This window comes from Protopterus annectens, chromosome 9.part0 (assembly GCF_019279795.1).
Source record: "Protopterus annectens isolate FY-2018-M chromosome 9.part0, PAN1.0, whole genome shotgun sequence".
In the NCBI taxonomy this organism is placed as follows: Eukaryota; Metazoa; Chordata; order Ceratodontiformes; family Protopteridae; genus Protopterus; species Protopterus annectens.
The window spans coordinates 1612109319-1612181407 of record NC_056743.1 but is presented as its reverse complement, the minus strand read 5'-3'; the positions used below and the strand labels follow the sequence as shown (position 1 = coordinate 1612181407).

Sequence of the window (72089 nt, the reverse complement as noted above, 5' to 3'; positions counted from 1 at the left end):
CTTCCCTCCCCCTCAAAGCCCATCCAAACATTAATGACATGAAGTGAGGCAAGGAGGAAGGAAAAAGATAAGTTTAAGTACATTTTTTAACAGTAGTTCTATGAAACTTTTCACAATATAAATTACATTTTGCAGTAAAGTATTTTTAATTGTTCTTGTATGTGGTAAAGTTATTAAAGTAAACAAGTCTTTTTTTCTTTTTCCTTCCTCTTCTCTTTCATCTATTCATCTATCCAAAACCTCTTTTCCATTTTTGCACATGGGGTCAGGGTGTCACGTCAACAGTGACAAATAATCTGGAGCCGATGTATATAAAACTCTGGGTGGCTAGCCCTGCTGCAGTAGTTATTTCGACACCACACACATCTATGGCCAGTTTAGTGTCTCCAATCCACCTACCGCATGTCTTTGGAATGTTTTCTTTAAGCAATAACCCACGCCTGGGTGTGGGTAATGCTGGGTTTACCCACAGTTGGTGTGGTTTGGTCACAAGGGTGAAGCCCTAGTGGCCAAACAAAGACAACCGTGGGTAAATCCAGCATTACCCACACCCAGAAGTGGGTTATTGCTATTATACAATGACATTAAGAAAAAAAATACTTCCTTTTCTTAAATAATGGCATTGTATAATGCCTCCGTGCTGACCTTCCACAGCTGTCTGGTATTCTGTGGCAGTTCTGATGTATTGCGCATGCATATGCTTACTCAGTACAACAGAGCTGTGTGTGGAAGCAACGGAGAAAGCAAGATCTCTGTTGCTTTTTAGAAAGTGTCTGGCTATGTTAAAGGAGTTTAACATAGTGAGACAGCTTTAAAAAAAGCAAAGGAGATCTTCCTTTCTCTGTTGCTTTTTTTAAAGCTGTCTCGTTATGTTAAACTCCTTTAACATAGCGAGACACTTTCTAAAAAGCAATGGAAATCTTGTGTTCTCCATTGCTGTAAAAAAAAACTTATACTAATGGAAAAAGTCTGGGTGACCGGACCTTTTTCCATTAGTACAAGTCTGATATACAACGTGCATGCTGACCAATCAATGTGCACATTTTGGAATATTAATAGGGGGCTGCTGTATAATTTTTTTTTTTGGTGTTAAAAAATGTAGGCATTACACTGCAAAAAGAAGAAAAATCTAGATAAAGGCATGTTTAAGTTAACAGTCTGTAATCTTGACATATTGAGTTGGATGTTAAAGAACACAGATCATAATATATGTACAGCTATATTTTCACTTATTTCTGTATAGGTGAATGTCTGGATTAAGACTCTTGGCTTAGTATAACAACAAATTTTAAGTGGAAACAAGTAAATATAAGACCATCGAATATAACGAAAAGTTTTCCTTTAGCAAGTTTCAGCTTATTTTTCAGGCTGCAACAGAGGACTTCATTTATCTTTTTCCCCTACTTTTCCATAGAGCCAAGTGGATTACAAGGTGATAAAAGACAGATAACTGGTTTCTTCAAGGTTAAAAGTTAATGATTAGGTTTTACATCTGGGGGAAGATGAATAAAGATAAAAAAAAAAAAAAAACACAACTAATGTAATTAGAAGCACAGTCAATAACATGCACCTTAGCACTGATAACCTCAATTTCAGGTTAACTAGGGCCTGTGTTAGCAGCTGTCTTCATTATATGAAGATGTAAGTACTGTAGTTGCATGTGTTTGTATTAGCTTCCAAGTGTATATGATTTACTGTTTGAGAGTTTTTATTAAAACAAATAGCCTTGGAAAATGTGACACATTTCAATGCCAATAAGAAAAAAAACTGTATAAAGGATTAACCTGCAAAATATTAATAAGTGCATACATCATAAAAGCTGGAATTTAATCATTTAAAATAGTTGCCATATATAAACAGGTTGGAATTTATTTTATTTTCATTTAACATTTGTTTACCAGGAAAGTCTGACTTGGAACAAAGCCAATTTTCAAAGGCCCAGCGAGAAATGCTCCAGACGCACGTCTTTGAAATGTGGGAGGAAAACGGAGCACCCAGAGGAAACTCACATGAATGCAGGGAGGACATGCAGACTCCACACAGAAGGCACTCCAGCTGAGAATTGAACCAGAGAAACTCTTACTGTGAGGTGACAACGCTAACGTTGCACCACTGCGCCATCCTAATAATGACTTCTTACCATAACAGCGACTCTTTCCATATTATCTTGGAATATTAATGGTCTTACAGGTACAGTCAAAAAAGAAAGAATAATTATATTAAGAAATGCAGAGCTCAAATAGTAATGCTACAGGAGAAGCATTTGAAAAGATATAAGCATGTAAATTTGTTAAAGGATTTGGGGATGGATATTTTGAGGAATATAAGGGGCAAAGGAAAAGAGGAGTACTTAAATTAATTGGCAGAGGAGCTCCAGCATTGATAGAAGAGGAAAAACATATTAATAGCAGATTTGTAGTAGTGAGGGGTTACTGGCAAGGGATATGGATTAAACTGGCATGTATTTATATTCAACCTAAAACTGTTACTTTGGAGCTTAAAAAATGGGAGAAACTGTCAGCTTTTAACAGGGAATATTACTTATAAAAGTGAGGATTGGAATTTGATTTGCAACAATGAGGATGTTTTAGGGGTCCCTAGAAGGGAAAATATAACAAAAGAAAGTAAATGTCTGAAGAAAGTTATAAAAATATTCGGTATGAAAGAAGTGAATTCAGTAGTAGGAACTCAGAGAATTTACATATTATTCCCCATGGTACAATAACTGGACTAGTCTTGACAAATTATATTTCACTGGAATATGTCCATTTAATTGAGAACTTTCATACAGCCAGTAACTATTTCAGATCATTCACCCAATAATTACCAAGATAAAAATGCAGGGTAATGAAGTAAAGATGAGACACTGGTGCTTCCCCACCAACCCGTTAAAAAGAGAGGAATTTAAGGAATGGGTAGTGGAAATTATCCAGGAGTTATTATAGAAGATAGAAAGTACTCCAGAAGTTATAGGTAGTGAGTGGAATAAAATGAAAGTGGAATTTAAAAATAGGGTAAAAATAAAAGAAAAACAGATCTGGTTAAGAAGTAGTAAGAATTATTTAGAGGGGTTGACAAAGGTAACAGTATTACAAAATAAGAGGAATGTCACAGAACAAAAGGAGGAGCAACTGCAGAGTGCTAGAGAGAAAATAAGGGCATACCAGGATAACATGCATGAGTTTATAAAGATTGCTGTTAAGCAACTGTTTTTTGATAACTCTAGAGCACAAAAACCTTTGGCACAACAGCATAGGCAACAGAAAGTAGAAAAGGCTGTTGCCAAACGTAGGGAGACAATAACAAGAAAAATAACCAGAGATCCTGTAGATGTATTAGACATATTTCAGAAATTTTATAAAAATCTGTATAAAGCAGAAAAATGGAGAAATCATGAAAAAACACAAACAGAAATATTTATGAAAGACTTAAATATGAAAAGATTAGAGGCAGATGATGCTCAACAGTAACAGTTAACACAGGAGGAGATGAGATAAAAATTATGATGTATAATGATCTAGAGAAAACTCTTCAGGAACACAAGATATTCTAGTATAAATTTAGAAGTTAGGAGGAATGAAAATAATAAAAATCGGGAAGGTTTTTGTTTAACAGTATTTTAAAAGAAGGGGAGACACCATCATCCTGGAAAAAAAGCTGTGGTGGCTATAATACCTAAAGAAGGTAAAGACCCATCTGATCCAGCTTCATATAGGCCCATCTCAATTCTAAACCAAGATTAAAGTGTTTACATCTACAATGGCTACAAGAATGACAAAGGTGAGGACAAAACTGCTAGATGTAGACCAATGCTAGTTTGTGGAGGAGAAGCAAATATTTGACATTAATAGAACAATGATGACCCAGAGGGAAACAAAATCTACGAAAATTCCACTGTTTATTGGTAGATCTCGATGCATAGAAAGCATTCAACAGATTAAGCTGGGATTTTATGAGTAGGGCAATGGAGGCATCTGCTTTTCCTGATATAATAATAAGATTAATTAAAAGGCTATATAAGGCATCTGAGGCAAAAATCAAAGCAGGAGGGATCCTCTCTGAAAAACTGCGTTTGAACAAAGGAACCAGGCATAGGTGCACTCTTTCTTCTTCGCTATTTGCATTATACTTAGAACCATTGGCAAAGAAAATAATTGACAAAGGATATAATTGTTTCAGTGTTAAAGTTGGCATTATTTGTGGATGATATTATTTTGTTACCAGATGGAACAATAAAAGGTTATCTCAGTGTTCTGGAATAAATCTGAGAGACTTCCAGGTTCTTTCAGGATATAAAATTAATGAAGACAAAACAAAGGCTATAGCTGTAAATTATGTACCCACACATGAATTGTTCCAGCAATGCCCATATTTTATACGGACATGATAAAATGAAATATTTTGGAGTATGGATTAAAAAGGATTTGGTTATAGCAGCTAAGAATATGTGGGAAGAGACTAAACAAAAGATAATACAAAAACTGAGAAACTGGAGGGTCTTGTCTATGGATATGGATAGCAAGATACAAGCAGTAAAAATGTTTGTAATCCCTTAAGTTTTATACACAAGTAAGATGTACTTTTATCAACCAGAGAAGAAGTTGTGGACAGTAATTAAAAATAGTTGAAGGATTTTATCTGTGAGGAGAAGAGGGCAAGATTCAAGTAGCATAAGTTGATCATCCCAACAGAACAAGGAGGTTTAGGATTACCTGATCTGAAGTTATATTTCAGGGCTATATGGATAAGGCTCTTATACATAGCAAAAGCAGAAAGCTATAAGTCAAAGTGGAAATGGATGATGAAGCAGGGGGGTAATTCAAGAAATTAAGGAAAGATGGAGATTTTGGATTCAGATCCTTAATGAGAAGGACAACAGTTATGCAGAATATTATATTCATAAAGTAGCAGAAAGTATACGAAGAACTACGCCAACAAAGTAATGGAGAAAGGAGATTTTGCCAATAGGGATGACTGCAATTAGGGATACAGAGAACAGAAAAGAGGGGGCTGGAATTTACCAGAAGAAGCTGGCAAATGAATCAATAATTACAGAAGTAAAGGTAATGGAATAGAAGACAACATTTAGATTGCAGGCTAGCAATTGCCTTTCCTATCAGGGATAGGTATCAGAATACAAATAAGAGAAAGGGATAGGGAAATCGTACATGAATGACCTGTGCTGGTTGAGTTTTTAATTGAATGTAAAACACAAGCTGCTGTTAAAAAGGGGTATTTAGTAGGTCATATAAAATATTACATGAAAACTACAGAAATAAATTAAAGAAGGTCAGAAAATATTGAGAAAAGATATTAGATATGATATTCATAAACAAACAATATAAGAAAATATGTACAGCTCCCAAATATACAATGAAGTCTAGAAGATTTAGGATTTAGTGTTTGCATACATACTTTTATACCCCGAGCAATCTCCAAAGAATCTTTCCTCAGGTAGATGGCAAATGTTGGAGGTCTGATAGGGAAGAAAGAGGTAACTGGGAATTATAAGTTGTGTACTTACCATAACTTGGCATCTGTGTTGTCCTCTTTCATCCCTCCTCAAAACTGGGTCACGGATCCAACCCGGCCACATTTCTACGGTCTAGGCTCCAGGTCTCAAGCTTCTCCCTCTTCCCATAATGCTCTACCCTATGCCCAGCCTTCTCAGATAGAGTTTGCTGTCCAAAAAAAATTCATATAGGAATAAGAGCTAACTACTACATAACTTCTTCTTTCAGCTGCTCCTGTCAGGGGTCGCCACAGCAAATCAACCGTTTCCATTTCTTCCTGTCCTCTGCATCTTGCTCTGTCACACCAACCACCTGTATGCCCCTCTCACCACATCCATAAACCTTATCTTAGGCCTTCCTCTTTTCCTGTTACCTGGCAGCTTCATCCTTAGCATCTTTTTCCCAATATACTCTGCATCCCTCCTCAACACGTCCAAACCAAAGTAATCTTGCCTCTCTGGCTTTGTCTCCAAATCTTCCAACCAGGGCTGACTCTCTAATATACTTATTCCTAATCCTGTCCATCCTCGTCACACCCAGTGCAAATCTTAACATCTTCAACTCTGCCACGTCAGGCTCTGACTCCTGCCTTTTTGTCAATGCCACTGTCTCCAACCCATATAACATAGCTGGCCTCACTACCCTCTTGTAGACCTTCCTTTTCATTCTTACAGGTACTCGTCTGTTACAAATCACTCCTGACACTCTTTTCCACCCACTCCATCCTGCCTGTACTCTCTTCTTCACCTCTCTTCCACACTCACCATTACTCTGAACAGCTGATCCCAAGTATTTAAACATCCACCTTCACCACCTCTACTCCCTGCATCCTTACCATTCCTCTATCCTCCCTCTCATCCACACACATATATTCTGTCTTAGTCCTGCTGACCTTCATTCCTCTTCTCTCTAGAGCACATCTCCACCTCTTCAGGGTCTCCTCCACCTGTTACCTACTCTCACTACAGATCACAATATCATCTGCAAACATCATAGTTCACGGGGACTCCGGTCTGATCTCGTCTGTCAACCTGTCCATCACCATTACAAATAAGAAAGGGCTCAGAGGTGAACCTTGATGTAATCCCACCTCCACCTTAAACGCATCCGTCACTCCCACCGCAGACCTCACTACTGTCACACTACTCTCATACTTATCCTGTACCACTCTTACATACTTCTCTGACACTCCCGACTTCCTCGTACAATACCACAACTCCTCTGTAGGCACCCTGTCATATGCTTTCTCTAAATCCACAAAGACACAATGCAACTCCTTCTGACCTTCTCTGTTCTTCTCTATCAACAGTCTCAAAGCAAACATCGCATCTGTAGTGCTTTTTCCTGGCATGAAACCATACTGTTGATCACTAATCATCACCTCCCTTCTTAACCTAGCTTCCACTACTCTTTCCCATAACTTCATGCTGTGACTGATCAATTTAATCCCTCTGTAGTTACTACAGCTCTGCACATCACCCTTATTCTTATAAATCGGTACCAAAACACTTTTTCTCCATTCCTCATGCATCCTCTCACTTTCCAAGATTTCATTAAACAATCTAGTTAAACTACTTCATAACTAAAGGACAAAAAGAACCAGAGGCTCAAACTGGGAACAGAGATTCTCAATAATTCCTGGGATCTGCCAGAAGCCACAAGGAGGGGTATGGCTGGGATGGAAAGTAAGGAAGAATGAAAGAGGTTAACACAGCTGCCAAGTTATGATATAGAAGTTATAAATCTGACATTGCCCCTTTCACACTTCCTCACAATTGGGTCAAAGTCCCCACCTACAATCAACCCTTGGGTGGCCTCAAGGAGGGATATACCGGAGCACAGCAGAACCAAAGGAAGACCGGTTTCTGAAAACAACATCCAATTTGTAATGAATCAGAAAGTCTGAACTTTAGACTAGGTGGCTGCAGCACAAATATCATCAGTCGAGGTTCCAGAAGAAAAGGCTGATGACGTAGCCACAGATCTGGTTGAGTGGGCTTTAGGAGAGTGGGGTCATTGAAGTAATTGAAATAAATATTAGAGATGCAATTTGTAATCCGTTTAGCAAGAGTTACTTTGAAAACTGCTTGGCTAAGCAATTGGCTGAAAAGGATACAAATAAATAGTCAGTCTTTCTAAACTGTTTTTATCATATGGACGTAAAAATGTAGCAGTCTATGAACATCTAAAAGATGCAGTAACTGCTCTCCCCTTGTTAGAAAAATTGGGAAAGAAGAATGGCAATTGAATGGACTGATTCAAGTTAACCTCAGTGGCCACTTAACGCATAAAGGAAGGATTTGTACAAATTGAGACTCTATCTTTATGAAAAATAATGTAAGGAGGTTTTGTAGACAGAGCCTGAAGTTCAGAAATCCTTTCACCAAAAAGACAGGTTTTTCAAGATAGAAATTTCAAGGCACGCTCATTGGAAAGTTCAAAGCGTTTTGTGTTAGCCCTTGGAGAATGATGGTGAGATACCACAGAGGGGAAGCATCTTGAACTGGAGTTCGTAGTAGAAAAATACCCTTCATAAAGGCTGTGATGCCCCTGCACTAGCCCAGTAATCAAGAAGCCTCAATCCTCACCACTAACACCAGTGAGTGACATGCACATTGAGAGGACAAGTACACACAAAGTAAAGTGCAATTTCCCTTAAGAGCACACACAGATCACAGTCAGTCTGGAGCTGGTTTCTCCTTCTCTTTCCAGAACCCCAATAAGACTCTCCACTGGCACAGCTATAGGGTTAAGTTCTCAGCTGAGTGGTCAAGCCAAAACCTCCAGCACTCTCTCTGTCCAACCAGTGCTTCATGTCCCTGCCCAAGTAGCTGACACACATATACACAGATCTGGTTTATATACAAACACACACACTCCTGGAGAAGGCTGGCACAGGTTCACTAGCTATGCCCCCTTCTGCCCAGGCTATAAGGTAGAAATCACTGCAATCAATTACCCTTACTTATTAGCTACTAAAAGGCCCTTACAAAGGGTGACCAGTTCTACAGTGTAATGTTACTATTATCCAAATGGTGTGTCCAAGACTTCTATTTAAGAGTGGCCTGTACAGTGTTACTAAATACATGCAAGTACTCTAAGAGCTTAAATATCTCTAAACAAAACCAGTCACAATTAAAATGTTTAAATATATTTAATAATAAATAATAAAAGAACAAAACAATAACAATACAGTGACAACAGATTTCAGAATCACAGGAAATACTTTAAAACAACATTGCAGGACATCTAGACTGATCTTACTATTTTCCTTTCTAACTCTAAAAAAATACTATAATCTAAGTCTTACTTACAGAGCAAGGCAAGTGCTGGTGAGATGTTTACAGGTCCAGAGACAAATACAAAATGCACAGATTCTCTCTCTCTCTCTGAGATAGTTCTTAAATTAATAATACACATTACAACCTGGTTAGCTAGATGACATCACTATTTAACACTTGCCTCTAGTTCCCAGGCTAAACAGATACCAACAGAATTTAACATGTCTCTATGAAAAATATTTCTCTCTCAGAAGCTGACGCTTACCTCTTAGAAGCTTACCCGAAACTGGAAGTCATAAAACAATTAACACTTTTACATTATAAACTTAGTATTCATGGATGTGAAATCAAAGTTATTATAAAAGACTAAAACATCTGAAATTATACAGTCTCTCTTACAGATATTTAAGAGATCATCTTATTTAGGTATATAGGGCATTTATTAACTACCACTGCTGATACTGTTTGGGGTCATCAAAAAGTACTAGAGAATCATCAGATAACCTACGTAGAAGATTCTATAGGAATGAGAAGTGTACTAATTGGTTCTCTGACAGAGTAGCTGATGCTTGGAACAGACTACAAAACTACATTAAAGGAATTACTAATTTATATATTTTTAAGAACAGCCTGGATATTTATTATGGGAACAAGTGTTTTGGTATATTGGCATGCTAGAAGGGCATTAATGCCCGTGCTTGAAACATCTGTATATATGTATGTATGTATTTGTTGTTTTGAGGAGAAGCGAACAGATCGCAAAAAGGGTTGGCCCCAACAGCTGACAATCAAGTTCGCTACAGATTAGTTGATGGACCATTCGTGAGGGGTCAGAATGGACCTACTGAGTTTTCTGCAAGGACGTTGGACTTCCCCGGTATGCGAGCTGGAAGTAGAAAGTGGTCTGAAGATATCATCTACATCAAGACCTTCATGGCCTCTCTGCACAAGGGATATGAACAGATTTCCCCATTTGCTGATGTACCAAACCACCAACATATTGTCTGTGTAAATTGCAATCGTTCCTAGAGAAAGAACATCCTGAAAGGCTTGCAATGTGAGGAGAACTGCCCTCATCTCCAGAACACTGATATTCAATCTGGTCTCTAAGTGAGTCCATATGCCTTGGACCATCTTTCCATGGAAATGCCCCCCCACCCCAACTGGGAAGCATCCGTGGTCACCATGGCTGAAAGGGAAGGGAGAAGGACAGGCCTGCTGATCATCAGGTCATTGGAATGAAGCTGCTATCGAATCTTGCTTTCTTCAAATTGGAGTCAATTTGATAGGAACACATAGAGATTGGTAGACAATAGACCAATGAACAGCCAGAGTCCATTAAAGTACTCGCATAAAAAAACTCGCTAATGGAATAAGTGTAATGGCCGCCATCATACACACAAGAGCTTGAAGTACTAGTCTTGCTGGAGGGTAAGGAAGATTGAAAATAATACAAACATGTTCCCTCTGGGTTTGTATGCAATGATGTGGTAGCAATGCTCTCTGATTCAGGGAGGTATCTAGTAGGGCCCCAATGAATTCCAAGTTCTTCACCAGAATTAGATTTGATTTCTGCATCTTTATGGTGATACCCAAAGGACTGCATATTTGTAACGGGTAATCTCTGGCCTGGATAAGGTGAAGTCTGGTTGGAGCAGTTAGAATCCAGTCATCCAGTTATGGAAACACCCGGAATCCTTTCAGCCTCAGGTGGGCTGTTACATTGCCATGAATTTGATAAACACCCGGGGGGGGGGGGCTATGGTGAGACCAAAGGGCACAGCTCTGAAATAGTAATGAGTGGCTCCCAGCCTGAAGTGCAGATCACTCCTGGAGCATCTATTTTGATGTGATAGTATGTGTCTTGTAAGTTTATTGAGAACATCCAATCATCCTTCCGCAGCAGTGGTAAAATGGACTGGAGAATAACAATTCAAAGCTTTGTTTTTACAAATGAATTCAGATAGCTTAGATCCCGTATGTGTCTGAGGTCCCCAGTTCTTTCTGGCACTAAAAAAAAGTAGTAATAAGTTCTGAATCCTCTTTGTTCGGTCAGGACCTTTTGGATTATTCATTTTTGCAGCACTTTTTGAATCTCTGGAACTACATACTCCCTCTGACTGGGTGGGATATCAGGGAGTTTCTTTTGAGTCTCTAATGGCTGAACAAAGAAGGGAATATAATAGCTTCTGGATATGATGCTTAGCACCCAATTCTTTTTTTGTTAGAGAGGTCCAAGCATTTGGGTGCAAAGAAAATAGACTCCCAACTACCTCTAAAGTTGAGCAGTTGAGCAGCAATTCAGGAGGGCTGAAAGGGCCTGTCAGAGAAGGGCTCTCTGAAGCCCTGATTCTGCAATCTCCCTCTGCCCTTAGGGATGCATCTGCCATTAAAGCTTCCTTCTCTGCCTCTGGAGGAAGAATCTCCACAGTGATCTTGGAAAGACCCGGAATTTCCAGAACCTTGTTTTCTTGCCATCTCATTGGTTTCTTGAGAAAGTATGCTGAGGGGTACAAAACGTGACCCTGACAGCAGATAGGGTCTTGCCTTCCTATTCACTACGGGCAAGGGTATCTTTAATGGAGGGCCCAAACAAGGTGGAGCCATCAAAGGGGGCATTAAAGGGTACCTTGAAGGGTTACGTGAAGTCACAAAGCCTCATCCAGGCATGTCTTCTAATTGTGATGCCTGAGCCGGCTGCCCAGGAGGCACATTCTGTGGAATGGAAGATAAGCCTCATGGATAAATTAGACAGGAAGGCTAGAGTTACCAGTTGGGGACATACTTTCTCAAAGTCCGCCATCAACATGGTCTCTGCTAGATAGTCAGAAACTTCTTTGCCTAGATCTCTCTGCAATTGGGTAAAGTGTTCCAGGTAATTTAACTCTCTCAGTGAGAAGGTGGCTGGGAGGTGTAAGCGCGCTTCCCAAATCTGTCCATCACTCTGGACTCCCTGTTCAGAGGATGGACAGAGGAGCTCTGCTCACCTAGCTCCTTTGTGGCTGCAGCCACAACTATGGCATCAACCTGTTACCCTTGGTCCAATGTGGTTGGTCTTTGGGGAAGACAAGAACTTATCTGTTGTCTTTGGATTGGTTCTACAGTGTTCGGCTCCTTCTAGGCCTGGTAGATCAAGGAGTTTTTCTGCCGTGGGGATGGGCCCCTGCAAAAAACACAGCCTCATCAGGAGAAAGAGTTTTGCTTGATCAGCCACCTCTCTTCAAGATCTCCAAAAGGTCTTTAAAGGAGAAATTCTCTGGTGGTGATCTGGGGGATCTTCTTCCTCATTAAGGTCCGTGTCCTCAGTCAGAGACTCCACTGGGGAGTCTATGTGCCTCCTCTTGCATGTCTTCTTACGAGGGATTCCCCTCCATGTGGGGCTCAGGAGAGGTCTCTCAAGAAGGTGCTACCTCTAGAGGGAGAGCTTGGATGACCCTCAGAGCGGGCTGACCCTGGGCAGGTATGATGGGTTCAGGTCTCTGATCCAATGGGAGATGAAAGGGAGGATTATTGCTCTGACAGGCCATATCTCTAACAGAAAAGAAAGCCCTTTCTACAATCTGGAAAGCCAAACGGCTGATTGAGTCCCTCCCCCAGAGCCAAAGCAACTGAGAAAGAGAAGGCAGGAACCTCCAACCCCCCGATTTCCCATCCAAATCGGATCCAAACTGTCGAGTGCCAAAGCCACAAAAGAAAGGGAAAGATCTGACAAAGTCTGGTCCGAAGGCCCTAACTCCGAATCCAACAGACACACCTCGGATCAGAGACCACTCTGATTTGAATACACCAGAGCAGAAGCAGTCAGGGTAACTGTTGGTGAAGAGGATGAAAGCCTCCTTGGATCCAACAACACCACTCCTGGGTGACTAAGATCCTGGTGCTCCGATCTCGGGAGTCGGAGCAGAGAAGGAGACTGCATAGTAATGGGCATGCTCACAGATCCCAGAGGGGATGGAGAAGGCAGGACTCCCCATCTGGATCAGAGTCTTGAGGATCCCTCCATCTCATCCTGTCCACATTGATTTCTGATAGGCTACTGGAAGACCTCGAGGAAGCTACTGAGGTCAGTCTGGAATGCCTAGAGGGTGTCTGCAAGATGTTGGAAGGTAGGGGACTCCAACCTACTCGAGAGCTCTGGGGTGTGGCTCCAAGCTTTCAGATCTGAGGACTGAGAATCTGATGTAGAGGTGGATGATCTCGGAGAGCTCAGAGGTAGCAGCACCGACTGAACCCAAAAAGTGTTTTGGGGCCACTGGAGCAGAAGAGGACCTAGGATCCTGAGATGTTGGATCAGAGGTCCTAGAAAGTTTGGAAGACTACTCCAAAGAAGCCCACGAGGGCTTGTGCAGCTGTTTCCTAGGGTCCAAAGGCACTGCCACAGGTTTGGAGGGGGTTGGGGGTTTGAGCCCATGGAAAAACAGCTTCTGCAGTCAAAAGTTCCTTTAAGATTAATTTATTTTTCCGACTGGCTATGATCCTGGGATCGAATCACTCGCAGATCACACAAACCGACTGAAGATGCTGAGGGACAAGGCAATAAACGCAACCGTCATGAGCATCAGAATGGAAGATTTTGTGCCTGCATTTTGCAAAATGTTTAAACCCGGTCGGATTCTCAGACATGATCACTGGCAAAGGCTACTCTCTCATATATGAGTGCACACAGAGAACCAAGGCCCAAACTGAAAGAACGGAAATGCACACACAAACACACGTATACACTAGCCTTAAACAGAGGTACTGAATAACAAACAGAGATAGTAAACCCTTTTTTAAGTAAACAATATAAAGCTGTTAGAGCGAAAGGTGGCTGAAGGCTCAGAAACAAAGGGAGAAAACAGCAACACAAAGGTCCCTGATGCTGCAAAACACTAAAGGAAGGGGAGGAAAGTTAGGAAGAGAAAATGCAAGAATAAATTTATACTCTGCTGAGAGAAAAAAGTTCTGAAAATTCTCACTACAATCCCACAACTTGAGACTATAAGGAAACCACATCTGACAGCTGGCAGCAAAAGTGATCTGGGAAGGCTGGGCAAAGGGTAGAGCATTATGGGAACAGGGATGAACTTGAGACTTAAGAGTCTAGTCTGTAGAAATGCATCCAAGTCAGATCTGTGACCCAATCGTGAGGAAAAATGAAAGGGACAACATCAGATCACATGTTTTGGGAGTGTAATGAGTCGGTAGACTTGAAAAATTCCCAACAGAGTACTCTGTCAGGAATACTGTGTAAGCAAATGAGTGTAACTAAGGAAATTATTATTTTGAGCTGGGTTACAGGATCTGAACTGCCTAGACACAGTAATACCTTTTAAGTCTAATTCTGGTGGCTGCCAAAAAAGCAATTACTAGGAAATGGGAATCAAAAGCTAAACCAACTACACTTGAAGTAGTGAGCATTGTAAAAGAGACAAAAGAACAGGAAGTGGGATATTTAGTAAAGGGTAGGGGTAAACTACATAGAAAAAATGAAAATTGTGGGAACAATAAGTGCAGAAAATATTTTAGGGGAGGAATGAGGATTAAGAGAAGGCAGAATTACATAATTTATGTAATGTTGCTTAGATTAAACATCACGTATGTTGTTATATATCCTATAATGTTTGTAAATATGAAGTTAACATGATTTCATTACCTTTATTTAAATATAAGCTTGCCTATATCACAAATCATAATTCAATAAAGGTGTTTAAAAAAAAAAGTTGATAATAATGCTGTTTAGCTAAAGCAGCTCAAGGAGAAGAGTTAGTGTTCAAACCAAGTACAATAAAAAAAGTCTGTGCTGAAAAACAGTCCCAAACACTTAAACAAGAATGTTTCAGTCTACCTACCTACAGGACACTTACAGAAGTTACCGATCTAATGGATCTCTATTAACTTCTTGCCAGCAGGTCACACAATTAAAACCTCCAACACTAGGTGGCACCACTATCACAGATTTTCTTCAGTGCTACCAACACGCGCAACTTCCAGAAGTTTCACAACTATCAGTTACAGATGAGAGCTACCCCCCTCTTTTGCCTATTACTTCCTTTTAAAAGTCCCTAAACTGACAGTGGTAACGAAATAATTAGGGAGTTTCTTCATTTTCAAACTCTTGTGAAACCAAGTACAACTTTGCCTACCTAGCCCAAATGCATGCCTAACGTGGAAACAATGAAAAGGTTAACACTGTGTCATACAGCTTCGTTAATGTGAACTCTCTATCAGAGTCAGTCCAGTCATAAACAGTCACAGTTAAAGATAAAAAAAATAAATAAACTGTTGATCCTGGACTCAGACTCAAGAATGACAGCTAGTTTAGTTTGCTTATTTTGTTTATCAGGGAAGTACTCTAAGCAGATAGGGTTGGGAGGGTGGCTAAATGGTTAATGTGTTTGCCTTACAAACACAAGGTGCAGGGTTCGAGTCTCCCAAGGGATAACTGGCTAGGCTTAAAATGGCTCACAAGGGCAGTTAGCCTAGAACTAACCTATGAGCATAACAGCATTTGCAGGCACAACTCAGAACAAAAAAATCAGTCCATTATTAAAGTCTTCTCATAGGTTCATACTAGGCTATCTGCCCTAGGGCATTTATAAGCCTAGCCAGAATGGATTTGGCTTTTGCCACCCATTTTAAATTTATTTTGCTATGCCCTTTTTCGAGGTTAGTATACTGTGCCTCTGTCTAACAGTGACACAGAAGTGATACCCGGGGTAAACCTACGATTTCCCATCCACTCATCAAGATTCCTCTTGAAGAGAGTCAATGAGGGACTCTGCCTAACCTGGACTGGGATTTTATTCCAGAGTGAAGGGAGCCTCTGGGTTATGAATCTGTCCCTCCAGCATGTCCTATTTATTTCAGTGCTGAGGTTCAAGTCTCTCGAGCGCGTAGCTCGATGGGATTTGGATTTTCTGAGGTGCAGTATGTCCATTAATTCCGGGTTGGACATGGCTTTACACGTCAGGCACAGATTGCCTCTGAACAGGCGGTATGCCACTGAGTAGAGCTGAAGTTTCTTTAACCGGGCAGCATATGGCATCTGTTTGAGCCCTTTGATCCTCTTGGTGAGGTACTTTTGGGGTCTTTCCAGTTGCTGCAGGTGTTTGGTAAGGTACATCCCAAAAGGGGCATTGTACTCAATTATGGGCCTGATGAGGGAAGAGTAAAGAGGCACAATGACCTCCCCTGATCTAGATGTGAATCCCTTCATGATTAGATGGGCTATATAAAATGTTTTTCTAACCACTTTGGCCACGTGGTTGTCAAATGAGAGATTGCTATCAACTTGGGTCCCCAGGTCCCTAATTACTTCTTCTGTACTTAATGGATTACCACCTATGTGGTAATTTGTGGGCACTTTGTTTTGCCAAAGGGATGACTATACACTTTTTGGCATTTAGCTTGAGGCCATGGCTCTGGCACCAGTTGTCTGTTTCTATGAGGCCCTTTTGGAGGATGCTTGTGTCGGCTGGAGAGTCGATTATGGCACCCAGTTTGCAGTCATCTGCGAACTTGGTCAGCCACAGTCCTTCCGTGTTGGCCTGTACCTCCAAGAAATATATACCGAACAAGAGAGGTCCCAGGACTGAGCCTTGTGGGCCACCACTTGTAACTGGTTTGGAGTCTGACATGGCTCCAGCAATTCTAACCATGTGGGTTCTGTCCTTGAGCCAGTTTGCAATCCATCTAGTGACATAGGGGTTTATATTTAAGCTGGTGAGCTTATCTATAATGCCCGAGTGGGGTATTGTATCGAAGGCTTTTGAGAGGTCCAGGTAGGCTGTGTGGACCACCTTCCCCTTGTCAATGGCCTTGGTGACTGTTTCAAAGAAATCAACCAGGTTTAAGAGGCAGGATCTGCCCTTAACAAAGCCAAACTGGGTAGGATCCAGTGTCTGTAGGTCCCCAATATCTTTATTTATGAGGTCCATGATGATCCTTTCCATAGCTTTGCAGACCAAGCTAGTCAGGCTTATGGGGCGATAGTTTCCAGGATCCATTGAGGCACCACCTTTATGGAGAGGGATCACTGTTGCTGTACGCCACTCTTTGGGCACATATCCTGTAGTAAGGCTGAGACTGAACAGTAGTTTTATGTTTGGGTTTAGCTCTTCTTGGAGTTCATGTAGGACGCAGCCCGGGACACCGTCTGGTCCCATTGATGCTGTGTTTTTTGCTTTGGAGAGGGCGGCTCTTACCTGAGCATCTGAGATGTCAGGGGGGGCAGCACTCTGCTGGGATAGATATTTGCCCTTTTGGTGGGGGGGGGGAGTTTGCACTGAACCTGTCAGCTAGGATGTTGGCAATGTCTGTGGGTTCAGTGTTTTTTTTGTCATTTTGGACTAATTCTGAGCATATCTGGGAATTACCACCCAGGTTCCTAACATAACTAAAGAAAGCCTTGTGATTATCCTTAGTGTCCTGTGCAATTTTTCTCTCGAAGCTGGCCTTAGACAATTTTATGAGTGCCCGTAGTTTTTTGCTAATACTGATCAGTGATGCCTTCCCTTTTTGGGATTTTGCTCTATCATTTAGTAGTTTCCTCCTTCTATTGCATAGTTTGTTTATGGCTGGGGTCCACCAGACAGGACGTCTGCCTTTGGAGGATTGGGTCTTGGTTTTATTTGGGATCGCATGATCCATGCATTCCTGAAGGTGTTCATAGAATGCGTTTATAAAGGATTCTGCGGTCTGGGCCGTATTTTCCACAGGCCTGGGGGCTTTGAAGGATTCCACCTCGGTTTTGAGGAGTGTGAAATTTGCTTTAGAGAAGTTTTTCACTGTGGTTTTCTGGGCAGGGGGTGGGGTCAGGATGTGAATATCCATTGAGATTAGTTTATGGTCTGATCTTACCAGTGAGGGATACACTTCTGGTCTGGAGCATAGAGTCCCCATGTTGGTGATGATCAGGTCCAGTATGTTTTCCCCTCTTGTGGGAGTGGTAACAAGTTGTTCCATACCATTTGAGATTATAAATTCTAGGAACCTTTGGGCTAGGGTGTTGGAGCTAGAGTAATGCTCCCAGTCTATGTTTGGGTAGTTGAAGTTGCCCAATATAATGGTGTTTGGAAAGACCTTCATATTTTCCAGTGTTCTCAGGAAGGCTGAGTGGGGTTCCTGGGTTTGGGAGGGTGGTCTGTAGCAAGCTATAAACTGGAAGGCAGTTTTACCCACTGTTAGTTGCACATGGATAGTCTCTGATGCTTCGTGCTTTGCCACCAACCTGGAGGTGTGGGTATCTTTGATGAATATCGATACTCCCCCTCCTTTTGTGGTTCGGTCCAAGTTTTGGGGCCGAAAAGCATGGTATGAGGTATAACCTGGTAGTGCTGGGGTGCTCTTGGGATCCCTGAACCAGGTTTCTGTTACTGCACAGATATCGATGTTCTCCATGCTAAGGAGCGTTTTGAGTGCGTGCATCTTGAGGTTTAGACTTCTGGCGTTGAGTAGCATTACTCTTAGTTTCTTATCCCTTGTGATACCTATGGAGGTGGGTTTGTCTTTTGAGCCTTGCCTAAAAAAGGCACTATGGGGGTAGCAAGAGCCTTTGCCAATATCCGAAAGCCCAGTGGTGACAGGTGCAAGCCGTCCCTAGCAAAGCATCGTGGCTTGTCGAGCATATCATCCCAAGCTGACAGGCATTGGATCCCCTTTGATTGACAACAGTACTTAAGCCAATTGTTGAAATTGATCATCTTGTCTTCATATTGTGGCATCATTCTTGGTGAGGGTAAGATGCTACTCAAGGTCAGGGTCATACCGGCCTGGGTACATGCTCAGAGAGCTCCTTTATGTCTCTTTTCATGTAGTCCAGGGAGGTACGTCTCAGGTCATTCACACCAGCATGGACAATGACTGAGTCATATTTGTACTTGCCTTGGAGTGACCTGAGTGCTTGTGTTATGTGGCGGATCCTAGCGCCCGACAGGCTGCTCACCATGACCCTCTCCTTGTTCAGCCTGGTGAGCGGGGCGTCAGTGTGCCTGACGATAGAGTCACCTATTACAAGTGTATCAGGTGTGTTGTTTAGTCTTAAGGGCTGTGACTGTTTGGCACACTGGCTTTGTGAGATATGTGTTGCACGTGTTTTGTTTTGGGGTAGCGGTTGCTTGGGTGTCTGCTTTGGAGGTCTCTGCTGCTTAGGCAGATCTTTATTTAGAGCCTCCGAGTATGTTTTTGTGTGATTATGTGTTTGGTTTGCTGTCGTGGTAGGTCTATGTGAGACTGGAATTGTAGTGAGTGTGGTTTCCTTCTGCTCCTGACTGGTTATGCCGGTACTGAGTTGAGAGAGCTTAGCCTCCAGTTTGGCTATATGGTTGCATCTCTCACATGTGTTGGAATTTGTTGGGAGGAGGAGAGGGTTGTCTGTGTACATGAGGCAGTTGTAACATTACCTCAAGATTCCCAGATTCACCAGCTGGACCGGAGAGGAGATTGACAACTGACCTTTGGACATGCTAGAATAATATTGGGAATTCCTTTATAATTGAAAACAAGGGCCAGTGGGGAGTGAGGGTGTAGTGCTTTTAATTTTTAGTGCTGACTTATATAATTGCTTTAGTGAGCAAGTGCCAGGTAACTTAAGTGCAATGTGTTACAGGTAACTTAAATGCAAAAACGACAAACAGTAACTTTCTTTCAAATGAAACAAGGAAATAAGTACAGTAAGCAATGCAGATATCACTAGTGATCCACAGAAGCGCTGAGAAGCCGCGTATTAGGTGGAATTAGCGTTCCAGGGAAATAACAAGCAAACAAACAACAAGCATACGCTATTTTGTCAGAGATGGAAGCAGTCATGGCTGCTTTGCTAGCTAACATGGATTTAGTTGCTCCGGTATCGATTAAAACTGGGTAGGGTTTATTTTTAACTACTAACATTACATACGGTCCATCCTAATCCACAGGAATAAAAGAACACAATTGCTGTTTCTGTTTAGGGAACCTTCACTGAGGTTGCTGCCGATTGGATGGTGTCCAAGTAGAATTTCATTGTTATGTCGTATCAGTGTACAGTGCTGGTTGCTCAGCCAAATATGGGCATTCGTTTTTCCAATGGCCTGATTGGCAACAGTTGAAACATTCTGTCTGATTACTAGAATTTTGGGGTGGAGCCAACTGTGTGCCCTGCCAATTTTGTCTATTCTGATTTCCAGGTCCTTGGCGTCCACCTCTCCCTCTTCCCCGTCCTCTACCCAGTTGGCCAAAAACATTACACATTTGCATTTGTGCTTTTACTAATTTCTCCTGTAAATCCTTCTGCTCTTTAGCTAAATGGTCAGAGAGGTACTGTACCTGTTGGACTAACTCATGCAGGCCTAAACTAGGCCAATTTAAACATACTTCTTTTAACTTGTCCCTTACTTGAGGGCGTAGCCCATCCACAAAGGTGGCTGACAGTCTGCTTTGTGCTGGTCCTTCGGTGGGTTCAGGGTACCCAGAATATGCCTCAAATGCTTCAGTGAGCCGAAATAAGTATTTGTCTATAGGCTCATCCTCTTTCTGTAGGATTAATTTGATTTTCGACCAATTGGGGGTAGGTGGTACAATTACAGTGATAGAATCAACTATACGTTGTCTAACCGTTTCAAATCCATTTTCCCCTTGCATATTGTGTATTGGTGTAGGAACATTAGCATGATCCCAGGTATATTTCATAAGATTGGCTGGTACAGCGCATTGTAGGACAGCTCTAACCTCTTCTATGGTAGGATTTTGCAAACAGATATGTCCTGCCAGTACGCGTTGAAACTTTGCTGGGTTATTGCAAATAGGCGGAAATGATTTGGTAATGGCTTGAAAATCAACTGCCGACCACGCCCTAGGCACTACTACTGTGGCTGGTTGCCCTGCATCTCTAGGATGGGCTAGATTCAGGACTTCTCTCAACGGAAATATTCTCTCTTCATCTGATGGGCTGGTGCCCGATTCATAGTCAGAGTCCGGATTAGATTTATCCGGTCCACTATAATCGTCTTTGCCTTCAATGAAAATTGGACATTGTTTGTAAATTTTACCCTTATGTAAATATACGGCTTTCTTATCATAATATTTCTTCGGCTGGCTAGGCCTAGGGTCAAAAAGCATTTGTGCCTTTCTCTTATGTTTTTTTGTCTTTGAGCAGGTTAATCTTGGTGATGACTTGCTAGAGGTTTCTGTTTGGTCAGGTTGTTCTATAAGCAGTCTACTAGACTGACTGTCCATTGCCTGAATTCCACTTCTAGACTCGAGTGCGGTTTGTTCTTTCCCCCGCTGACCCCCGCCCTCTGTTGTAGTGCTTACTGCTGCATCTTGAACTTGTGAGGGCTGGTATAACGGTGTAGAAGCTGTAGGGGGTGGGGAAAACCAAAGGTTATCATCCTCAGATGATTCAGTTATTTGTAATTTATTTAATTCTTGTACAGGATATAAGCCTTTAAAGGGCGGCTCCTTTAAACGTTTTCCGTTTGCTACATCTAGATTAGTCGCAGTATGTCGCAGTTCCTTTATCTGCTCTTTTAGTTTCTTTTGATTATCTTTAAGATTACTAACGACCGAATCCTTTTCCCTTTCTTTAGCTTCACACATCCAATCATTAAATGCTGCCCACACAACCCTGGTAATCTTCCTTTCTTTTTTAACCTCTTCTCCAAATTACTCAATACATCTTTATTAAAACTACCATTTTCAGGAAAGGCAAGATTACCGTCATTTTTAGTTAGGGCGATCCACTGGTTAAATGCATACAACTGTCCCGGGACACCCGATAAAACATATAACCAGCTGGTGTACCTCTTTCTGGCTCATTTATTTTTCCCACACTCGCTCCCATGTTCACTCAGTAAGCTATACTTGTTTAACACAGGTTTAGATAAGGCGTTATATAAACGTCTTTTTACCCCACTATTATTCCTCCTTTCATACTTATGACACCAGTATTTCCATATTACCCCACTCTCATACTGCACATTTAATAGCAGAGAAGAAATGCATGCCACTTACCTTAAAACAACTGAATGAGAGAAATTATATTTTTTTCTGCATACATAAAAAAAAAAAATTCAAATCTTTAAAGCAGGCAGACAGAGAGATGAAGAAAACACTGCAAAAATTATGGGCCCTTTCATTAGCAGTATTTCTTTCACTTCCTGACTGCTGCAGCTTGCTCCCAATTCAGATCCGAGTAAATGGCACCAATTGTTACGTTTCAGAATACTTTAAAAATTAAGACAGATACAGTTCTCTCTTTCAGTGTTTTTTATTAACTACAGTACACGTGCGGGAGCCTCATGGAAAGCACCAGGGAGATTCCCAGAACAAAGGAATAAACAAGCTTATATACTGGTGATATTGCCAACAATACAAAAATAGAGAAATGAACCAATTAGACCATTATACAGAGCAATTAACCAATCAAAGGTTTACCCGTAAACATAAGACAATTCACATCATCATATCGCTAGGCAAACAAAAGAAAAATCGGATGCATTTCCATATAAGGCACATTTCCTGCTTTCAGGCAGACTCTTGTTTTTCAGCATTTTCTCGTCGCTCAGAGTTCATTCTAAGTCCATGGTAAACAATACATTTTAATACATACAGACTGTCACATACTCAATTCCCTCAAACACATGCTTTGACTGTTCATATTCTACAATACCTAGGGGATGATGAGCTTTATATCAAATGTTACTGAGTTTAGTTGTCATTAACATAGGAGGCTATAGCATCCTTTTGTTGCTAACTCGTATCATAGTGTGAGGTCTATCCAAATGCTGCAACATCTAAGATACGGCTGTATTGCAACTCTTTCTTAGTATGCTCTATGCATTAACAATACGCTCCAAGTAATACACAGCTGGGGTTGATGTTTGCTTCCCATAATTGTACATGGTTATACGGTTAATAGAACTGCGCTGCCTGAAGTGATCTCACTCAATTACACTGTTGTTACGTGAATTTGCTGAGCATGGTAGTTGCAATAAAAGCTGTTGGTTTCATGACTATTTCTACTGCTGGGATCGATTTTTTACAGTGCAAGCCTTACTTGTTTTGTTCCATGTGTTAAGCTATTAACTGAATTAGAGTTAAGTTAGCCTTTTGCTTACCCCGCCTGTATTCTTGAATTGTACCGTTTTTCATTTTCCCCTCACAGTACAGTACTATCCCCCCCTCTAATCTCTCTGCCCACACTCTCTCTTACCCAATACCTCTCAACTGTTATCTCCATCCTCACCTAACTCTGCAGTTCTTTCTCTGTTAATCTGCTACTCATTATTATTTACTGTAGTTTTGTCCTGTTTTACAGCTTGAAATTCACTGCTTCTAAATCGGGCTATCCTCCCACTGTACTGCAAATTACTCCTCCATTTTTTGGACTACAAAGTCACCCTGAAGTCCCACCATCCGAGTTAAAATACAATTTGCCTGCACTATAGGTGATTGCTTACAGCTTTCAGCAGTTGTACTAAGAAATATTTATGTTATGTTGTTCACTGTAAGGGCTAACACACTTGCGGACTGACTGCCCAGAGAACATCCCCTTCCCCGGTCTTTTTTTCCCCCCACTTTTCTCACTATACCTCTCTGGGCGCTCTATCCCCATAACTGTACCCATTGCTTTTCTCCACTAACTCCACCAGATGGCAGTATAAGTCTACCTTAATGTACTGTATATTGGCTTCCCTCTTTTTATTAAACAGCCACATCCTATCCCTCTTACATAAAGGGATTCCCTAGTTTTATTTTTATTAAACATAGCCACATCCTATAACTTTTAACATAAATGGTAAGTTGTAAAACTACATCATCCTAAGGAAAGTGATTCCAACCTTACAAACTCTTATAACCTAACCTTAGGGGACTGGAAACTCCCCCAATAATCCTTCTATTCCACATAAAAGGTAATTTGATTTCTTTGAAAGAACACTACCAGCCTACCTGCTATAATACTACTAATTGTGGTATCCTTCCTACCTGATTGTTTTTTGCAGCACTCTAGCCTCCTTCAGCAAAGCAAACCCACTACGCTCAGACTCACTCCACTCCCCTACCCCTATTTCCACCCACCCACTACCCCTATTATTCTCACCCACCCCATATGCATTACATTTATACCCAACCTTGCCACATCCACTCCCACAATCACTAATCACACCTCTCCACCTGACTCCACCCACACTACTCAAATATATATCCAACTCATAGCCCTCTTAATTACCACCTCACACTCCACCCCTCATTCCCCCTTATTAGCTATATTACCTCCCAACCTGACCCCTCCCTTCTCCAGCCACCCTAGTTATCTTACCTCACTTACCAATTCCACTCCCCTCCTTTTTACCCCACCTCACTCCACACATAGCTGCTACTATTTCTATCACTTATTCCTTCTAGCATACATGCTGCATTACCTCTAACTCCTGTAGCCCTAACTATACATTCATCTCACCCACGTTCATCTATATTCATCCTAGCCTCTTACAAACATTGCCCTGCCATGTCTCTTGCACTCAATAGCTTTCTCCTTATACTCACCTTCCACCTCTCTCTCCTAAAACTATCATTTCACACAACCCATTTCCCTCCTCCACCATATCTGTCCTCCACACCCTCCCAAGCTATACTGCTGTCTTCTCTAGTCTGTATCAAACCAATCTTATCCTTAAAAAGAAAATAATCCTGCTCTCCACACACCATAATTCTTATCACCACGGCCACAAATACTTCAGCAACACAAAACAGAAGTCCCTCCCAAGTAACTTAACTCTTTGTAACTTTGTAACTTGGCTCTGTGGGGATATACACACTAACGCAGGCCCTTCTTCCCCTCCTCATAATTCCCACGACTCCACAAAAAAACTAAAATTTACCACTGTTAATCTTCAGAGTATTAAGAATAAAATTCCCCACCTGCATGCATGGCTAAGTCAACACAAACCAGACTTCACTGCCATCACTGAAACATGGCTCAAGCCATATATCAAGGATTCTGAAATTCTACCCCCCCCCCCAAACTACTACCGTCTTAGGGATGACAGACTCCATAAAAAAGGTGGAGGTGTCTTATTATTCCCAAGCACCTAAACAATCATTCTATACTCTAAACCAATTCCCCCTTTCTCATCTGCTGAACTACTAGTTACTTTTCTCAAACTTAACAACCGCAAAAGCCTTTGCAGCATAGTAATATACATTCCCCCAGGAAACAACAGTCCTATTCTAGAAGAAATTCTAGCCTGGACAAGCCTTAACATACAAAATGAATTTTAGGCAAAGTCAAAATCAACTGGCTAGGCTTCAATAATAATCCCTCCGCAAATATCAACCTACACATATATTCTCAACTAATTTCTGATATTACCAGACCAGAACAAGAACACAAAGGCGCAACCTTAGATTGGATCCTAGTTTCTGATCAAATCTCTTCCTCAGGCATTCTCCCTGATAGTATCAATGATCACTCTCCAGCATTCATTATACGCAAGTCCACCTCTACAACTAACACTCACCAATATAAATATACCAGAGACCTGTCTCACTTCTCCCAAAACACCCTCAATGACATCCTGCGAAAAACAAATTGGAACCCACTTAAACTTCTTCCACTCAACGAAGCGGTTGAATTCTTTAATTCCACATTCCTCAGAACTCTAAACTCACTTGCCCCTTAAGCCTAAAGAGAGTCAAATCAAAACATGCTTGCTGGCTGACAAAGGCCACAAAGCAAGTCATGTCCTCTAGGGACAAATCATGGAAAACCTGGCAAAAAAAAAAAAAACTCCTTCCAACCTAATGCAATACAAACAACTCTGTAATCAGGCTGAACATTTAGTGGTCAAAAACAAAACACAAAAAAGTATATACAATCTATTCAAGATCAGCACAAAAAAATCCCCCAAAAATCTGGGAAGTGATTAACTCCTTACTCCATCCAGGTACTAACACCACCCCATGCCCAAACCCAGCTAAAACTCCCTCTGAGTCAGCCACACTATTCAATACATACTTTATTGACACCATCACCAAACTACTACCTTCAACCCTGACACACTGGACCCACCATCAGCCCATAACATCTCAAATTCCATACCCATCTATTCATCATCACCCATTAGCACATCCACCATCCAAAAATTACTTTATAAACTAAAACCTTGTACAAATGCTCCTGATAATCTACCTGCAGAATACCTACAACTAGCAGCCCATTCCATAGCCTACCCTATCAGCATACTCCTTAATAGGTCATTTCAAGAATCCTGCATACAAGATATCTGGAAGAAAATTGTCATTCCTCTACATAAAGGCTAACTTTGACATCTCAAACTTTCGTCCTACTACCATTCTTTCCCCCCATCTCTAAAATATTAGGGAAGTGCATCCACACAACTCATAAATCTAGTCAAATACCAACTACTTTCACCCACTCAGCATGGCTTTAGGCCTGGACATAGCACCAACACCGCCCTCATCTCCTTCTTAGACACAGTAAATACAGGCCATGACACTGGCTCCTTAGTTTCAGATCTCTCTCTCGATCAAAGGGATTTGACACCATTTCTCACTCCCTACTGCTCAACAAACTCTCCAACCTTAATCTATCTCCCCCCACCCTACAATGGGTTACAAACTACCTCAAACACAGACAGCAATCCTCTAAATGGCAAAACTCTTCCTTCCCTTTCATTACTGCCAACACAGGTGTCCCCCAAGGATCAAATCTGGGTCCCCTCCTCTTTAGTACATTTGTCAATAACTTTCATCAAACCCTTACTCAGTTGACTCATCAGCATATTGGATGACAGCACTATCATCGCCGCCTCAAAATCTCTCACCAAATTACAGCAACTTATCCAAGAAGCATTAACCTCTACTGAGCATTGGATGTCCCAGAATCACCTCGCCCTTAACCCCAACAAAACAAAACTATTATTTGCTCCCAGAAAAATTAGCCCTATTGACAAATCTCTTTTTACAGTTACTTCCAATAACAATATCTTAGTAGTCGTCATTAGTACCAAACAAGGTGTCATCATTGATGACAAACTAACCTTTGACCTTCACATCCACAGCAAAAAACACAAACAAACATCAAAAGCTAGGTGCCTTATATCGTCATAACTATTTCCTCAGTCTCACTGCCAAAAAGGCCCTTGCCACCTACTTCCAACTCTGCTTTATGGTGCTCCCATCCTCACAAACCTACTATCTTCCCTAAAAAGTAAGCTTGATTCCTGCTACAATAAAGTTGCCAAATTTGCTACAGATTCCAAATACTCTACTCACCACTGCTCCTCTTTGCATCAACTAAATTGGATTGAATCCTACCACCATCTTTCTTACCTTCAACTAACCACAGCCCACAAAACAATCTACCAACCTGAACGTTGCCCTTCCACCTCATCTATACGGACCCAAGCCTCCACTGAAAATGAGCTCCTCTAGGCACAGTGGACTTTCCCAGTCAACAAATGCAATAAATAAGTGGCTGCAGCCTACTGATACAAGATATTAAAGTTGAATAAGGGAGGGTCTGAGTTGGTATTCTTTCATATTAGTCACAAGTAACAAGGCAAGATCTGTAGTGTCTACAACCTTTCCTTAAGAGGTAGTATTTCAACATGCTAAAAGCCCACTTAGTGCCTAAGCACTCTCTCTTCAACAACCAAGTATCATTTCTGAGCCATCTGCTAATACAGCAGATGGGGTGGTCCGGTCCTCTCCATCAAAAATCTGTGATGAGACTGCACCTATGCCCACCTCAGAGCCATCTGAACAGGCTCTGCACATGGCTTATTCTTTTGTAGCTTAAATGCCTGTTCACTTCATTAGTGCATTTCACTTTCCCTGGAGCTTTCCTTTTACTCAAGTCAGTGGGGTGACAACCTACAGTACCAAAACCAGGAACATATTTCTGATTGCGGCTAGTTAGGCCTAAAAATAAGGACTGCCTTATTTTTAATGGGCTGTACAGAGCCAGTTTTATACTTCAATGTTTTCTGCTTGCAGTTTCACAATCATTTGGCTTTCTACACAGACTAATGGGCATCTGCCATACCAAACTTGCACTTAAGTGGACTAGCAATCAGTCCAACACCTGCACAGAAAACAGCCTGAACTTTGGCTAGATGGCTTTTTCATTCTTCTGAGAATATAACAAGGTCATCCACGTAGGCTGCCACAGGATCCAAGGATTATGTCCAGCCTCTAATGTTATAGATGTTCCATCAAGACAAAAGACAGTACTCTATAATGGAAGAATTCACCTGATGAAAAATATTTCTAGTATGGTGTGATAAAAACCAGAATTTTCAGGGAATTATTCTGTCTTCCTCATTGGTGTTTCACACCATACACGTCAATAACATAGGTCTTGTATGAAAATATGAACATAAAAATGAAAATATGAATAAGTGGCAAAGATTAATTTGTCCACTGCAGGAGATCCTAGAGTAACAATTTTAGTGCCATTTTGCAAACAATTCATTGCCCTTTCTATTATTAGGTAGTAAGTAACTTAGTTAAAGCCAGACCCAATAAAGTCAATTTACAAATCCAGCATATTGTACATTTTTTATATTTTTCCCCCAACAGATATGTTTTCAATTGAATTGTACAAGTTATAGGTCACATTAAAGGTGAGGAAGTTTTGAAATGATTTGTGGCCTCATTTTTTTTATCACAAAAACCTGGTATTTTAATAGGGGTGTGTAAATTTTTTATATGCACTGCACAAGAACTGGTATCTTCCCAGAACAGCTACACCAAAGTGTAATTAACAAGCAGCTGAACACAGCACAAGTTATTTTAGTCCTAGTGGGGAACATTATCCAAGTAGCAGCAAGACTTTGCATGGTAGGGGAACAGTTCAAGCAAAACACTTATCAATGAAGCTTTTCTAGAATTACAGTTTACACAGAAAAGGCTCGTTTACCAGCTACTGCCACCAATGCGACAAACAGTATAGGTGAAAGCCAACTGATAATTAATACCAGTCTATTTATGATGAAAATTAGAAGTATTTGCTTCGTTTCACAACACAAAATTAATGTACAACATTAGCCATGTTTCTCTGGAAATAAACATAATCCTAAGGCAATTATCACCTAAATTCAGATGCAGTCCTATGCAATATCCCTTTTCACAAACTTTTACACAGGAAAACTATTTGTAAGTACCACCCCTATTAGTCTCAAATGAAACACTGTACATCTTATGCAGCCTGAACTAGCCTAGAAAGATCAGTTCATGTATGTCTGCTCTTTTTAGCACAACTGCTGACAAGGCACTCAAAAACTGGCTACTGAAAACTGCACTTGCAGAGATCACAAGTGAGGATTACCTCTCTTTACAAGCTGTTAGAAAAATATGTATTAGTAATATGCATGCTTAGTGCATTTGAGGTTTAGAAGGGTTAATACATTTATTTTGTTTACACTGCATAAATCTGCACAGCTACTAGAGACATTCCAATCCTGCTATTGTCATGAAAATATGCACAGCTATGATATGCTTATGCCATGGAAATTAACAAGAAGCATTTAATTTCTGCTAATGTCATGAAAATAATAATAAGTGTTTTCTACTAGTGTCATGAGACAAGAGTTATTGATTTCCTGCTTATGCCATGAGAAAGTACACAGCTGCTGAAGCTATTGATAATGAAAACAAAGCCTGCTTGAAAGTATAAACCGTAGTCAGCATTACTTGTACCTAAGCTAGAAATGTACCTTGAATCTAGGTAAAATGTAACACATATATATTAGAACTGCACAATTGAAGAATAGAAAAAGTTTGTAGTGGGCTAAAAATAAGCCCCAAGGCCAGGTTGTTTTTCTCAAATGTTTTTGTAAATCAACAATAATCCAGTCATGTCAGCAGGAAATCTAAGTAACATTTTCTATGTAACACAGTGAGTTTTAAATCTGAACATGTCAGCAGGAAATCTAAGTAACATTTTCTGTTGGGTAATACAGAAAGCTGTGTCTAACTACGTCAACAATAGAAAAGTAACACTTCATAGAATTGTATAAAAGTAGCATACTGCTCATTAGTAATTTAGACAAATCCTGTATTTGCATGCTTTGTCTCCTTGCTGAAAAAGTAATAAAGGGTGCCATACTTGAACCTTACGTGAATTGGTCTTTGAAGTTTTTTCCTTTGACACAAGCCTATACAGGTGGGAATAAACAGCGGTAATATTTGTACTCCCACCTAGGCAGGATGATATCCCAGTGAATTCTATTCTGGAGGGTAAATGGCTCCTTTCCCTTGTAAGAATATCCTAAAAAAGATTGCTTTCTTCTGGTGCAAGTTTAACTCTTCAATAGTCCTTCTCAGGACCCTCTTACACCCAAAGGCTTCAAATCTTAGTATTTTCAGGGCCCTATGCTTTACATCTCTAAATGATGTGGATCTCTACATTGCTGGCTGATTTCTGAACTTGGGAGCTTAAAGGGGGCTGCAACTGCTATGGTGCAGTATTGAGAGGTGTTACACCGATCCTTATAAAACAATCTCTCTCATACCCAAACTTTTCAATGAATAAAAGGCAATGTAAAGCAATATGACAATACAAAAACAAAGTTTACAAAATTTAGAAATTACATCCAGAAATGAGACTTACCCACACTCACTCACTCTCACCTCAGCACACTTACCCACTCACTTCACCACACACACCCACTCACTTCACCACACTCACCCGCAATCAACTCATTCACTCACTCACCCACCACACTCACTCACCACTCACCACGCACCACACTCACTCACCACTCACCACCGACCACACTCACCATGCACCACACTCACCCACCATACTCACTCACGCTGACTCACCACTCACTCACGCTCACCCACACTCAACTCACTCACCCACACTCAACTCACTCATCCACACTCACCCATCCACACTCACCTCACTCATCCACACTCAACTCACTCATCCACACTCAACTCACTCATCCACACTCAACTCACCACCCTCACTCACCACACTCACCCTCATCCACCACACCTCAGTCACCCGCACTCACTCACCACCCACCACCCTCACCACACTCATTCACCCACCCACACTCACTCACCCACCACACCTACTCACCAACCACACCCACTCACCAACCACACTCACCCACCCACATTCAACTCACTCACCCACCACACTCACTCACCTTCACCCATCACACTTCACTTACTCACCCATACTCACCCACCCATACTCACCACCCTCACTCACTCACCACCCTCACTCATTCACCCACATTCAACTCACCCACCCACACTCAACCACTCACCCACCACACTCACCCACCACACTCACCAACACCAACTCACTCACCCACACTCAACCACTCACCCACACCAACTCACTCACCCACACTCAACCACTCACCCACACTCAACCACTCACTCACCCACCCATCCACACTCACTCACTCACTCACCCACCCACACTCACCACCCACACCCACTCACTACATTCACTCACCACCCACCTACACTTACTCACTATACTCACTCACCAGCCACCACACTCACCAACTCTAGATGACACAGTTGAATTTTTTAATACTACCTTCCTGAACATCCTTAATTACCATGCCCCCATAAGATTTTACAGAACCAAAGCACAACCCTCCCCATGGCTACAGAAAACCACTAAGTCAGAAATGAAAAACAGGGATAAAGCCTGGGAGCACTGGCGCAAAACCAAAACCCCCTCAGCTAGACAGAAATTCCTAGAACTACACAATAGAGTCAAAAAGCTAATAAAACAGGACAAATTCCAATACTACCAGTCTGCCCTAGACTCCTCACAACACAGCCCCAAACAATTCTGGTCCTCCATAAACTCCATCCTCCACCCAGGTAAAGTCAGTACCCCTCCTCCTAACATCCCTCAATCCTCAGAAAATATTGCTACCTCATTCAACACACACTTCACCCAAACCATACTATCACTAGCTAAACAACACAACCCCCCTCCCCTCCAACCCACACCTTCAACTAGTAATCTCCCCACTGCCTTCTCTTTTTCTCCTGTACCTACCTCCAACATAACAAAACTCTTAACTAAACTTACATCTCTAAATGCTCCAAATTAGCAGCAGACAACCTCCCAAGTTAATACCTACAAATCGCAGCTGATGCTCTGGCCTACCCAGTGTCCATCTTGATTAACCGATCTCTGTCAGAAAGTTACGTTCCCACACTGTGGAAAGTATCACATATAATTCCCCTCCACAAAGGCGGACCCTCAGCAGAACTAACCAATTACCACCCCATATCTATTCTCTCTCCACTCTCCAAAATACTAGAGAGATGCATACACTCTCAGGTCTCAGACTACCTACTTACTAACAACCTCCTTTCCAGTACTCAGCATGGTTTATGACCAAACCATAGCACCACCACTGCCTTTCTCTCCATTACTAACACTATCCTTCAGCATAAAAACAATGGCTATATCTCCTCTGCTACTTTCCTAGACCTTTCTAAAGCATTTGACATGGTCCCATACAAACAACTTAACTCTGTCCTCAATAATCTATCCTTCTCACAATCAGTCACCAACTGGCTTCAGTGTTACCTGTCTGACCGCCAACAGACCGTTGTATGGCAGAATAACATATCTCCCCAACTACCTGTCTCCATAGGGGTTCCCCAAGGATCCATCCTTGGACCCCTACTCTTCTCTGTTTACACCAATAATCTAGCCTCTGCCACCAAACATGGCACACTCATATAATACGCAGATGACTCGACCATCATCTGCTCAGCCCAGTCCCCACCCAAACTGCAAAAAGTCACACAGGAAGCCTTTTCCTCTGTTGAAACGTGGTTATCCGATGCCCAATTAATACTCAACCCAAACAAAACTAAACTACTCATCTTCCAACCCACCAAACATACTCAAAACAACTCTCACTTTAACATCACAGCAAAAGACAACACCACTATATACCCAGCTGAACACACCAAATTGCTAGGAGTGGAAATAGACAATAAACTAAAATTTGACATTCACATATCCATGACCATAAAAAAAGTCCACAAAAAACTAAGAGCGTTATACAGAAATAAGCAATTTCTCACCAAAGCAGCAAAGATTTCAATAGCAAATTCCCACCTTATCTCCACCCTACTTTATGCCTCTCCAATATATACCAACCTAAGGCAATATGATCTAAACAAGCTAGAGACCTGCTACAACAAAATCTCCAAATTCGCCACAGGGGCATCCTACCGTAGTCACCACTGTCTCTCACTTGATGAACTGGGCTGGCTTGAACTCCCTCACCTCCTTCAGTGGTATCAACTCTCACTCGCCCACAAACTAGTAAACCATCCACTAAATGTCCCATCCCTCCAGAATCTACTCCAACCCTATCGCACCACCAGACCACTAAGATCCAGCAACAAAAATCACTTGCAGATCACTAAAGCCAGTAACTCTGCTGGTGAAGCACTATTCTCTTGTGCCATAGCCAAATTATGGAACTCACTCCCACCCACAATTACCTCCGTACCATCATGCACCCACTTCAAAACTTTACTAAAAGCGCACCTAAAAACATGTTGGCTATGCCCTTGCAACTCCCACTCTAATATCATCCACCCATCCAACCACTACCTTTCTCTCCACTCCACTAACTATCTTGATTATAGCAAGCTCAGATGCTCATAAGCCTAGTACTTATTATACAGCAGGAACTTCTCATTGTAACATTTGTTAATGTCTGTTATGCACTTCACAGATAAATATTCTAGTTGTCTACTGATGTACTATGTTCTTCATCTGTAAATATGTTGTAAGTAATTGCTATGTTAAATTGTTAATCGCTATGAAATCCAATGTAACTACTGTCCGTTTATTTTACTGTGGAGCTTTTCTCCCCGGGCCACCGCTGAAAATGGACCTATGTCCAGTCGGACACTCCCGGTCAACAAATTTAAATAAATAAATAAATAAACTCACCACACTCACGCACTCACCACACTCACTCACTCACCCATACTCACTCACCCACACTTACTCCCCACATTCACTCACCCACACACCACACTCACTCACCCCCCACACTCACTCAGCTCACACACCACACTCACTCAACTCACACACTCACCCTTTCACACACATAGCCACAAGTTTGTTTGGCAATACCAAGAATGACCCCAGGCCTTTGTCCGAGGAATGCATGAGTAATTATGTACTTTGGCTGTGCAGACATCAGAAACAGAAACACATGCCTACACAGATCTTACACATCAAGCCGCTCCATTCAAATTGTACATAAAATGCACCCATTGAACAGTTTTCCACCTACAACATTATTAAAGTACTTTAATCCAACACTAGTGAGCCCTACTTTACACAGCCCAGTAAACCTGTCCACAGATTCAGCTTTTACAGCAGAGTCCAATAAACTGTCTACTGTACATCAGTGTTAACACAGGAATTTCCAGTTCTTATCAGCATAACCACATACACAATCTTCCCCCTCAGACCTTTCATGAAAGATGTTTTATTTTTAAACTTTCATCCTTCCCATTTTAGGGGTCTTACATAAATCCCAGCAAAAAGGAGACCTATAAACTGCAATCACCCTGATCCAAATCCATCCAAACATGGCTGCAAAACTAAAGGTGTTACGGTTTTGAGGGGAGGGTTAAGCAACCATGCCCACACCACCTGGGAACAATCAAATTATTCCTGTCTTTATAACTACACAGGTCCACAACCACAGGGAAAAAAATTACCCAGCAAAGGCACACCAGTACCTGATAGAATTAAGTGACAATTCAACACTAAATCATAAATCACAAAACAGACTTTATCAATTCAGTATATGAAGAACATACCAGTATAGTGTATTTAAAGTTACATCTAACTACCATATTGTGCTGGGACAGCTTTAGAGATAAAAGTGGTTTTGTAAAATTCAGCAGATACTGGCAGAGTGCCCTTTATCACACAAACGTGCACACACTTGCCCCTTATCACACAGATGTGCAAACACTTGCCCCTTATCACACAGACACAAAGTTTGTTTGGCAACAGCTAAAATGACCCAAGGGCTTCTTCCTTCTGATAGCAGTCTGTTAACTATAGGTTCATAGGTTGGTACTAGGCTATCGGCCCTAGTGCTTATACAAGCCTAGCCATAACAATTCCCTGGCTATTACTTCCACACCATTTTCTACTCTGGACCCCTGTCTAGCAGGGTGAGTGACGTGATCCCTGGGGTTAATTTCTTTCTCCCATCCAATCGTCAATGTTCCATTTGAAGAGGGCCAAAGAGGCGGTCTGCTTGACATGTATGGGCAGTCTATTCCAGAGTCTGGGCAGTCTCTGAGTCAGGAACCTATCCCTCCAGCATTTGTTTATTGTGGTGACAAGGTTTAGATCCCTGGAGCGTGTAGCTCTGAGGGATTGGGATTTCTTTTAAGTTTAGCATGTCCCAGAATGGGTACATGTTTTTTCCCAAAGGGGATAACTATACATTTATTGGCACTGAGCTTGAGCCCATGGCTCTGGCACCAAGCATCTGTTTCTGTAAGGCCCTTTTCTACAGTATCCACAACATTTGGGGATTCAATAATGCCTCCCAGTTTGCAGTCATCTGTGAACTTTGTTAGCCAGAATCCCTTAGTGTTGGCCTGTACTTCAGAGAAGTAGATGCCAAACAAGAGCGATCCCAGGACTGACCCCTGAGGTACTCTGACTTGTCAGAAGCTGGACTTGGAGTGGGCTACTTTTACAGTGTGGGTTCTGTCAGTAAGCCAGTTGGCAACCCATCGAGTGATGTAGGGAATAATGCCCAGCTTAGTAAGCATTCATACACACACACACACACACACACACACACACACACACACACACACACACACACACACACACACTTGCCTCTTGCTTGCATTCTCACACACACACACACACACACACACACACACACACACACACACACACACACACACACACACACACACACACACACACTTGCCCCTTGCTTGCATTCACACACACACACACACACACACACACACACACACACACACACACACACACACACACACACACACACACACACTTGTCCCTTGCTTGCACACACACACACACACACACACACACACACACACACACACACACACACCCCTTGCTTGTAGCCACACACACACACACACACACACACACACACACACACACACGCCCCTTGCTTGTAGTCACACACACACTTGCCCCTTGCTTGTATTTACACACACACACACACACACACACACACACACACACACACAGCCCTTTCTTGCATACACACACACACACACACACACACACACACACACACACACACACACACGCACACACTTGCCCCTTGCTTGCATTCACACACACACACTTGCCCCTTGCTTGCATTCACACACACACACACTTGCCCCTTGCTTGCATTCACACACACACACACATTTCCTTCATCTACAATCAAATACACCACATAGGTTGTATAGAATAGAGAAGTACAGATAAGACCCAGCAAAAGAATGGGGGATGGTGGGAGGGTAACCTGGACTGCAACAGTGAATACACTCGAACATCTACATTTATGGTAGGTACACAACTGTACTATGTTCATCGTGTTTCACTGTTGCAGTCATTACTCTTGGGTTGAATCCCAAAGCTGAGGATGGGCGGCTGGGGCTAAATAGGATTAGGAGAGGCTATGAGGCCCTGCAGAACTGCAGTGGCAAAACCTGCTCTGGATTTAGAGTAGAGAGGTAAGTGGTAGTGCTTTGTAAAAGTGTGCACCAAACTCCAAGTTGCAGCCTCTAAGATGTCTTTGGTTGGTACTCCTCTGAGGAAGGCTGCTGCTCTGGTTGAATGTGGCCTAATGTCCTTAGGCACTGATTTGCTACATTGTGAATAGCAGAAACAAATGCAATGGCCTATCCATTTTGAAATAGTCTGTTTTGAGATAGCCTTTCCTTGTGATCCTGCAGCATATGCCACTAAAAGTTGCTCAGTCTTTCTGAAAGCTTAAGTTCTGTCCAAGCAGAAGTGTAGCTGTCTGTGTATGTCCAAAAAATGCAGAAGTCTCTCACCCTTGTTCTGTGGGTTTGGATAAAAGGTAGGCAAGTGAATGGTTTGGTTAAGGGCCACAATGGGAACCACCTTAGGCATAAATGTCAGGTTTGTCCTCAGAGAAACCCTGTCTAGATGGAAAATGATAAAAGGTTCCACAGCCATGAGTGCCTGTAACTCTGAGACTCATCTTGTAGAGGTTATTGCTAGGAGCACAGGTGTATTCCAGGATAAGAATTTTATATCAGCTGTTGAGGCTGGCTCAAAAGGAGGCAGTGTGAGTTTTTCCAAGACATAATTGATTCCCATGCAGGTATTGGTGCTCTCCTTGGAGGTCTTATGTTTTTGGCCCCTCTGAGGTACTGCCTTATTAAAGAATGAGAAAAGATAGGTGGTTCTGTATTGTAATGGGCTGAAATGGCAGACGCATGGATCTTAATTGATGAAAAGGATAGGCCTCTGTCCAGCATCTCAGTTAAGTATTGTAAAATCTGAGGAATGTTTGCAACAAACGTGTCAATTCCTTGTGCCTGGTTCCAAGCACAGAATCTCTTCCATTTTTCTGAATAAGATTTTCTGCTACTGGGCCTCCTGGCCTCCAAAATAACATCCATAACAGCTTTGGAGAGAGGAGTGTTCTGAATGGCTACATTATCTGCCATGCTGCCAGATTTAAGGTCCTGAGTTGGCTGTGCAGGATCTGACTGTTTTGTTGGGTCAATAAGTGAGAAATTTGAGGCAATGTCCAGGCTGGACCTTGAGACAAGTTCTTTAGGATTGGGTACCAGTGCTGGCGTGGCCAGTATCATTTTTGGCTTCTCTTGTCTGACCTTTAGGAGTACCTTGGGGAGGAGAGGCAGTGGAGGAAAGGCATATACTGTTAGGTTTTTCCAGCTGAAGGATAAGGCATCCACTTTCCATGCTTGCTTGTGATAAGTCCTCGTGCAGAATCTCTGTAGTTGGCAGTTGTGAGGGGAGGCAAACAGATCTATGTCTGGGCATCCCCATTTCCTTGTTATCATGCTGAAGACTTGTGGATCCAATTTCCACTCGTGGGGATAAGTCAATGCTGTGTCCCACAAAGTCATGGCTTGTCTGCAGAGGGGGTAGGAATCTGTGCCTCCCTGCTTGTTTATGTACTACATGACTGTAGCATTGTCCATCTTTATCAGTAGTTGTCCTGGATGAAGTAGATCCTTGAAAGCTGTCAGTGCATTTTGAACAGCTAGCATCTCTATTTGATTAATATGAAGATGCATCTGGCTTGTGGGCCATGTGCCCTGAATACATTTTTCTGCCATGTGGGCCCCCCCAGGCATAATCTGATGCATCCGTTGTTAGTGTCTGCCTGGCTGTGGGCAAAGTGAATGGCTGTCCCTTGTTGTGGTGACAGGCCTGTGCCCACCATCGAAACTCCTGTTGCAGGCAGGGAATGAGGGTAATTAATGTTTCCAGTCTGTGGCAATGTTGAGTCCAAACACTTTTTAGATACCATTGTAGTTTCCTCATATGTAGTCTGGCATATGGAATTAGCAGGATGCAGGATGCCATGAAGCCCAAAGCCTGCAGAATATTTCTTGCAGATAACTGGGTCTTTGTTGCCAACATTTTGAAGTAAGAAGTCAGTTGCCTTTGTTTGTCTGGCGTGAGATAAGTCATCTGGGCAGTTGTATTTAAGCTTGCACCCAGGAATATTATCTCTTGAGAGGGCACCAGTTTTGATTTATTTTCGTTTACTGTGTACCCTAGGCAAATTAGTAATCTTTTTACAAACACCAGATGCTTTAGCAGAATGTCCTTGTTCTCTGCTTGAATAAAGCAGTCGTCCAAGTAAGGATATATTTGAATTCCTCTTTGTCTGCAAAATGCAATTACTGGTGCCAGGCATTTTGTGAAGACGCTGGGCACAGTAGATAAGCCAAAGGGCAGTGCAGAGAATTGTTAATGCATTGAGCCAGCTATGAATCTGAGGTATCTTCTGCAAGATTGTCTGATTGGGACATGCAGGTATGCCTCTTTTAGGTCCAAAGTTACAATCCAAGCCTTCTTGTCCAGCATGGGCAGAAGCTGCTGCAGAGTCAACATTTTGAATTTTGGAACGTCCAGAAATGTGTTTAGAATAGACAGGTCCAGTATTGGTTTCCAGGCTTTGTCCTTTCTGGGTACCAAGAAAAGTCTTGAGTAAAATTCTTGTCCCTGCTCTTGCTGTGGTACTCGCTGAATGGCCCTCATGTCCATGAGGGATGAAACTTGCTTTTGTGCCTCTGCCCATTGATTGTATGGCAGGTCTGGCATACCTTTTGCCCTTGGCAGGGTGTGAAAGTGGAACCTGTAGCCCTGAGACACTATATTCAAGACCCATTTGTCCTGGGTGATCATGTGCCAATTTTGTGAAAAAAGTGCTAGTTTTCCCCCTAAGGGGTCTGCCAAAAGATAAGTGTTTGGTGCTGCCAGAGGAAAGTCATTGGGACTGTTTCCTGTATAGCTGTGATTTGTCTTCTCCACTTTTGGAGGTAGAAGCACCCCATTGTTTAGGCCTGTATGAGCCTTGGGGCTGATATCTGCCAATGGGGGTGTCAGTATCTGCCTCTTTGTACCCTGTTTGATACTGGAAAGGACCAATTCTTTGTGGGCCAGTTCCTGCTAAATCTGGGTGGCTGCACCTGTAAGAAATCCTTAACTGTCTGCATAGATTTTGCTTTGTCCTCCATTTTCTTCAACACCTCCTCTGCTTTAACACCAAAGTAACATGCTGTAATGGAGCATCTAATAATTTTGCTTTAACATGATCAGGCAGATTCTGTTCCTTTAACCAAGCATGCCTCCTAATGACAGAACCCGTAACAACGGCCCTGCAAGAGGCCTCCAGAGAATCAAAACCACATTGCAAAGTATGCCTTCCCACTTGTTCATAAATCCTGCATTTCCTTGTTTTCTGCACATTCAGAATTTGTTAATATTTTCTGTTTAAGCAGTGACATTAAGTATTGCTGATATTTAAGAATATGAAATTGACAATTTAAAGCCCTCTCAGCCAAGGTAGCAGAAGTGCAAACCTCCCCCCACCCCCCATCTGTCCAGTGCCCTTGAATCCCTATCAGAGGGGATAGGGTTTTTTTGCAGTGGAAGCCTTGACCCCTTTGGGACCCTGAGAAATAGTTTCTGGGCCAGCAGCAGGGTTTTTATAAAGAAATTTATGTGAATCTGGAACCCTGTAGTATCTGTCTGACTTAACAGGTGCAGGGTGTAAAGAGTCAGGAGACAGGCCGGACTCTGAAAATACATCATCTACAATGTCTATAACAGGGGAGACAGCAAGAGGCCTGTGCTGAGACAGTAAAGGAAAGTCTCTGAGCCTTTTCTTAGATTCTGAGTAATCTTGGCTCTCTCAGTGGAAGTGCTCCCACATGGTATGCAGGGTTTCCCCAAAAGAATAATCCTCAGGAGGAGAGTCTGAAGGGATAGATTCTTCAGCAGCAGAATCCTCATAAGGAGGAAGAGAGTATTCCTGTTCATAAGAGAGTCATAAACTATATCAGGCAGCACAAAATAGGGCTAGAAGTGCATTCAAACAGGGGCTGTGTGTAGAATTACATTTTTAATTCACTAGGAAGACTTATCTTACCAATGAAGCAAAAAATGCAGATGAAAATGCAGGCAATCCAAACTTTCCAGTAGTCCCTCAAACAAGTGCAGTCGACAGGATACATGTACAATGAAAAGGAGTTCCACACACCACATGGGTTTTATTAGGTTGAGTGGGCTGGGTAAGGCAGGTCTGACATCACAATGTGGGAGGAACACTGGCTCTTCTATACAGCATGCAAATCAGGTGGGGATTACATCACTTTGGGGGAGGAAACATCCCGATAGCTAGAATAAGAGCAGATGGCAGATGTGACATCATAATTTCAGAGCCAGCTACAGGTTTTTCAAGTTGGTTTGCAAAGTGAAACAAAAACAGTATAGAAAGCTAGGAAGCAGAACACGGAAAACAGTTGAGTGGGTTATTTTTTAAAGCTGCAAAGGTGATTTTTTTTTAAGCTTTATCAAAGAACAGGGACTAGAAGAGTCAGCAGGTTGGGGAATCTGCTTTAATATACTGTTGTTTTCCTTTAAAAGAAACTAAAAAGCAGCAGCGTACAAAAAACGGTGTTGCAACATCCAACCGTCCTGTTTCGGTCGCGGCTAGATTCCCTCGGCTGAAGGGACCTTGCTTACGTCACGTCCGACGTCACGGGGCGGGGTTAGCCCTTTCACACTTGTGGGTTAAGGGTTGCGCGTTACTGTACTTACTCCAAGTCTAGTACAGAATTGCGAGAAAAGGTAATTTTCTCTATTACATTAACGATCGGTTTTACTTAAAAAGATACGATTTTTTGTGTTATATTTATCGATCTTTTAATCTAAGTAAGAAATGATTACCCTTTTTATTTAAGTAAGATATGATTCGCACATGCAACTGGAAGTCTGAGTTGGAGTTGCGAGAAACATTTTCTCTATTTTATTTATGGAGCCATTTCATCTAAATACTATACTGTTAGATTTTTTTGTATTATATTAATTGATGCTTTTTATCTACTTCTTAATCTCTTAGAGCAAGAAATCTGGACAAAGTCATTAATAAAATTGGGACAAAGGCCAAAAAACAGTGACAATTTGTAAATATTGCTCTCGCAAACTTGTAAAGTTGATGCAGTAACAGGTTCACCATTAGCATGAGTTTTTGAAGGGTATGTAATCTGAAAAGAAAATATCTGTCAAGAAATCTGGATAAAACCATAACTAAAAATGGGACGAAAGCCCAAAAATTACTCGTACAACCAAGTTGTACATAACAGGGTTTGTGGAAATGTGCATTTTCTGAAGGATTTGAAGTCTTCAGCTCAAATGTATGCATTATTTAGTGGCTTCAATTCTCCAATCCTTCATATTATCCCAGTGATTTGCCAGAAAAAAACACACATTTTATGAGGAATAGACCAAAAATACAAGGCAAAAATCTGGGCATGTGTTGCTTAATTGGGCCTTCATTTTGCTACCATGTATGTGTCTCAATAATAAAATATGTTTTTTGTTTTTAAAGTAATATATTGTATTTTATTATAGATAAGCATAAAGGTAGTAAATAGGTTACAAATAAGTTAGTAAAACTGAAGCTGGTATGTGCAGTTATGTTGCTGAACCCATTTAAGCACTTTCCTTTACCACATCATCATCTTCTTCCCCCTTTTACCCATTTTCTACATGGGGGTCGGGATATCGTTTGCACGCTTCTGCGTTCTTCGACACTCATGCTGAACTGTGGCAGATCTTCTTTTACACAATCCATCCACCTGTTTGCAAGACAAACTCGTTTCCTCTTACACCTTCTTTCTGTCTGTCCCAAATCTTCTTCACCAGATTGTCTTCTGCTTTTTTTGCACGTGTCCAAACCACCGTAATCTCTTCTCTTTGATATTTTCTGCAATTGGAGCTGCTTTGCCTTCAGCTCTTATGTTGTCATTTCTTCTTCTGTCCCACATTGTGCATCCTGTCACCCTTCTCAGGCACTTTGTTTCCATCACCTCAAGCCTCTTAATCTGCTCTGCCTTTATTGCCCAGGTTTCTGTACCATACAATAGTACTGGTCACACCACTGTTTTGTACATCTTACTTTTCAGATTCTTTGGCATTTTTTGTCATAGACTATACCTGAGGTTATATGCCAGTTGACTGCAGTCTCCCTGATTCTAGCTTTGACCTCTTCATTCAGACTTCCCTTCTCACCCGCCCCTCCCAGATACTTGAAGCTGTTTACCTGTTCCACTATCTTTTTTCTGTCTCAATTTTCATCTTCTTCTGATTTCCCCAGTATGCTGCCATTACGTTACCACTATCTTATCTGTGCTTAGTTTCATTCCATTTGCCTTCAGTATTTTATTCCATTCCCCTATCCTTTGCTGCAGTTCTTGCTCAGAGTCTGACTGTAATGTCACATCATCTGCATACAGCAACTTTGTTGATCTGTTCCCTCCAAACTGTTTGCTAATGTAGTCCGTCACCAGTATGAACAGCAGTGGGCTCAGAGCTGAACCCTGGTGTACACCCATGCCTACTGGGAACCCCTCTGTGAGGCCGAACACCATTCATACTTGAGTCAGTAGGTCCTTGTACATAGCCTGCACTTATTCTACCAATCTTTCCGGGACTTCAAACCACCACAGTACTGCCCAGATCATCTTTCTTGAGACCTTGTCATATGCTTTCTCTAAGTCTAGGAATGTCCAGATGGACTGTTTCCTCATCTCTAGCTTCTTCTCAACTATCTGACCCACTGCAAACATCGCGTCATTTGTGCTGCATCCTGATCTGAATATGAACTGCTCATCTCACATCTTATAATCTACTGTTCTGCATGTCCTTTTTTCAGTCACCCTGTCCAGAACTTTCATACAGTGTGATAGGAGTTTGATGCCTCTGTACTGCCCATAGTTGGGGATGTCCCCTTTGTTCTTGTACACTTGCACGAGTATGCTTATTCTTCAGTCATCTGGGATATGCTTTTCTCTGCACACTGCTATGAATACTTAAAGAAAGTTAAGCACTTTTTTTTTTAATGTAACTGCTAAATCTTTTTTATTTTTTTTTGTCTTCTTTAATTTGTGGGAATGTGAGTGTAGTGACAGAAACATGTAATTTTTCCTGTGTGGTGATCTATAAAGTTGACCTGGGAATAAAGAATTAAGCCAGAAATTCATTTTTCTCCATTTTTGGGAGAGGAAGGCATCAATCAGATTTTTACTTACAGATTCACAGATTTGAGGTTCTTACTAGGCTATTGATCTGTGAGGACTGTATAAAGCCTGTACATTCTGTCATAGTAGAGTGTATGTACTAGTGTCCATAGGTGTTTGTAACTAGTGAATTTTGGATGTTTACATGCTTCCACTATCCATGAGGGACAAGGGTACTTAACCAGGGTGAATTTTTGATTTCCTAAGTAATCATCCAAGTTGCGTTTGAATAGAGTAAGACATTTGCTTTGCTTACATTGGAGTGGAAGGCAGTTTTGCAGAAGCAGGGTTCTTTCTGATACATACCTAGCCTTCCTGCATGGTTTATGTTGCAGAAGAGACTTATATTCCTCGGGCTGGTGTTTCTGACATCAGTAGACTTACAAATGTTTAATAGGCCTGACAGGATAGACTCATTTGAAGCTGTATATGCTAGGCAGTTGTTGCCTCACACAATCCTTTAAGATACCATAAAGACGGATAGTGCTATGAGGCAGTCAGCATAGCTTTTATGATTTATTCCCCTGTTTTTTCTCTCTTTTTTTTTTTCCTTTGGAGAAAGTGGCATGGATGTTCTAAGTGTTATAGGTGTCTGTATAAATACATACCAAAGTGGACATAGTACTCAATGTTCAGTGTAATGAGTAATGAATACAGTGGAACTATGACATCTCGGGACGTATATACCATACCTTTTGTTATAAGCTGTGCAATGAAGAAGGACTTAATTCCAATAGTGGATACATGGTGTTCAAAACAGATTCCCAGATCCCTAACTGCAGGATCAGCTTTCAGAGGTAAGTTGTCAGTGTGATAGTTACACAGTGTGTGTTGTTTGCTACGATTCTAAATTTCTTGGCATTCAGTTTTGGCCCTTGGATCTGGCACCAGCTGTTCATTTAAGACAGGCCTTCTTGGAGAAACTTTGTGTCTCCAGAGTAGTTAGTCATGGCTGCAAGTTTGCAGCCATCTGTAAACTTTGTAAGGCATAAGCTGTGTACATTGGCTGTGACTTCTAAGAAATAGATGCCAGAGAGGAGTGGACCAAGGACTGAACCTTGGTTACTCTGTTGGTTCAAATCTTTAAGTCCATGGGGCTGCCCGCCCAGATTTCCTGTGTTCTATTTGTGAGGCAGTTTGCTATCCAAAGCTTCACATCAGAATTTACATCTAGTTGTGACAGTTTATGTGATACATTACTGTGGAATGGTATTAAACACCTTTGTGAGGCCTAGATGTTCACTGTGCATGGGTTTGCCCTCATCCATTGCGTTAGTTACTCTTTTGAAGAAGTCTGTCAGGTTAAATAGGTAGGATCTGCCCTTAACAAATGCATACTAGCATGGCTTACATGTCTGTATGTTCCGTATACTACTACTTCTGGCTTTTCCCGGTTAGGGGTCACCTTAGCGGATCACCTGTCTGCTCATGATTGGCAGTGTAGTTTTACGGTGTCGAGTTGCGAGCCCGGCGCCCAGTCTTCCACAGAAGGGCACACACATGCACTCATGCCTAGGGCCAATTTGGATTGTCCAATCCACCTACAGCATGTTTTTGGGATGTGGGAGGAAACCAGAGCACCCGGAGGAAACCCACGCGACCACAGGGAGGACATGCAGACTTCGCACAGAAGGCAACCCAGCCAAGAATCGAACCGGAGAACCTCTTGCTGTGAGGCGACAACGCTAACCGCTGCACCACCATGGCCATCCCTGTAGGATACCTATACTGCTATATATTAATTGTATAACAATCCTTTCCATGGTCTTACAGATGGGGCTGGTCAGGCTTATGGTTCTACCATTAATTTGGGTCTGTTGAGGCCCAACTTTTGGGCACGCAGATAACTGGAGGGGTCCACTCTTTGTTTAACACAAAGTCTGATGTGAGGTTTATACCGAATATCTTTTGCAAGACCACTGACTGGTAATTTCAGGCTAACCAGAAGATGAACGGTATGCTGTCCAGCCTATCCAGCTCCATAGAAATAGTGTTCTTGGCCTTCGATGGTGCTCTTGGAAGATTTGGTGGGTTAGTTACAGTTAATGGATTGGGAAAACTGTTTTGAGAATGAGGTTGAAGTTTACACTAAAATTATTGGCTGATAAATTTATGTTCTTTGGGTTTTAGTAAGTTAATGTCATTTGCTATTAGTTGTGAACAGTGCTGGGCACTGTCTTTGATGTTTCTGATGTAGTTCCTTTTTGGCACCTTGGAAGCTGAGCTTGTTTTTGTATGTAATGAGTGTTCTTTTTTTTAATTTTAGGATTCCAGCATAGGTTCATAGATGTACACTAGGCTAACTACCACTAGGACTATTGTCAGCCTAGCTGTGCAACCTAAATGAGAGCTACAAATTTGATTTATACAGAGGCTAATTTACTGACTCCCTCTGTCCATCAGACATAGGCACCAGACCAGGGGTGAATTTCTAATTAGCTATCAATAGGGAGGAACTCTGCTTGAAATGGATGGGGAGCCAATTCCACAGAATGGGAATTTTCTGAGAAATGTATCTCTCTAACATGTCTATTTATATTTGTAGACAAATTTAGGTCTTTTAATCTAGTACTTCTGATGCTGTTTGTTTTGCAGTTGTGTAAAAAGTTCATCAAAACAAGGTCCAGGGATGCCATGTATACAGGGTAGAGATCAGCTCTCAGAAGTCTGTATGATACTGAGTAAAGAAACAGGGGTTTGAGGCAATTAGCATAGGTCATTGTGTTTATTCCTTGTATCTTTTGTAAGGAACCATTGTGGGCACTCCAGTTGTTGCATGTGTTTGGGCAGGTACATACTGAAGGGGGCATTTTACTCTATGATGGCTGTGATGAGGGTGAAGTACAGTGGTATGATGACCTCTCTTGACCTGGATGCCATGGCCTTGCTTCTAAGTAAAGCAGTGTAGAAGGATTTTCTTACTACTGTGGACAGATTGGTTGAAGGCTAGGATACTGTCTGTATGAGTTCCCAGATCCAGGACTAATGAATCAACTTATAGGGGTGTTTTATTAATCACATAATTATCCATGGTGGCTGACTTTCGAAAAGGTCCTATAATGCATTTCTTGGCATTGAGTTTTAAGCCATGGCTTTGGTTCCAAGAATTTGTCTGTCTCAGACTTTCCTGGAGGGTGTTCTCATCTAGGGTGATTCAATGACTTCTCCCACTTTGCAATCATCTGCGAACTTGGTTAGCCAGAGGCCTTTTGACATTGGCTTTGACATCTGAGAAATAGATACGAAAGAGGAGTGGGCCTGGCAGAGAGCCCTGGGGACTCCACTGGTAACTGGCCTCTTTGTGGAGGTGGCCTCACCAATTCTAATCTACTTTGTCTCATCAGTGAACCAGCTAGCTATCCAGCATGCTATAAATGAGTTCATACCTAGTTGCATAAGTTTGTTGACAATGCACAGGTGGACTGTTATATCAGATGTTTTAGCCAGATCTACTTAGGCGGTATGGACCGTCCCCCCCCCCATTCATTTTCTTACTGATCTTTTTAAAGAAGTCCACCAGATTCAGTAAACATGACCTTCCTTTGACAAAGCCAAACTGGTGTGGATCTAGTGTCTAGATATCTCCTATATCCTTGTTGATAATTTCCAAGGTAATTCTTTCCACGGCTTTGCAAATAAGAATAGTCAGACGAATGGGTCTGTAGTATCCAGGATTTGTCAAAGATCCTCCATTATGAAGGGGGGTGAGCATCTCTGCTCTCTGTTCACATGGCACAAAGCCTCTTTTAAGACTATAGTTAAATAATTACACTACATGTCTTGATAAGTCATAATTTAAACTGTCCAGGAGTAATCCTGGGATGTTATTGACTTTTAGAGAGTGCAGCCAGTGCACGCTCCCTAGTTATAGTTGGACGGGTTATGTTTGTGGGTATTGGGGGGGGTGTTGGTGGTGAGAGGTGCTAAAGTTGTAACTGAGTTTGTCTAACAGGTTCTTTATATCACCAGGCTTAGTGAATGTGGCACCATTAACCACCATTTCTGCACGTTGCTGTATGTTGCCCTTTAGGTTACTGACATAGCTATAGAACTTTATGGTTATCTTTCACCTGGGAGCCTATCTTAACCTCAGAGTTGTCTTTGCTTAACCTAATTAGTCCTCTTAATTGCCTGTTTGGTTTGATGAAAGAGTTTTTATGCTTATGTAAATTATCATTCCTGATTTTTGACATATTTTTTCCTTTTGTTGTATATCCTGTTTAATTTGGAATGTCACCAGGATAGTTCATTTCTGGAGCTAGTCCTAGGCTTGCTTCTGGTACATTTAGCCACCTTTCTGCAGCCATTGATATGGTTGTACAGTATTCTGTGGCAATTCAGCATAGGCTGCTGTGGTCTTGGGGGTTGGTGGGGCATTGAATTTTGACAAAGCATCACTTAGTAAAAGGTAGCTTGACTTGGAATAGTTCATAATTGTTACTAGTTTTAATGTGATTACTGAGCTGATTTTGATTTCGAAGGAGACAGATTTATGGTCAGCTCTTACTAGGGAGGGCAATATATTGGGGGGGGGTGAAGCTTTCTCCCATATTTGTAAGCACAAGGTCCAGTATGTTGGAATCTCCCAATGGGCGTATTCACTATTTGGTCAAGGGTGTTTCTAGAAGTCCAGGAATCTCTTTGCATATGGCTTTGAGGCCATTTAGGATTCCCAGTCTGTATAGGGTGATTACTTTATTGCATAGTAGGGTGTCAGGTTGGATGGTAAGTGTCTCTAGTAGGTCCAGGTATACATTCAGGTTCTTGGGACATGGTAGGTTACCTATAGCTGGCTAGGATATGGTATGGCATTTTGTCTATGCACGTAGAGGAAGTCCAGAAAGTCATGCTGTTTGACAACTCAAGAGTTTTGCTTGTTATTGATATATATTGAGACAGTTCCACTTTTAACCCCTGTCTGTGCAGCTACTGGTCAAAGGTGTGGAAGGCATTGAAACCTTGTGCTGCTAGGGTACTCTGTTGCTTTGAACCGTGTCTCGTTAAAGTACAGTTGTGTAAAATCTTGACATAACAGTAGATGTCCTTCTCTTCACTGTTGCAGTATTCTTAACATAAGGTTATCTCCTGCCACGGTAGTTCAACATCTGCCAGTGTACCAAAGCCTTTGGATTTTATATGTACCATATGTCATACATATGCTGTCCACACAAGTCTTAAGGCATAAAGGTGATGTACAGATGCAATTACCCAGAATTGAATTGCCCCGGGAGAGAAGGCATCCTCCTAAGGACAAAGGAGCACATGCACATCCTGAATAAAAAATATACATGGAAAAGAGAGTGGTAACCCCCCAGCCAGGAAAGCACCCAAAGAGATGAACTAAAAGAATAAGAGGAAGAAGGGAGGGACTCATTACTGCACAGTGAAGAGAAGGACATCTACTGTTATGGTAAAATTTTACACAGCTGTACTACGTCTTTCTATATCTTTGTTACAGTATTCCTAGAGGGGAGAGTACAAAACCTTGGGAAGCTGACTGGGAGGAGAAAGGCTGAGAAGAGCCCTGAACAAAACCATGCAGGATGGCCTTAACAAAACCAGCCCTGGCCCCGGAAACAACACCTAACTTATAATGTTTAGTAAAACTATAAACAGAAGACCAAGCAGCAGCCTCAAAGATGGAATTGGTGTTCTAACCCTGTAAGAAAGTACCTGAAGAGGCAACCGCTGTGATCGAATGTACCTTTGCAGAGGTAGAAAGCCATTTTTCATGAAAAGAATAACAAAAGGAAATGGTCTTAGAAATCCAAGAGGAGTTGGATTGCATGGAGACAGCTAAACCCAATGTCCTGAGATGAAACGAAACAAAAAGCTACTCAGAATTGTGAAAGTCCTTAGTTTTATCTAAATACCAGAGCTGTCTGTGTAAATCCAAGGTGTGAAGAACCTTCTTACTAACAAACCGTGGGGAAAGAAAACAGGAAGGAAACTGAATTGGCTGATTAAGGGGCAGCTCATTTACCACGTTGTACATAAAAGAAGGATTGGTCTGAAGATGCACCATGTCTTTATGAAAGACTACAAAGGAGGAGCAGTCATAAGGGCCTGGAACTCTGAGACCCTTCTGGCTGAAGTAAGTAACAATGACAAGACCGCCTTCCAAGTGCAATGTTGCAGGGAACCTGAATCTATAGGCTGAAAGGGAGCCCGAGTCAGTTTCTCCAAAACAAAATAAAGGTCCCATGAGGGAGGAATAGGCTTTCTTGGGGTTCTGATATGTAAGACACCGTTAAGGAATCGTTTAACCTCAAAATAAGCAACCAAAGGAGGATTCAAGGGCAGACAGGCAAAAATTGCTGTCAAAAGGGTCTTGACTGAAAAGTAGGCCAGGCTGGAGCAACTTACACAGATAAGAGAGAACTAAAGGGACCCTCCCCCAGAAAAGGATTCTGGTGATGAGAGTGGCACCAAACAGAAAATGTGTGGAGTCTTGCAGGATCTTTGACAGCAGAGAAAGAGGAGGTAAAGCATGCGAAAGAACCAGAGCTTGAAAGGGCAGACCTAGATTGAGAGCAAGCTGCTGAATCCACCACTGGAGTTCAAGCTTGAGACAAGGAAGGAGAGGTACACAGAATTCCAGAGGATGGCAGTGTTGAAGCCAAACTGACTTCAGGTACCACTGAAACTTCTTATATGAGGTGTGGCAAGAGGAAGCATGGGGATGGTGGAAGTCATGAACCCCACAGCATGAAGAAATTCTCTGATTGAGATAGAGGATGGGAAAGAAGAGACTAGAAGAAAACTGTCAAGGTCAAGACCTTTGCATCTTGAAGGGAAGCCAGCATTGGAATGGCCTGTATCTTGCAATCAAGAAACGTGATCTTAAGAGGGTGTGAGGACAGATATTTTGAGGTTGATATTGAACCTCAAGCTCTGTAGGAGAAGAGTGATGAAATGGATGTCCTGTAAGAAGCTGCTGGGAGAAGGAGCCAGAATCAACAGGTCATCCAGATAGGGAAAAATCTGAATGCTTTTTAGCCTGCAAAAAGCAATCTCAGAAGTGAGGCATTTGGTGAATAACCTTTGGGCATTTGGAAGGGAGAGCAAATAGAACAGAAAATGAGAGGAAAAAAACAGGGAAATGTAAATATTTCCTGACTAGAGGGTGAATGGGAATGTGGTGATAGGCATCCTTCAGATCCAGACAGACCAAAAAAGCCTGAGGGAGCAACAGAGGAAACAGTGTTTGAAGAGAGAGCATTTGGAAAAAAAGGCACATTGAGAAAGGTATTGAGAAAACGAAAGAGAGATCCAGAATAGGTCTCCAAATGGCCTCTTTTCAAGGAGCTAAGAACATCCTGGAGTACAAACCCCTTCCCAGTTGGAAGGAGGGAACCGGCTGAATGGTTCCCTGGTCCAGGAGGGTGCAAGCTGCAAGCCAGAGGACACACAAATATGACATTCCGATGTAGAGGGTGCCAACTGTGAGCCTACTGAGGCAAGTGCTCTCTCCATAATCTGAAAGGCAGGCCCACCTGAAGAGGGATGGAAGCCCAGAACCAAGAAAGACAACTTCGGAACTGGGGTCACACCCCACTCCAACGAGCTCACCTCCAGAGAAGGAGCCACAAGAGGACTCAGAGCTGTCAAAGACACTGGAACCATAGCTGGTGCCATGGAAAAAATTGGTGCCATACTAGGGATTCTGGAGCCAGCAGCCAAGTCATGGTCCCATGGGTGGGTTGGCTCTGACTGGGCCGAGGTCCACAGAGTGGGTTTCGGGACCACAGTGAGATCTACCATCAGTACTGAAGAAGTTGGCACCGGGATGGGCGTCAGTGTCGAGGGCTCCAAATTCTGTGGAGAGGTCAGAGGAAGATAAGTTGGAGTCCATGAGACAAAACTTCAGTTCCAGGTAGGAGAGAGGTCCTAGATGGAGTTGTAATACCTCTGGCCACCAACAGCTGGTCCACCAGTCTAACTACATCAAGCTCCGAAAAGCTCCTGTTGGAACGAATGGACATCCCCAAGGGAGATTCTGGACAGTCAAGAACTGGACTAAGCTGCTGACCAACAAAGGGGTCAATGGATGGGGAATATGGAGTCCTGGCCATGGTTTCAACCTTCAGCACTGTGGTCAAATGACCAGAAGGTTGTATTGGGGGAAAGTGAATGGTTTAATGGGAGAAACTATTATTTGTGATGAGAGAGTCTGAGGTACTGTGGAAGGGGTCGGACCATAGTAAGTTTAGTTGGCTCCATGAAGGTAGATGGCACCACGGAAGGGGTCAAAGGCTCCAGTGCCAAGATGGCTGTCGATACCGATTTCAATTGTTTTGACCTTGGTTCCGTGGAAGCCCGGCCTTTAGATGATTTTGTTTCCTAGGAATGTGGAGTGGCTGGAACCGAATGGCTCCTCTTTTTTGCTTCTTTCCTAGGAGGTTTTGACACCTCCAACTCAGACAAAGCCTCTCAAAAGGGGATTTTTAATAGCCCTTTGACACTCTGCAAGGGTCCGGGCACTAAAACCCTTAGAGGCCACACGGAGACTGAATTTCTAAGTGGGGAACCCCCAAAAAATAAACACAGGAAAGATGCCTATCTGAGTTGGGCATCTTCCTGCCACATCTGTCACACTGTTTGAATCCAGTTGTGCCTTTTTTGTCAGCCATTCCTAGGGAAACACAACAGTAATCAACCGCCATTTACATGACCACACACACATGCACAACAACAGTTAAACAACAGAACAAGAATAAAGAAAGTTTTTTTGGGGGGGGGTGTACCAACAATGGTAACGAGAGGAATACCAAGAAGGGTAAAAGAGAAGAAAGAGGAAGGGAAAGAATACCAACAATGGTAATTAAAGATTACCTGAGTTAAGAGGGAAGGGTGGGGCCTACACCAACTACGGTAACGCAGAAATACCAAAATGTAATATTAGGTGAAAAACAGTACTCACTCTCTAATATAAAGATAAGGAGTAAAGCGACTAAGAAATATTAGAAGGGATCAAAAATATCAAGAAATATTTAGAAAATATTTAGAAAATAAAGCACTTGGCTTGAGAGCACAGCCTGACACTTCTTGAAACTCTACGCGGCAAACGAGATCTGAAGGGAAGAGAGGCACTATGGGTAGCCTTAGCTAGAGAGTTTCTGGCTGATGTAAGCTTGTTATAAAGGCCAAGTCGGTTCCAAGGACGGAACCAAAACCCAACTGTCATGAATGAATGAAGACTGACATCAGAATGTAGATTTTGTAAAACAGAACTGGAAATTTCCGTCACGCATCTTGTAGCTGGTTGCGATATAGTAATGGCGGGACGACTGTACACTGAAAGGCATAATAATGTGGCTAGATTGTTGCATTGGGGATTGTGCAAACATTATGGTACTGAAGTGGCTGAAAAACACTGGAAACGTACCACAAAGCATCACAGAAAATGTTTACATCACATGGGATCACCCATTACCAACAGTCCAAACAATAGATGCAAGAAAACAAGATATAGTAGTCCATGAAAAGAAGGCAAAAGTAGCATTGATTATTGAAATTGCTACACCCAGCGACTACAGTGTCTCATGCATAGAGAGGCAAAAAGTCATAAAATACCATGATTTGCAGGCAGAAACGAGGGCAGTGTGGGAGAAAGATACACAGATAGTTCCAGTATTAGTAGGAGCAATGGGTGTCATAAAAAGAGTTTACAATCGTACTTAGATATGTTACCAATACATGTAATTCCATATGCACTGCAGAAGGAGTCATTGCTGGGCACATTGCGGGTGCTGCGAGGAGCACTTTTGGCTAACGTCAAAGACTGAAACAATACTAATTTCATGAACTTTTATTGTACTTTGACTTAAGAATGGTGTCCATTCCTGCCAGGGTATTAGAAACCCAAAAGACTTGGAGAAATTAAAAAGAGAGTGTAGGTAAGATTTTGTGCCTTCCTGCTTGTTGACATACCATGTTATCTGTGTACACTTTCAAGGGGCATGTAGAAAACATGGGGTGAAAAGCATGAAGAGCCAGAATCAGAGTTCTCACCTATTTGAAGTTAATATGGTCTGACTTCTGTTGGAGGGGCTAGAGACACTAAACTTTCAGGTGACCACATGAAGCCCTCACACCCCAAGTCTGAGAAATTGGTGAACAGTTATTGAGAATGGAGTGCAGGATGAAAGGCAGGCCGGGGATGAGATCAAACTGTTGAATCCACCACTCCAATTCCTTCTTTAGACAAGGAAGGTGAGGTACACTGAAATCCAGAAAATGGTAATGCTGCAGCCAAACCAAGTTGCAGCTGTCACAGTCTACTACATTGGGGCAGCAGGCATGGGAGCAGCAAGACACCCTACCACAGGGTAGCCTCTCTTCAGAGTCCTCTTCAGATCCCCCCGCTGATGAGACACCCCATAAGAAATCGTGCAAGAGGAAGCACGTTGATTCTCCAGAAGAATCTCTCGAGGATACAGATTACGATGAAGGGAAAGGGACCCCATGGTCACCTCCTGAAGATGTCTCCTTTGGAGACCTACTAGAAATCTAAAAATAGAGGGGTGACTGGAAGCCCACCAACCCTTCCTCTGAGGAATTTGTCGTCTTGCAGGCTTTCCTGCCTGACCTACTTTCTGGGTGACCCTGCCTGCAAATGAGTTAGTCAAACTCATCAGGCAGCATACTTGGAAGGCCCCTGACACGACTGAGCCAATCCCACGGAGACCTTTCAAAATACCCCCCCCCCCGAGAATCAACCCCACTGGTCCAAGGGAGTAGTGATAGGTAGTATGGTGGTGACGGTGGCCACGAAGAAGGAACTCTAAGAGGAGACTCCTACTGTCCATCCTCCAAACCGAGAGTCTTGGACATTGGACAGATTAAGGAAGCGGGTTTATGCTTCAGATACCTTTGCCATATGATCGCTGAATTATTTGCCACATTTCACCCATCTTCAAAGGGACCTGATCACTGAGCTATCAGGAACTCTAGTAGTAACAGTGCCTGACGAGGTACACAATAAGGTTGCTTCCCAGCTTGCCACCCAGGAATCCATCTCCAACTGGTCCATGCAAGTGATTGCACAAACAGCCAAAGGGACTGCCAGAGCAGTGGGTGCAAGAGTTTTCATGAGTCGTCATGCCTGGCTGTGCTTGTGTGACTTCGTGGACCCTTTCAAGTCTTCCTTCGTTGATGCTTCTTTGCTGTTTGGACTAAAAGTTAAAGACACATTAGCCAGGTGTGAAAAGGATGGAAAGACTCTTTCTGCTGTGGGCATATGTTTTTCCACTCCTCAATGACCCTACTCAAGGAATCAGAGGAGTATTAAGATGTGGTTTAGGATGTCCCAAGGCCCTTTTCAGGACAGACGTGGAGAGTTTTCTTCCCAGGGCAGAGGAGGGAACTCATCAGGAAGATGCCTCTCCTGTGGCAGAGAAGGCTCGCGTAACCAGGGCTCCAGTGATTCTTTCTCTGGGCAACCCTATCCGCACTCCTGAAGAGTGGCCCAATTGCCTGCCTTTGGAGATAGTCGGGGAAGGTTCTCTCTGCACCATTTAGCCTGGCAGTCAATAACATCAGATACCTGGGTGCAGACATTAATTACCAGAGGTTACCATATTCCCTTCAATCTTTATCCAAGGCCGCAAAGGTGAATCCCTGATATTCCACCCAGTCAGAGGGACGCAGCAGTTCAAGAAATTCAAAAGCTGCTCGAAAAAAAAAGTCATCCATACAATCCCACCAGACCAAGTAGGATCCATATTTTACTCAAGATTCTTTTTAGTGCCAAAAAAGACAGCGGACTAGAGGCCAATTCTAGACCTCAGTATCTTGAACAAGTTTGTCAGGCAGACAAAATTCCGGATGGTCACGGTTCAGTCTATCCTTCCTTTTCTGGAGAAATATGATTGGATGTACTCTATAGATCTTCAGGATGCATATTACCACATACAAATGGACAAATGCTCCAGAAAATATCTCCGCTTCAGGCTGGGAGCCAGTCATTACCAATTTTGCACACTGCCCTTTGGTCTCACCACAGCCCCCAGGGTGTTCACCAAATGTATGGCAGTGGTAGCAGCTCATCTCAGACTACAAGGATTCCGGGTCTTTCTATATTTAGACAATTGGCTCCTTATCACCCCACTAAGCATCTACTGCTTCACACCTTATACTACACTATAGAACTGACAGAGCTCTTACGCATTTCAATAAACAAAGAGAAGTCAAAACTGGCACCCATTCAAAGCTTAGAATTTATCGAAGTGAAATTCGACACGAGATCCTGTGTGGTTGCTCTACCTCTTCACAGATTATAAAGGCTAAGTTCACACCTCCAAGTGATACTTTCTCGAGACATAGTCCCAGCTCGCTCAGTCTTACAACTACTAGGGTCAGTGGTAGCAACAGTCACCCTACTTCCCCTGGTGAGATTCCACATGAAGCTGCTTCAATGGCTGCTATAGCGTCACAGTGGTCTCTGTTAACTCACCCCATGTTTTATCCAATCCGCATAACAAACCATTGTAAACAGGACCTGATTTGATGGATGAAGCCAGAAGAAGAGTTATGGAGTCCCCCCCCCCCTCAGCCCAAGGCCATAGTGACCATGGATGTATCCGTGATGGGGTGGGGGGGCATTTTCAGGGAAAGACAGTCCAAGGCACTTGGTTCCCCTTAGAGGCCAATTTGCATATCAACATCCTAGAACTGAGGGTGGTGCTTTTAGCGTTGCAGGCATTCCAATCTGCCCTTCCAATGGGGATAATTGCTATCCAAGCAGACAACGTGTTGGTCGCCTGGTACATCAACAAACAGGGAGGAACCAGATCCTAACCGTTATGTTGAGAAGCCCTGAGAGTATGGCAATGGGCAATTGCCTCCAACCGCTTTCTGATAGCAATGCACATTCCTGGGAATTCCAACGTGATTGCGGACAAACTGAGCAGATGCATTATCCTGCCTCACAAGTGGTCTCTCAATCCCATAGTAGCGACAGAGATTTTTCATCATTGGAGTCAGCCTTACTGCGATCTGTTTGCATCTCCCATGAACCACAAATGCAGCAGCCACTTCACCCTAATCCCCCTCATGGGGGAGTCCTCAAGAGATGCTCTTCTACACAATTGGCCTCCAGGACTGTTTTATGCCTTTCCTCCTTTACCCCTAATACCCCAGTTTCTGATGAAAGTGCAATGGTTGAGAAGCAAAGTAATCCTCATTGCACCTTTTTGGCCCTATTAAGTCTGGTTCCCCTTTCTTTGGCTTCACCTAGTTCACCGTCTGTGGACTCTGGATCCAACTCCGGGACTGCTGTCTCATCCACAGGGGCTGGTCCATCAAAACCTACCAAGTCTCAAGCTGATCGCTTGGTACCTCCACTTTCGGTAATTGCCAGGCAAAATAATCTGTCTTCCCCAGTACAAAAGATACTTCTAGCTTCCCTTAGACTGTCCACCAGGAAACTTTTATCTTAGTAAATGGAACAGGTTTGTAATCTGGTCTCAAGGAGAAGGTGTTGATCCTTTTTCAGCCCCGATTAATAAAGTGTTAAAATACTTGTCAACTTTACTCCAGTTAGGAGCCTCAGCTTCTACTATCAGAGTCCACTTAGTGGCTATTTCAAATTTCCATAATGGCTGCAATGATTTCTCCTTGATATCTCACCACCTCTGCAAAACCTTCTTGAAGGGAGTTATATATTTAAAACCACCCTTTAAAGAACCCATTGAACCTTGGGGTTTGACTTTAGTCTTGCAAACTCTGACCAGTCAACCCTTTGAGCCAGCAGCCACATGTAATATAAAATTTTTGTCCTAGAAGACTTTATTCCTGGTAGCCATCACCTCAGCCAAAAGAATATCAGAATTACAGCCCTTTTGTCTAAAGCACCCATACATCATTTTTCACAAAGAGAGAGCATCCCTTCAGACTAATCCTTCCTTTCTGCCCAAAATTGTCTCAGACTCTAATATTAACCAATCCATTGATCTGCCAGTTTTCTTCAAAAACCATTCAAACAAAGGAGAGTATTGTGTGCATTTGTTGGATGTACACAGACAATTATGTTTTGATTTAGAACTAAATCATTCAGGAAGTCGGACCAGCTGTTCCTGTCCTTTTCATCTCCAGCTCATCCAAGCCAGTTTCCAAAGTCACCTTGTCAAAATAGTTGAGAAATTCCATCATGTTTGTTTATCAACAAAATAGAATGAGTCTTATCAGCTAAAGTCAAGGCTCATTCCACCATATCAGTTTTTACTTCAGTAGCCTTTCATTCCAGGGACTCTATGGATGACTTTTGAGCAGAAGCTACTTCAGCTACCCCTCGTAACTTTATTACTCATTACAAATTGGATATGGTCTCCAGGGGAAGAGCATCCTTTTTTTTCTATGGTGCTCAGGAATATCCTTCCATAGGGCCTCCCAGGACATAAAGTAGCTAGGGACTCTGTCCCAGCTGTCATGAGTGAATGATGATTGACATCAGATAAAGGCGTTATGTTCTTACCATAACGTTCCATCTGTGTTGTCGATCTTCATTCATTCTTGATAACCCACCCTCCTACCCCTTCCAAAGACTCCTGGTGGATCAAAACTAGTCCTGGTTCTGTATTAGGGCAGTTGCTCAGACAAAGCTTCCGCTTTTTATTTTCTACGGGCAAACTTGATCTGAAGGGAAGAGGGGCACTGTGGGTAGCCTTAGCTCGAGAGTTTCTGGCTGGCACAAGCTTGTTATAGCAGCTGAGTCGGTTCCAAGGATGGAACTGAAACCCAACTGTCAAGAATGAATGAAGATCGACAACACAGATGGAATGTTATGGTAAGAACATAACTTCTTTTTTTATCTGTTTCTCCCACATGTTCAATGGACTTTGTAAACCAGCATGTATGTAGTCCACTATCTTGGGCTGCCAATATTAACCTTTCATCTTTTGGTTTAAATTCACCTCTCCTTAACCATTCCTGCGTTCGCTCCTGATTGACAGGAGGATGCCTGGTGTCTTGGGAGGTGGCTCTCAGTTATCAGTTAACTCTTCAGTCAGGTTTACATTCCTTTAGAGCACAATCTACTAATACTCTCTGAGCAGGTCTAAAATAAAGGTTCACAAATGGATGCTTCACAGTGACGTGTTTCTGTAGATTGCTCTTCGGTGGGGTTTTTCTCAGGTAGCTCTTTTTGCCTTGCCTCAGAAAAGGCAGCTCCCTCTCTTCTTACCCAGAGTGCCATGCCATCTGGTGTGAAACAGATGCCCTTTCTTTTCCTTGGTAGGGGATGCTTCTTTATGCTTTCCTTCTTCTTTTTCTACCTTCAAGAGTCCTGCAGAAGATTCAGCTGGACTCCCCCAAAATTTTGTGACTCCCTTTTGGCAAAGACAGCACTGGTTCTATCTCTTAATGCATCTGGCTATGGACAGTCACCACAAGTTGCCTCACTGGTTGGGCCTCCTCACATGGGACGAGGGGTCTCTCATCCATCCTCACTTCTCTAGTCTTCAACTGACACTGAGGGCAATAGGGTGTTGATCCCTTTCAAGCACCTTTTGTCTGAGAATATGCTCAGGGTTTCACTGGAAGCAAGGAAACTCTCAACCTGAAAATCTTAATTGCCCAAATGGAGAAGATTTTCTGTCGGGTGCCATGCTGGTAATCAGGACTGTTTTTCAGTGGGGGTCTCTCTGGTCCTGTCTTCGTTGTGTGAGTTTCTCCAGTCTGGCTTTGCCTGTTCTTTTGTGAAAGCCCATTTGTCAGCCAGGTTTTGCTTTCCTGTCCTTGAATCCTCCCCCTGGCTTCTCGTGTTGAGGTCAAATTTCTTAAAGACATCCTGCATATTAGGCTTCCAAGGGAAACCTATCCCTCCTCCTTGGAACCTTAATTTTCTTTTAGAGCAGTTGAATCAGGCTCCTTTTTAGCTTGCAGATTCCTGGAAGGCTGTTTTGTTGTTGACTCTTCCTTCTGCTTGGAGGTTTCTGAGCTCCAGGCCATTATGGCCATTCATCTTTTTGTTTATTCACTGGGACAAGGTGTTCCTTTGTACTAATCCTTTTTTTTTTTTTTTTTTTTTTTAGGCCCAAGGTAGTAAATGAGTTCCCCTTGAATTAGTCAGCACAACTCGCTTCTTCTTTCCTTCTCCTCAGTGTGCTTCTGAGAGGGTCTTTCATACCTTGGATTTGCACACAGCTCAGGTATTACTTAGATAAAACTAAGGCCATTTGTAAGTTTTGACCAGCTGTTTGTTTCCTTTCATCCCAGGATATTGGGTTTGGCTATTTTTAAGCAAACCATTTCTTCCTGGATATCTAAGGCATTTATTTTTGTTATTCTTTTCATGGCAAATCTTAGTCTACTTTTGTTAGAACTCATTCCACTAGGGCTGTTGCCTCTTCTGGTGCTTTCTTCAAGGGTTGGATACCAGTTCCATATTTGAAGCTGCACCTGTTCTTCAGTGCATATCTTTACTAAGCATTATAAGTTGGAAACTGGTTCTAAAGATAGAGCAGGTTTTGATAGAACAATTTTATGTGGATTTGTTGAGGGCTTTCCTCAGCCTTCCACCTCCCATTCTGGTTCTTGAACTTACTGACCCTGTAGCAAAGAGTAGTGCAACAGTGATACAGAAGGACATAGTACAGTTGTGTAAAATATTACCATAACAGTAGATGTCCTTCTCCTCACTGTTGCAGTACTTACTCACCCCCTCCAACCCCCTCGTTTGTTCTGCTGTTTGTTTTGGATTTCCTTCTGGTTGAGGGTCTCCCCTTTCTCTTTTGCATTTTCTCATTCTGGATGTGCATGGATTCCTTTTTCCTATGGATCCTGTTTTCTGCTGGGGCAATTCTGTTCTTTGAACTGCGTCCATACCTCACTTTATGCTTTACATTCTGTGCAGGGAGCATATCTGTGATATACAGTGCATGCAAGATCATAAGACTTTTTTATACTGACCAGATGTCAGGATGCGCTGGACGGATATTCTTCTCTTCAGTGTTGCAGTCATTTCCATAGAAGCATGTCCCACCCAGGGCAGCCCGATGCTTTGCCAGTATGGAAAAGCTTAAAAAAGAAATGTTATGTCACATTTATAATGCTTGCACAGAACATAGGACATAAAAGGGCTATGCATATGTAACTACACAGAACTGAATTGACCAAGAAGGGAACACTCTCCACAGGACAAAGTCCATGCACATCCAGAAGGAAAACATACAGAACAAACAGGAGGCAGTTGGAAGGGGGAGTGAATACTGCAATAGTGAAAAGAAGGATATCGACTGTTACGGTAAGATTTTACATAATTGTACTATGTTCTTCTATACTACTGTTGCAGTATTCCACATAGAAGGGAGAGTAATAAAGCTCATGAAACAGAATGGGAGGTGGACATCTGCAAAAAGCCCTCCACAAACCTGCCTAAAATGGTCTCAGCAAAACCTGCTCTGGCCCTAGAAACCATATCCAACTTATACTTAGTACTTGGACTGTGCAGTGGCATAATGGTTAGCGTTGTCGCCTCACAGCAAGATTTTCTCTAGTTGGATTGTCAGTTGGGGTGCCTACTGTGTGGGGGCTGCATGTCCTCCCTACGTTCGTGTGGGCTTCCTCCGAGTGCTCCAGTTTCCTCTCACATTACAAATAAATGCACTTGGAGCATTTCTCCCCAGGTCTCTGCTGAAAATAGGGTCTCATTTATGTTGTCGAAGTTTTACAAGTTAGAACGTCATATGGTTGAACCCATATGTTTGAAGTTGTAAAACTTCAAACATTTCATTAGAGATCTCCATAAGGGAAGCTTTCCCTTTCCTGCAATGTAGTGCAATCTTGCAGTTGGCATATTTAAGTAGCGAGGGGTGTGGGGGTGCAGGGGGGGCTTGTTCCCCTGCTTACAACCTTCACGTAAGTTTTCTGTGGGTTTTTTTTTTTTTTTTAATTACGTTGTCGATCTTTTAAAGTTCAAACATATGGTATCGACCATATGGTGTTCGAACTTTTAAAAGTTCAACAACGTAATATAGACCCCTGTAAATAGGTTGTGTTCCTATTTGCACTTTCCTGGTTAACAAATGTTAATTAAAAAATAAATAAAGGCATGCACTGAAGATCAAAGTAGCAGCTTCAAGGCTGGAATTGGTGTCCAACCCCTTGATGAAGGCACCAGAATAGAAAACATACTTATTGGAATGAGCTCTAACAGAAGAAGGCAGAGATTTGCAATGAAAAGAGTAACAAAAGATAATGGCCTTAGACATCCAGGAGGAGAGTCTTAACAGCCAAACCCGAAGACCTGGAACGAAAAGAAACAGAACGCTGATCAGACTTACTAATAGTCTTAGATTTATCCAGATACTACTTGACCCATCTACGCAAATCCAAGGTGTGAAGGAGCCTCTCACTAGCAGACTGAGGAGAAGAGGAAAAAGAAGGGTGCCGTGCCGACTGATTAACGATGTTTTAGACAAACTGACTAGACATACCATTGAAGCTTCTGCATATGCAGTCAGCAAAGGGAAGCTTTGGAATAGAAGAGGCCAAAATCCCAGGGCCTGAAGAAAGTCTGTGACTGTCATTGTAGTCAGAGGAAGGACAGACTGAAAGAAGTCTGTCAATGACGATACCAGGCCAGCATTGGCACTGTTTCAGTCCTGCATCCCAGATACACATGACCCTGGGAAGGAGTCAGGATGGACTTTTGCAAGTTGATAGTAAACCCCAGACTGAAAAAGAGAGATGGTTAACTGCACATCGTGTAACAGTCGACTGTGAGAAGGCAACTGAAGCAACAAGATGATTTAGATAAAAAAAAAATCTGAATGCCTTGGAGACTGCATAAGGCAGTCACAGGAGCTAGGTATTTTGTGGAAATCCTTGGGGCAGTAGAGAGGCCAAAGGGCAAAGCAGAGAACTGAAAATGAGAGGAGGAGAGAGAGAAATCTAAAAACTTCCTGAAAAGAAGATGAATTAGGATATGAAGCTGAGCATCTTTCAGATTCAAGGACCATAGAAAAGCCTGCAGTAATAAAAGAGAAAACAGAGTTTGAAGAGTAAGCATCCAAAAAGAAGGGATATCTCGAGAAAGGTATTGAGCCATGAGAGATCTAAATTATATCTCTAAGTGACCTCCTTTGGAGGAACCAGGAACATCCTGGAATAAAAAAAAAAACTTCCCCTTGTGAAGGGTGGAACAGGTTGATTGATTTCTTTGCTAAACAGGGCCCCTAGGACCACTGAGAAATGAGGAAGTTGAGGATCCCTGGAAAAAGGGTAAAATTTCCATACCATGAAGTAACCCTGATTGGTGACAGAAAGAACACAAGAGTCTGAAGTGCTGAGACACCCATTTGGAAGACAAAGGGAGAGCCAAAGGAACAAAGGAATATGAGCTACAAGAAGGGGGTTGTCAAAGAGAAGCAGGCTTATCAGATAAAGGAGGCTTCTGGGCAACAGAAATCTGAGAGGTCTTAACAGATGGTTCCTGCCTCCCACCCTTCCTGCCCCTAGAGGCCTGGCAGTGTTGCCTACAAAAACAATTCATCTGAAACTTATAGGATGGCTTTAGGGCCATTAAGACAGAAATCAAACCTTGAGTAAACTCTTTCCATTCCCTTTGATTATCCTTAGGTCAGACCAAATCATGCTTCAGTTATTTATCTTGGCTTTGTATCAGTGTAGTACCTCGCAGGATGTGCATTTAGCAAGTCCCACCTAAACAGTGCCTACTATGCAGCAATTCGTGAAGTCGTGGTTAAGAAAATTGATATTCATATAGCCAGCGGTATGAATATTAATAAGATTCTTGAACTGTACTCGAAGCAGAAGGATCACTACTTACACCGCTGCTCCCTTATGGACTTCCATCGTTGGAGGGCTCTGCCTGGCCTACCTCACCTGGACAAGAGCCCTTAAGGCCCTGTCACCATCTACCCAATACTCCCTTATGGACTTCCGACATGGAGGGGCTCAGCCGGACCCACCTCACCCGGGCAGAAGCTCTCCAGGCCCCATCGCCATCTGCCATATGCTCCCTTATGCATTTCCGTCATGGGGGGCTCTGCTTGACCCCCTTCTTCTGGGCAGGAGCTCACCAGGCTCTGCCGCCATCTGCTTGATGCTTCCTTATGTACTTCCATTGTGGGGGGCTCTGCTTGACCCCCCCCTCACCTGGGCAGGAGCTCTCAAGACCTCCCCCCAATCATCTGCCCTGTGTTTCCATCCAGGCCACCTCTTCAATGCAACTGAGAGACCTACTTCCCTGGCTGTGGTCCCCACCTTGCCTCAGAGGATCCCTTCACCTCCACATGTCCTGGAGGCTGTCTAATTGGGCCAGATCACACGTGCCCTGGAGCCTGTCATAGGAGCTTCCCTCCAATCCCGTCCAGCCTTGCAAAACTACCCTCTGCTGCCCTGGGGCAGATCTACTGTTATCAGGGCTTCCGCATACCTCTCTTTTCCAATCCAGAGCCTCACGGCCCATGTCTCCTGCAAGTCTCCTGCAGGTTGTCTAATCGGGCCAGATCACACGTGCCCTGGAGCCTCTCATGGGAGCTTCCCTCCAATCCTGGCCAGCCTTGTGAAACTACCCTCTGCGGCCCTGGGACAGATGCACTGTCATCAAGGCTTCTGCATACCCCTCTTTTCTAATCCAGAGCCTCACTGCCCTTGTCTTCTGCAGGCTGCCTAAATGTGCCGGATCACACATGCCCTGGATCTTCTCAGGGAGTTTCCCTACAATCCCTACTTGAATTGTGGAACTCCCCTCGGCTGCCTTGGGGCAGATCTGCTCTCATCAGGGCTTCCATATCCCCCTCCTTTCCGATCCAAAGCATCAAGGGGGACTTTTTAATTTTTCAGGACCATCCTCCGGTATGGAGTGAGGTTGGACACCCTCCACCCAAGAAGGAGCCCTCCCAACCCATCCAGTTTTCACCACTTCCTCCTTTCCAGAATTTTGTCACAGAGGGGGTACAGTCTGGACTCTCACCAAAGTGGAAGTCCTCCTGGCCCGTCCAATTTCCATTGCTCTCTCCCTGTCCTGGAGTGGGCACAGTCTGGACCCTTTCACATGGGCTGGAGCCCTCCCAGCACAGCTAATTTCCACCAATATCTCCCTTCTGGACTTCTGTCCCAGACAGGGCACAGTTTGGATCCTCTCACCATTGCAGGAGCCCGCCTGACCACTTTCCACGCTTGTACCTGGCCAAGAAAGCCTTTCCTGGCTTACACGTCTCCTACAGGAGGCTGTCTGATCATGCCAGATCATACGTGCCCTCAGAGCCTCTCGGTGGAATTTCCCTCTGATCCTCCCAGCCTTGTGGAACTCTTGCTGGGCTGCAACACTTCAAAAAATCTCTCATCCGGACTTCCTGTGATGCAGGTTAATCAGCATACCTGTCAATTATTTATGTATTCCATGCCGAATCACCCTGTCAGTCATGGCGTCCACACCCACTTCTGCACAGAACAAGATGAGTGGTACTACACTGGTACAAAGCCTTTATGTTTTCTTTTGCAGGATATTAGCCCTAACACATAACCAGAGTTTCAACCCTTGGCGAGATTTGATAAGAGAAACCAGAACTTTCTCCTTGAGCAATATTTGCGGAGTCCATCTAGGACCCTCCAACATTATCAACCACGGTTGCCCATCAAACTCCAGAGCAGACACCTGCAAAGCCTCAGATGAGATGTGAAAAGACTGATCCATTCCGGCCTCTGGTGGGGTCATGGCAGAGTAATCTGATGTAGATGTCAATCAACTCACAGAGCTATTACCTGCTTCTACAGGTACATCCATTGCAAGCTGGACAGCTAAAGAATTCATTCAAGACTTGTAGGTCATCTTTTTACTTAGCAGGAGTATCTTGAGTTTAAAGGATTCTGCCATAGGACCCTGGGCTACATGTTTAAGCCATTGGATCTCAAGATAAACTACCAGGGTAGACAAACGGCTTCTGAGTGTCTTAGGCACCAATGCCTTTACAGATATACTACAAGAGGTATGGTCACGGGAAGCAGCCCAACAAAAAAGACAATATTTGTGACAATCCTTATGGGGAATACTCCTCCCTCACTGAGATTTTCCCTTATTGAACAGTATAAGTTTTAGTTAGCAAAATAAAATACAAAACCAAGAAAAGTAGCAAGAAAAAAAAATCCAACAGGGCAGTTATCTGGTGTTGCTAAATATTCAGTGCAGCAACAAGGTGTTCAGACCAACTGGCAAAAGTGGCATTCGAACTGGTAGCAAAGATGTTCTGGGTAGTTGCATTTGTATGTCCCTTTTATGCCCTACCTTCTCTGCAGATAGCATAAATGTGACATGCACGCATCCAAGATTTTTTTTATGTTTTTGCATTCCGGCTGAGAGTTGGGCTGCCCTGGGTTGGACATCCATTTATGTAGAATACTGCAACAGTGATAAAGAAAGACATCTATTACTTTGGTAAGATTGTACACTACTCTCCCTGGGATTCAATAAACTCCATGTAAGAATACGCTTATTCTTGCACGGAGTGGATCGTGTCCATGCAGCACACAGCGTGCCTTGCATATTCATGAAGGCGAGCTGCTGTAACAGCTACACGGACACAATCTGTGAAAGAGTGCAGGGGGCAAGTCGCAGCAGTGCTTGCACAGTTAACATGCCCCCTGCACTGAGAAAGTACCATTCATTATAGCACTTTGAAAAAGAAAACAGCAGGAAACCGTAAGGAAGTGTCCTCCATTGTGGCCACGCATACCTCTCAACTGTACAGATCTAGAAAAAGAAGTGAATTCCATTAGAGAATGCTCAGCAGAATAAAAACAATGTAAATATTGGAAGAGATCTTTGCAGAATGTCCAGATGTTTGTCTGGAAAGCACTAAAGAATGAAGCTAACAAGTAATGACAGATATTTGAGTTGTAGACCTCATACCCTTTAGAAATTCATGCGAATGCAAAACTTGTTATTCCATCAGCTTGCTGAGCTTATAAGAGTAATATGTAATAACTGTCCCTATTTGTACCACGTAATGCCTTTGAAAGATAAAATAAAAAATATATATTTTTTTTCCATCCTGACTAAAGTTTAAGTATAGCTGAGTGGGTCTGCACGTTGTGCTCCAGTGCTTAGCATAGCTTAAATATCCGAAAGAGCTAAATAGAAATATATAAGTAAAACTAGCAAGCCACAATAGTGTAGTGGTTAGAGCTTCCACTTTGCATGCAGGCATTCACGGTTCTAGCCGCAATGAAGTTTGTTCACTTTTACATGTGAAAGCTGTTTGTAAAAGTCATATGTTTTAGTAAATGAGGTAGTAAATAATACTTATCATCTAGGGTAGTGTAGCAGGTCCAAAAATGAGGTGTCAGTCCAACAAAGATGTGAAACCCCCATATAAACACAAGTTTCTCATACAGTATAGTCACACAAGAATAAATTTAATGAAAGCACATAGGGGAATGTCAAGGAAGGTAAACATAAAATTATAACATGTCAGCAATGATGAATCAATCCCATAAAGCTTATAGTCTATAAAATAAAATTTGAGCAATGCTAAGCATTGCACAGCTATGCTTACCTGGTGTAAGTGTTGCTTAAATATAAATGCTAAGCAATGAGTAGCCCAGCTAAGCAGATTTGCCCATTAGTAAGCAGTGCTCAACATGACCCTTTAAACACTGTCAACCTTGGGAAAGCGGGTTTGTGCGTGGCTTAGCTAAGCTCAGCATATTCAAAACAGTCCAGTGACGGCAAAGGGTGGGAAATCAGCCCTATTTAAACCTCATAGGTGGGAATACAGCCCATAACCCATTGTAGCTCACCACTGCAGGCACAATGGCTGGATTTGGAGAGGGAATGCTTTTTAGGGCGCAGTGCTGGGGTATTCAGGAGTCCAGGGTCATGGTTGGACTCCTTATGAAAAACCATGAAGTGAGACTGCTGCAGGGCCAGTACCAGGGCTCACAATACAAAGTAGAGACCTAGGACCATCTTGTGTGTGATCTCGCCAGTGCTACTGGCATCCCTCAGACTGGTGAGCAAGTTTGGCACCATTTTGCTGACCTTAAGCATAGGAAGGCGGATCTCTTGGACCAGTGGATCCAAGATGCTCGGACACAGTGTATCCCAGATGTGTGCAAGTATCAGTATCAATTACTTTTTAACAAAGTCCAGCTTGTGTATGTGATGGATAGGTATGCATAAATGTTTCTCTATTTCCTGTACATCTGCAGGTGAGAGGGTCGCGAACGTGGATGCACACACCAGCAGACCGCTAAGGCTGCGTCACAAGGCTGGTGAGTACAAATCTAGCTTGCAGTATTGAAGGCAAATAAATAGAAAGGAGTAGAATGTCACCTGTCTGTATTCCAAAATGTGTATTGTTAGTACTGAATAAATTATATAGTATCATATTAACAGTGATGTACAGATCAATAAAAGTGTCAGTACCTGTCAATAAAACTAAAAACCCCAGACTGTGGTGTTTACTTTGCTATGTGATGGTATGCATCTAAATGTGTACAGGTTCTGCACAGCAACTATGGCTCTGAAATCATTAAATAATTGAGGCTCATCTGACAAATTTTTTAGAGTGCTATAAAAGGAGATTAACTATATGAAATGTTCCATGCACCAAGATTTGATCCCTGAATAGTAATGTTGTGTTAACCATTGTTTCCCAGACTGTAATATGTCAAAGTATTAATACTCTGTATATGAGCTATCTGCAGTGCATGAATGTCAGAATTCCAAGCTCAAATTTTACAACCAACAGAGTATTAAGTAGAAAACAGTCAAGCAAGACACAGCAATTCCTCAATAGCTCAGTGTGATGAAGCACAAACATGTACTTTTTTGCACAAACAGGCTTGGTTCGAATCCCAGGAGTGGTAGTAAGCTGAATGCATAATTTCACCCAGGAATACGTGAATATGGGTAGAAACAGTCAGGCAGTGTTAACAGACTTTTCCTCCATGGGTCTGCCAGGTAAGAAAAGGTATGTATTAGCTGTAAGAAGTCTGTACTTACACACTGTGTACAACACCCACTGTCCAACTCCAAGGCTGCGGATGACAGCAAGATAAGTACATATTCCAGGTAGTCTCCTCCAAGAAATGTCCCCCAAGTGTCACGCTATCATGGCCAGTGGTCATTTCTGCCAACACCCAGGGTGACCGAAAGAAATCAAGGCAGAGTATGGCAGTAGCACAGACGCACACAGTATGAGTGTACATATGTAACCTTGATTATGTGAATATGGTTAGAAACAGTCAGGTAGTGTTAACAGACATTACCTCCACAGGTCTGCCAGGTAAGAAAAGGTATATATTTGCTGTAAGAAGGTTGTACTTATACACTGTGTATAACACCCACTAACCCAACTCCATGGCCATAGTTAGATGTAAAGTGAGGTCATACCTGCAGAGTAATGAGTAGAGTAATTATCATTACAGTTGTGAGCAATTAAATACTATACAGTTGTTAATTGATCTCTCTCCCCATCCTGTCTGCACCAATAATCTATACACATAAATCAATGGGTATGTTTTTCACCAAACCTACTGTTGGGACATGTTCCCTATTGTTCTACAAATATTTAAACGTTTAATTATTAATATTCCCTGTTTAAATAATATCATTGGTGGCCTGTTGCTATAAATGTAACCTGCATGCTGTTATAATGTCCACTGTGGTTACATATTTGCATGTGTTCTGTTTGCTGTACAACTGTTTGAAATCCATTTTATCGGGTCAATTGGAACACCCATAATCCTGGAATTGCGTTGTTCGTGACCAACCGACATATGTTGTAAAGCCTCAACACCATAGCACATCTGGGAAGGCTGGTCCCAGTGGATCTGCCTGTCCCACCTCATCCCCAGCACGTCTGGGACCCACCCCTGGACCTCCTCATCTGCTGGTCATGCATCACCTTCGGATGGAACCGCCTCATCGGATGGGGGTCATCCCACCCTGGGAGCAGGCACAGACAGGACACTGTCACCCACACTCAGGTCTGGGGTCTGGTGCATAGCAAGCTCCAGAAGGCATTTGGAGATCAGCTACACCAGCTTGAGGGCCACGTGGCACATCTTGAGGGTCAGCCTGCCCCTCCTGCTCAGACCCCAACACAAGCCACTTTTGGGGCCGTGAAGGTGCAGTGGTGACTGCCTATGGGTGGGGACCTCAGTCCCTCTGTATCCATTTGGGGGCTCATGTGCATCCGATTCCCAGCCACCCTCCCTGTCCAAGGTGTTTACCCCCCACTTGTGTCATATACCACCCCTGTCTGCTGTCTTTTCTGTATTCCTACCTAACTTACCTCCCCAATTATACCTACTAGCCTTCCCCAACATCCCACTCTCACCTTAAAAAAAAAAAGGGCAAGCTGCCCCCCCAAAAAAATATTACGCCCCATACATAACTGTCCATTTTGCACATGCCCACTGGAGACATGTAATCTGATCCATTTGGCTTTACAGCACATTACTGGTGTCCTCACCCCTCTCTCAGGACTTTGAGTGTCTAAATTTCCTTCTGAATTTCGAAGAAGTGCACAGCTGTTGCTGTAGAAGAAATAGACAGCTATGGACCTTCCGTACTCCCTTCCACATCCCTAGCTATCTTTCATCTTGTTCTTCCCTCTCCTTGCCCCTTTTTTCACCACTTTCCTATCACCCTTTTTTTATTTTCTTTTAAAGAAATTAGTGCGGGAGTAAGTGAGTTTGCATGACGCTAAGTGATGCCCAAACATATTAAGCATTTTCACGTTTAACCGTGTGTTGTCATGTCTTCACATCGAGCAAACCCGCTTACAACTGCTTAAAACTGCCTTAATCACCCTGTCTCCATCAGCCAGTGTTCTGTCCAGCAACAAAATAATCAACCCTTCCAAGTTTCAAGCCCAGCACCCTGTACACCATAGTCAGAGCAATGTACCACTACACCATCTGAGCTGTAGGAATCTCTGTTGCTTTTTCAGATATATCATTCAGTACAGGTAGTGAATAGTACTGAGAAATACTGTGGAATCAGTAATGTTACTATATATAAGGATATAAGATATATATGGTGAGGTAAATGTAAGAAGGTACATACAGCTATTTATACATATATGCATATAAAATGTATACATGTAAAAGATATACATATATATATTTATACAAATATATCTACATATAAAATATATATTTTGTGTGTGTGTGTGTGTGTGTGTGTGTGTGTGTATATATATATATATATATATATATATATATATATATATATATATATATATATATATATATATACACACACACTCACATACACACACTCATGTAATGGAGTCATACCTCAGCACCATACCTCTCCACCTCGTAGTACAAGGGGACATAATGTAAGTTGCAGTTATAAATCTAGAATGTTGCCACAGTGACAGGGTCTGTGTCCGCATACATATTCTGAAGGAATGCAGTTCTTAAACTGAAATGTATGCCATCAGTTACTGACAGAAATCATAACAGTGAAGTTCCACACGAATAATTCTGTGGAATAGAGCAGTAATGTGAGCAATAAACCTAGACAGTCTGAAAAAGTCTGGCCAGTCGAGAGGTATACTCAGAACCCCTTAGTGCAACAAGTCTGGACCAAGCCTGACGGGGGAGGGTATATTTCAAATACTGGAATAGATAAGCTGACATAGTTAATGCAGTAATACCCTTCTGTATGTTCTAACATATATTGACTGGAAGAGCACAAGTCCAAAACCCACGTACTTCCCGCTAGTTAGTGACTTACATCTTCACATCATCCCACTGATTTGTCAGAAATGCACAATACTTATGGGGACCAGGCAACAGTACATCTTACAAATATATGGACATAACATCACAGTAGGGAAACTACACTGAGCTGCTAGGCATGTCAACAAGCACTGTCTAAACTACAGGCAGACTGACACAACACTAAACCAATTTTGCTATGAGGGAATACACATGAAATTGCAAATGTATCAGGCACTACAGGGTGCAACAACACTGAGAAACCAGACACCAGTATGAAAGTGCATACCCACAACCAATCTCACCACAGTCACAGTGACATACTTGTAAGCCAAATGAACAGTAGAGTATATGGACTGTGTGAACAAAACCGTCATCATGTTTGCCAACACAATACCCCTACATATACTGGCCCAATTCACAGTGTAGTCTGACACCTGACTGTGGTATGGGGCATGTATTATTCTGGCCCTACAAACATATACAGCTGATAAGAGCACCAGAAACTGGAGCATCACACAACGTCGGATAGAAAAAGATCCACAGCACTTACATCTACCCCCCTACACAGGCCAAAGAACATATTCACACTACACTACACTACTACACAGTCCTGACAGTCTGTCAACAATCGCCAGAAATACACAGACCTCTCAACTGTATAGAGTCCCACAGAATGTCCAGGCTTTGTCCTCCTATATAAGGCCTCTTACACATACCATATCTGGCAGCCCGATACATCACTGGGATGATATCAGGAATG

General features: G+C 42.5%; 1 protein-coding gene and 1 long non-coding RNA gene across 2 annotated transcripts in view; one reads left to right on the top strand and one right to left on the bottom strand.

Annotated features, from left to right (window-relative positions):
* The window catches only part of LOC122810728 (cytochrome P450 4F3-like), a 3229861-nt gene extending 3198912 nt beyond the window's left edge, over positions 1 to 30949 (bottom strand). The window contains exons 1-2 of the mRNA XM_044082292.1: positions 30940 to 30949; positions 20147 to 21339 (exon numbers count right to left, since the gene is read on the bottom strand). Coding sequence (XP_043938227.1) covers positions 20147 to 21339; positions 30940 to 30949 — 1203 coding nt within the window. The remainder of the gene's footprint in view (positions 1 to 20146; positions 21340 to 30939) is intronic.
* Positions 30950 to 41036: 10087 nt separating this feature from the next.
* On the top strand, positions 41037 to 68789 carry LOC122812211. Its single transcript, XR_006366370.1, has 3 exons — positions 41037 to 41171; positions 67799 to 67861; positions 68433 to 68789. It is a non-coding gene; the product is annotated as an uncharacterized LOC122812211 (long non-coding RNA).
* The last annotated feature ends 3300 nt before the right edge of the window (positions 68790 to 72089 follow it).